At 44.0% G+C, this 72,089-nt stretch overlaps 2 protein-coding genes across 3 annotated transcripts; both read right to left on the bottom strand.

Moving 5' to 3' along the window:
- Positions 1-14,028: 14,028 nt before the first annotated feature.
- Positions 14,029-17,141, bottom strand: LOC123059351 (protein LIFEGUARD 4). Of its 2 annotated transcripts, XM_044481930.1 has the most exons (5): positions 16,812-17,141; positions 16,081-16,194; positions 14,718-14,875; positions 14,495-14,613; positions 14,029-14,406 (listed from the first exon to the last, which is right to left on the bottom strand). In XM_044481930.1, exons 1-5 carry the CDS (start codon positions 17,041-17,043, stop codon positions 14,334-14,336), a joined length of 696 nt encoding a protein of 231 aa, XP_044337865.1. In that variant the 5' UTR covers positions 17,044-17,141; the 3' UTR covers positions 14,029-14,333. The 2 variants fall into 2 exon arrangements, with proteins under 2 accessions (XP_044337865.1, XP_044337864.1); XM_044481929.1 differs by having other exon boundaries at positions 14,029-14,613.
- A 12,471-nt stretch (positions 17,142-29,612) lies between these two features.
- Positions 29,613-35,919, bottom strand: LOC123057227 (protein LIFEGUARD 2). The gene is made up of 6 exons (XM_044480313.1): positions 35,857-35,919; positions 35,613-35,621; positions 32,904-33,120; positions 31,724-31,918; positions 30,517-30,674; positions 29,613-30,437 (listed from the first exon to the last, which is right to left on the bottom strand). The coding sequence occupies exons 1-6, from the start codon at positions 35,917-35,919 to the stop codon at positions 30,231-30,233; spliced, it is 849 nt and encodes a 282-aa protein (XP_044336248.1). The 3' UTR covers positions 29,613-30,230.
- Between the last annotated feature and the right edge of the window lie 36,170 nt (positions 35,920-72,089).

The following is a 72,089-nucleotide window of genomic DNA, read 5'->3' as shown; positions in this document are numbered from 1 at the left end:
TCTATGACTGGTTTTATCTGGCTTTAAACTGGTGTTGGCCAGCAAGGAGTCGGGGGGTTCAGCATGACATCCTTGCAGGAGCAGTCGAGTAGAGCCTGCTATCGGCCATTATGAGCATCGTTGCAGCAGGATGTGTTCATGCAGTTGAGTTACGTCCATAGAGGTGCTACTGCATCGCTGGATTCGATTAGAGAATACTACACTTGGAGCAGCGTTTGACCACAACTATTGTGCACATAGAATGCAAGCCACATCGCCTTGACATGGGATGCTGTTGTAAGGTCATGGTGTTGCACCTCAGCAAATCCATGAGGAGTAATTCATTCCCTGTCCAAGTATTTATTATTGAACATTGCTACTTCATCTGTTTATATTCTCATTTAACTAATATATTTACTAACCTTTTGAATGTTTTCTACTTTTTTAGTTTTTGGAGCTTTGTGGTGAAGGAAAGATGAATTTAGAAGAGTTCAATTTAGAATTAGTGTATTGTCTTCCCCACAAGAAAAAAAGAGAGAGAATTGATGCAGTGTCTCACACCTATTAGACTTTTGTCTATTACACTCACTAAAGATATACATTGCCGGGACATGGTCGTATGGATGATTCACATCTTTTGGTAAAGGCATGTTAATTCATTGAAAAAATACTACACACCAATGACTATGAGCGTGGATGTCCACTCCTGAATTTTGAGGACCACTTTAGGACATGATCATTATGTTGCTTCACACCTGCTTGACATAGCGTAACCTTGATGGTTACTAATTTGAAAGTCGAGCTTAAGCAATGTTAAGTGGACTTCATGGAATTATTAATAAGAAAACTACATAATCGTTTTTTTGCGGGAAAAAAACTACATAATCTAATGTGTATATGTTGATTGATTATTATCATTTTCCTGTTGCAAGGCACGGACATGTTTCCTAGTATGAACTATATATAAACTGAACTTAGTGAACACACTCAAACGTGTCTATATATTCCTAATTCAGAAAATAAAACATAGATCATCCTATATTTTTTAATTAAGGAAGTATATGTGCAACAAAATTTTTTTTAAAGGAATTAAGGGTTTCTTTTTTGGAAAAGGAGGAAGACCCTCGGCCTCTGCATCATAATGATGCATGCGGCCATTTTATTAACACAAAATAAAGTGTAGCCAAGTCTGCAATCTAGTACAGCTCGCAAAAGAAGCAAACAAACCAAACAAATAACGGAAAAAAAATCATCAAGCCACAATCGGCAGATTCATAGGACCCAGTGACTAAACACCTATCCTGTTAGTGGATCGCCATCCAAACCGGTTGAAGATATCCCGTGCTACCGTCTTCCACCGATTGCACCCAGTAACAAAAAGCTCCGTGCAGTCCGTATGAGTGAGTAACGACCATGTACGGATCCATGCAGTAGCTCTGAAGATGACCTGCAAAAAATTAGTAAAGTTTTTTTTTCCATTAAAGATCATATCATTTCTGCAATTCCATATAACCTAGAGTAAAGCTCATATTCCAATCCGAATGTGTCCCATAGTAATAGGCTCCACACCCGCTAACCAAGTCCCAAACAACGTGGCTATGCTAGTTGGAGGGCTAATGTTAAAGGCTATATGAATCGTGCGCTAGAGTATCTTGGCTAGTGGGTAGCCAATGAAGAGATGTTGTATTGTTTCATCATGGTCACAAAAACAACATCGAGAACTGCCAACCCATTGTGGCCTCAGGAGATTGTCCTTGGTAAGAATCACTTCCTTATGGACAAACCACATGAATATCTTGACTCTGAGCGGCACTTTAATTTTCCAAATGTTAACTGATCTTAGGATTGGGCCAGAATTAATTAAATCCAGGTACATAGACTAACCATAATAAGTAACAAACTAACGCTCGGTCTGCTCATCACCCCTACATGCCTTAGCCTTTTAAATGGCCCTTCCCTCACCGCAACTTCATCGTTATGCCACAACAAGAAAAAAAAAGTCCAGGATTCCTGCTGAGTACTAACAAACCTTCAAACTGGAAGACGCCTCTATTAGACTTAAAAACTTGTGTTTGGACCTAATTTTGAATACTTGAACAAAAAATCCAACAAAACTGCCATGATGTACAAGGGGAGATTTGCCATGTGGTAAGTCATAAAAATGCCAAGGCGCAAATAAAATAACAGGAAATAGATTTTTGGCCACATGACTATATTACACCCATTCACTTTTAAAATGCCATCATTTTTTATAACATGGAATTTAAAAAAATGCTATTCGAGTAGAAAAAATATTTTACAATTTGTCATTATGTTATCTTTTTTACATTGGCAAGTTTCACAACATTTTGATTTCTTTAAAAACATGGGAAATACTCTAACAATCTCTTATAATGCTCATTGCAATATCCCAGTATTGCCATGGCAAAAAATTACGTGTGTGAAATTGCCATGGCAAAATTTTAGGTGTCTGAAATTGCCATGGCAAAAATTGACATGAAAGAATAGAATAACCAGTACAAACACAAAATATGAACAAAAATTGCCATGGCAGATGCATATTAAAATTTTCCGTATTATTTTAATTATAATTTTATGCTTTTGTATAAGAAAATTGAAATGCATGTGAAATAAATTTTTCCACCTCATTCATGTAGTGAAACATAGGCATGATCCATGAACTTAAATTGCCATCGTCCCAAAACAAAGTATTCCCTCCTATCCGAATTAATTGACGCAGCCACTATACAACCTCTATACAATGTTGTATATAGGATGCATCAAATTCGGATCGGATGGAGTTTTTATTTTTTTTACTTGCAAAAATAAATAAAAACCTGCCATGATTCATGGACTTAAATTTCCATGGTCCCATAAAAATTACTCCCTCTATTATATAATGTAGTGCGTATACATTTTTGGAAAAGTCAAAGTTTGTAAACTTTGACCAAGTTTATAGAAAAAATATTTATATCTACAATATAAAATATGAAACTCTATCTTATGATGAATCTGATGAAATATGTTTGGCATTCTAGATGTAAATCTTTTTTCTCGACATACTTGGTCAAAGTTTGTGAGGTTGGACTTTTTTAAAAATATATATGCACTACATTATCGAGCGAAGGTAGTAATTTTTTACATGTTACAAATAAATAAATTTGCCATGATCTATAAAAAAAGACTTTACCATGCCATTTTGAAGAAAAAGATTTTTCCCATGGAATGTTACACAAAATTTTGCCATTATAGTATATATGAATTTTAACATCAGATTTCAGAAAAACTAAAATTGTCATGGCAAAAGAGGGGAGACATGCCATAAAAATCAATTGTCATGTGATCATGGCAAATTAAAAGAATTGCCATGTTTTAAGTAAAGCAAGTGTAGACATGAGAAATGTATGAACAAAAGAGTGGATGAGACATGCCAAAACATATTGACACATGGGCAACTTCGAACTCAAGTTCTGTGATGGTTGGGGAAAAGATAATTTACTAAAAAAATGCTCACGCCCAAGCGTTGGGTGAAGATCGCCACCGATATGTGTGTTGCCGAAGAGCGTCCTTTTAAATTGCGGCGTAGTAGAAGGATGTGCTAGGGAAGGAGGAGGAGGAGGCAAGCATGGATGACATGGAGGAGGTGTTGGACATGGAGGTTGAGGCCGACGGCTTTGGCATGGACGAGGCGGAGTTCCTACACGCCTAAGCCACGGAGGTAGCAACGTAGTTCGTGACGAAGCAAGCCGCCCTCTTGGACTCGATCGAATCCAAGTATCAGGAGGTGGCGAAGAACCTCCATCGTATCCACCTCGCCGACATGAGGTGGGAACAACTCTTTGTGGAACTCAAGAAGTATGACGAGGAAAATAAGACGACGCCACAAATGACCACGAGGCTGGTTCGACCGGCACGGGGGTCATACACATCTTCGACGATGAGTACAAGTAAGGTAGTTTTCATTCGAATGGAGCTTGTTTTATCTATGTATGATGATGAACGTGTGATGAATTTTAGGTTGCATGGATTCGTATGAAAAAAGGGGTTTACATATGAGGGGTGTAGCTGCAGCATGGACAAATGAGGGGTGATGAACTTCGGAGCGCATCCGCGGACATATAGGGTGTCATATTTCAACATTATGCGGTTGTATATGTCTAAAAGTTTGACACTTCCTATGGTTAATTAGTTATTTTTAGGACATTAAGTTTCAAGGTATTTATTGGAGGTACATGGTGTAATGAAGTTTACAAATAGATCATACTTGAAAAAATGTCAAATGTTGACATATCACATGTATAATGGTGTTGGTTGAGAGTGGAATGAGTTTCAAGACAACCGAGTAAGCAGCGATCATTTCACATACAAACCTAGTTCTTTTCTTCTCGAAACCTAGCTCCTTCCTTGCAGCTGGTTTGGTGTGTAAGCAGACTACATAACAACTTCTGCGAAAAAATCTCAATTTTTTACCACATCCTTTAGGGATCATATCAAAGACCATGCCAAGTCTCTGGAAATTTGGGCGTTGTTTGAATTTTTGAGAATTAAAATTGGAATAACCTACATGGCTATGGCGGGGTCTTGGCCAAATGGTGTATGAGACGTCTTTTATTTTGTTGTATATGGGCAACACATATACTAAAAACCACAAATAATATTTTCAACCCACTTTTGTCCATAATTTCGTGTATATGTAGTTAAAAATTGAATTATATCTCATAAATTTCTAGAAATGCACTTAATGGCTTAAATATAGAAAACGACCCTCCGAAATGACACCTTTTGACATGTTACCTGTAATGATGTATGTTCCGTGCAAGAAAAAATTGAAGACCAATGGAGAAACAACCATCGCTCCTAATACAAACCTGATCCATGCCCTCTCGAAACCTAGTTTGTTCTTCGAGGATGGCCTAGCCTGTAAGCAGTCTACATGATAACTTATGTGAAACATTCTTAAATTTTATCACAGCCTCTGGAGGTCATATAATGACACCATGCCAAGTCTCAGAATTTTGATTTTGTTTGAATATGAGAATTCATATCGCAATAACCTACATTTTCGGTGGTCGGATCTTGGCAACTATTGTATGAGACTTCCTTTATTTTGTGCTTTTTGGGCTAAACATATATGAAAGACCATCAATAATATATTTTAATCCAGTTTCGGCCATCATTTCATGCATAGGCAATTCAAAGTTTCATGACATTCATTAAATGCATAAAAATGCACTTAATGTCTTATAAATATAGCAAATGGCCCGAGAAAATTGCCAAATTTTGACATATTCCTTGTAATACTGAGTGCGCCCAAGATTTGATGGCCAACGAAGGAAGTAGTGGCTCGTAGATCTAAAAGGATCCATAAAAAAGACCGGGAAGTATGTTTGTCCACAAAAAAAACTTGTTCATGAGACCTCGAATTCCCACATTCCAACATGCATTATGCCAGCACCTCCCACCCCCAATTTCTTGAGTTACCCTTATCTAAAAAAGGACGGAGTCTATTTGGATCATAGGATCACTGTATTCAGAGGTCAATTCTCTTTCTTTGACCTCCCATCGTTCACGACATCCCTTGCTTCTCGCAAGAACGGCTCCTCGATGAAGGAGTAGAAGCGCTGGTCCCCTTCGGTCAAGTGCTTATGCGTTCTCTTACCTACCGTAGGACCTCCGTCCCCAAAGAGAAGAAGGAGGAGCAGGAACAACAGGTTGTCCTCTCTTGGCCCAGTAGTTCTGCAACTACTACCGTGGGTGTTGCCAATGGGGATCCCCCATTCCAAAAGGTAACGATACCAACCCTTAGGTCCAAAGTTGTATGCCACTGTTGTGGTCCTGATAGATTCACTACTGAAGCCCTGTTATCGTACATTGCAGGCTTAGCATCTATTTTTCGTATATCGCTCCACCACACCGTGAAGAGGTATGTGTACCTCCAGCAATAACAAGAATGGAACCATAGGCTCCTATGCTAGGAGAATTTCAGGGTATAGGTCTAACCACCTCAACTCCACGTTTCTGGCATGCTATAGTTCTTCTAGTCTCTTGGCGACGGGAATAGGAGATGACCGGTAAGCCAGATGCTTCGCAAACCACCGGTACATTTTGTTGCACTTAAATGACCCTCGCTAAGAGGCGCACTTCGGTACAATTGATGTCCAATAGCTTTGATAGTAATGGCTGGATCTACTAATACCACAGTCCATTGAGTATAATCGAGCAAATGATGGTATATCAATGAACAAAAGAATGACACTTGAAAATATGTTCCGAATAATTTCGATAGTAGTTCCATGAACAATCCTTTGTGGGATTGCATTAGTTTGGTCGTTGAAATGCCATAAAGCGTGAGCCAACATCCGCGATACGAAAACCAAAATAAGAATGAGGAAGAAAAAGATATTATGATGTAAGCCAATGATTCCTTGCATCATAGGTGTTGCCGCGTCTTGAGATCCTAATTGCCATGCTTTCGTAGCATCACAAAGATTGGTTGTGAGGAATCAACATCTAATGAATGAAGATTCATTGGAATTTCCTATCCTTTTCAGCTCTGCTCCCGAAAAGAGAAAGGAGACTGATCTTGACGCCATCTTTGGTTTTTCCTATAAAAATAAGAACATTTTTTCACGAACTTCCATGGCAAAATGTTAGTTTTTTTTACAAAAAGACTGTAAGGAAACCCCCTACAGTATAATTGGTGCAATAAACCCAAATTGCAAGTACCATGCCTTGAACCTAGATGGGTGGGAAGGCATCAGCCCCTTCCCACCACTAGGATATGCCTTAGTCTGCGACAAAATGTTAGTTGCCTTGTAACTGATACACTGGAGCTTTTGTCACATCGACGAAGGCCGCTATACACATTTTCTAAAGAGCAACATTCTCTTATAACCAAGCATTACAAAGACAGAAAGGAGTGTCCTGAACATAAGGCCAATGGCTAGCATACTTCGCTGAACACTCACTATATTCATCTAAAGCTAGATGCATATTATATTATATCTTGCCTTGGCAGAGCGAAACTTTGAACCCAACACAAGTAACTCTCCCGGTTTAGCGATATTGATGGGTTCGAGCCTCATTCCACTAGCCATAAAAGCATCCGAAATATATAAAAGAGGGGGAATGGATTCTACAAGAAAAGGCAGACAAAGGTAGTTCAGGGGTCAAATTCTTGGAGCATGGCTCATTTCTAAGTCCCCAACCCATCTCGTGCTCATGTTGTACGCGGTCGAATCTTGCGGCCGGATAGAGAAATGGAATCACCGAGTCATATGAAAAGAGGACTCTTCTTTTTAATCTTAACACAAAGGCTAGCTCCCCTGAGGGTTGTCATATTACAGTCATTTGTATTACTTTCCTACCAATCCTGAACTAGTATGACCCTTATAGCGAGCCTCACTTTACCGTTTCAGATAGAAACATATATATGGCACTACTAGGAAAAGGCCTACTAATGGCGCACCTGTTTTGGCTACTAATGGCGCACTATAGGTGCGCCATTAGTACCACGCCACTAGTATATTTTAGTAATGGCGCACCACAGGTGCGCCATGGAAGTGCGTCATTAGTAACAATTTTTTTAAAAAAATCGTTTTTTCTTAATCTCAGGTCACTATTTCACGTATGAGATATTCAACACATATATATACAACAAGCATTCATATAACAATCATATCCAACACACAAGTTTCATCATATATACATACATAGCCAACACATAGTTCCATCGTTATATATTACAAAAGTTTCACATTGTTCATCCAACACCGTTATCCATCAATTCACAAAAGTTTCACATTCATACAAAACAAAAACACAAATGGAAAAGAAGCACTCCATCCATGCAAGATTCTGTGAATTAAATCAAATCTGCAAAATGATAAACAAGAAGTTAGAAGAAGAAGAAGAAGAAGAAGAAGAAGAAGAAGAAGAAGAAGAAGAAGAAGAAGAACACTAGAAGAAGAATAAGAAGAAGACTATAAGCTTATTATGTAAACTTGATCATTTTGTGCTAACATAAGTTATTTTGGAGCTAACCTATAGGAAACTAAGCATATAAGCTCTAAGTTAGCATATTAGAGCCAACTTAGGTAAAATGAAGCTAACATATGTCATTTTGGAAAAGAAAAAGAATAAGAAGAAGACTATAAGCTTATTATGTAAACTTGATCATTTTGTGCTAACATAAGTAATTTTGGAGCTAACCTATAGGAAACTAAGCATAGTTCAGTTCTGACATACCTGACATAGTTCAGTTCTCATTGTTCTTCTCCTTCTCCTTCCTCAGCCTGATGCGCCAAGAGCGGCGAGGCGGTGGAGGCAGCTGTGGGATGTAGACTTCTACCACAATTGGTGTGGTCATGTCGCCCAGCTGTGGGATTGCTGGCGCCACCACCGGTGCGTGGTCATTGTTAGGCACCACCACCATCGCGAGGCCACCTTCAGGCAGGATGGGCACGACCATCGCTAGGTCATCCTCAGCCACCACCATCTCTTGCCCATGGTCAGCCACCACCATCTCTTGCCCATGGTCGGCCACCACCATCTCTTGCCCTTGGTCAACCACCACCAGCGCTAGGTCATCCTCAGCCTGATGCCCATCGTCATCCTGCAGCTCCTCATCCCCACTCTGCTCCTCTTCTCCCCCACTCCAGTCCGGATCATCCTTCTTGTTGTCTTTGCTGCTGCCAGAATCGCTGCTGCTTTCGCTAAAGCTAGAACCGCTGTTGCTTTTGCTACATCCATAATCGCTACTGCTTTGGCTGTAGCTGGTGTCGCTACTGCTGCTCCCATTGCCTGTCCAAATGCAACAATGACCGTTAACAATCGATGTGAGACAAAGCCAGATGTAGAGGAATAAGAAGAGGCAGAACGCACAGGCATCTTCATCATCAGCGTAGCGCATGTGACACATAGTCGCGTTGAAAACCTTCACGATGAGCATTATGGCGTCATCGTCATACCCGAAGAGAAGAAAGTACCCGGTCCGCAGGTCGTAGGCACTGTAGAACTTCTCCCAGCCACGGCACAGGTACATGTGGCCCTCCTCGATCACCAACTCCACGTCCCACATCCTGCGAACCCCGCTGCCGGCCTGTCGGAGCTTCACATTATCTGGCGGATCTTCACCCAGCATGTTCATAAAAGTGTCAGGCAGCCTCTGCAATTTGGGACAAGGAGTGATGTAGCAAACAATAGAGTTATCATAATGAGATGGGTGAAGAGGAGATCTCTCGTTTTATATACCTACCTCGTGGCTGATACTGAAGTCCCAAGTATGATACTGAAGAACTCGAAAGTATCCAACTCGTACCCCGGTGAGGCAGAGCGGCGGTGGCTGCTTCCCCCCATCTCTGATAAGCAGCAGAAGAGACCAATTAGTACCCTTACAACGTTATCATACAACATTATAGCAGCATAAATTTTGAGCAGAAGATAATCAACTACACCGATGCACTTCCGAAGTTCCCGCTTCCCACCCATGATGTTGTTAAGCGAGGACTAGTGCCAAATGCATTTTCGGTACGAAAATACATCACAGGCTACTATGTTATTTAATATCATTCTTCTCGGACTAATGATTGTTACATCCTACTAAAATGATGTTCTGTCCTCAGAGATGTCTCGTTGCTTATGAGGAAGCAGCAAATAAACACTTGAAAAAAGCTCTCGTCCTCGAAGATGCATTCTTGGTTATATTACCCTTCTGAGTTATGTTGTTCTGTTATTTTATTTGAAGACATGAAGGGTTACTTATTTGAAGATGCTACTCCTAAGAAAGGTCAACTTTTCGATCATCAACCTCTACAATTAAACAATGATGCATTCTTCCTTTTCCTTTCCATCTTCTTCTTCTCCACCTCTCTTCTTTTCTTGTTCTCCTTTTTCTTTCTTCTCCTTCCTCCTCCTCCTCTTCTCCTTCTTCCTTTCTTGTTCTGTTTTTCAACTTTCTTCTTATTCTTCTTCCCTTTTTTCCTTTTTCCTCTTCTTCTAGTTCTTCTTCTTTTTTTCAACTTTCTTCTTCTTCTAATTATCTAAACCTAAATCTAGCACTAACCTAAACCTATCAATAACCTAATTAAACCTAAACAGCAAAGAAAAACAGTAGAAAAAAACAAAAATATGCTCACCTTGGCTCCGGGTGCAGGGGGTGGTGGTGGACGGCCGCGGTTAGGGCAGCGGCGGCGGGCCTGGCTCCGGGGGGCGCGAGGCGGACGCAGGGGGCCCGCGGCGAGCCTGGCTCTGGGGGCGGCGCGGGCGCAGGGGCCGACGGACAGGTGGTGGGGGCGGCGGGGCACCAGGGGGGCGCCGTTCGGGCGACGGGGCGCCGGGGCGGTGGCGGGTGGTGGGGGCGACGGGGCGGTGGGGCCAGGGGGCGGTGGCAGGTGGCGGCGGCGGCGGGTGGTTGGGACGGTGGGGCGACGGGGCGAGGGGAGGTGGGGCAAGGGGGTGGCGAGGGGAGGTGGGGCTCGGCACTACTAACAATTTTTTTTTCAAAACTACTAATGGCGCACGGTGGGTGTGGTGCGCCATTACTATGTCAACTAATAATGGCGCACTATACCACAGTGCGCCATTAGTAATAATTTTTTTTTTCAAAACTACTAATGGCGCACCACACACCAGGTGCGCCATTAGCCATTAGTAATATATTACTAATGGAGCCCAACACATGGTGCGCCATTAGTATATAGTAATGACGCACCACATGTCTGGTGTGCCATTAGTGACCATATCATCTATAGCCATTTTCCTAGTAGTGTGGCGCTCCTAAAGTCGATTGGATACTTTCTTTTCTATTGAATTAAGCTAAGTTGTGGACTTTTTCACGTGAAGAACTCCTTCTGATCTCATGGACTTGATCAATGCTAGTTCAGTTCACTTCATATTAGGAAATTAATTCATTAATTCGTTTATTTGCCAATGAAGAAGCCTTGCTCTACTCAGAAAGTACTGACTAGAGGGGCATGTGGATCCATAGTCCTAGCCATTCTCACAACGAGATAATAAAGCACACACAAAGACCATTAGAAGAGGTTACAACATCCAGAACAAAGCCTGTCAAGCCAACCTTCCCTCAACACGAAAATGCAACATCCGGCATACTCATTGGCTTTGACCTCAGATTCATTACTTGCTAGAGAATTGTCACAACTCGAATGCGATAATCTTGTTAATCCGCAAAGTAGCTAGCCTAAATAAGGAGTTTGCAATCGCTTGACTATAAAGTAAAGAGCGGCTAATGGGAGATTGCTTGAGTATGCTCGGTAAGGGATTAGCGTTCCAAAATATGTTCCTAGTGTGATATTTACATTGCTGAGCACTTTCCTCTAAAAATACCAATGCGCATTTGTGCGGCAAAATTCATCCTTTAAGTCAACATTAAGATTTCCTTTCAGAGATCATGCACCATGGATGTTACAACATAAGCAGTGCACGTTTAAATAAATGTGTTATGGTAGAATTACATAGTAGAGATGCATTTGCAATCAACAAGCAAAGTTGTATCGTGTAGATAGTTGGGTTTACTGTACTTCTTTGTTGAATCAATGAGGAAGGCACATCAGCTTTGGTACGCTTCTTGTGTCATGCCATTGTAGAACCATCCACTACTTGGTGGAATGCACTTGATGAGATAAAGTTCCAAACAATGATTTAGCAAGGCTGGTAATATAATACACAATAAATCTGGATCTGACGAGAAGAGTTTCCAAGAGACCTATTTGGCTATTTTAATCTCATAGACATCAAATGCCTCCTTTGAATATTTATCTATCTCAACTTCCTATTGTGCACCACCATACACAAAAGAATGTGCTACAGAGGCAAAATCTAGTAGACCAACATTACCAACACAATGTTTCTTCATACATTCGGATATTCGAGCAGTCTTCTCTTTCATGGTCTCTAACATTACCCTCTCATATACATGTGCTGATTTGGTGGCAGCAGCTGAATATCAATGACGACTTGCTAATATGCACATTCATCATTGACGTGAATATATATGTATAACTTATCAAAGAATCCATAAATACAAAGTGTCAATAAATAATCTTGTATTGTCTTAGGTAGAACGAGACATACTTCTAGATTGGATAAACTATAACATGCTACGTAAATAAGAAATAATCATACATTCCTCAAAACATAATAAATCATTAGTACAGTAATTTTAATAAGAACATGGGAACATAACTATAAACCTAGATAGAATGACTTGCAGTTCATATCATAATACAAATCCAGAATTGGAATTCTTGCAGAAGTAACCATAGGTGTAATTACATCAAGAGGACAAATGAACAACATGTATAAATTTATACGCACATCCAAATATTAGAGGGCGTTGGGTGGGGCAGGAGGGGGAGAACACCTGGTCGTTATGGTTAGGTTTTACGGTAGGCGGAGAAGGTTTGCGGATGTTCCCGCTTCAGAGTTTGTCGGAGATGGAACCATACGCCTTCGGGATGGTGCCGGATCTAGGGGAGAAGAGAGGGAGGCAGAAAATTATAATGGGACAAATTTTTTGGAGTGGTTGGAAGTATTGAGGGAGCGATAATGATGAACTTTTAGAAATTGGTGGGATTTCATAACATATGCAAGAACTTCCGTAACTCTTCATCTATACTTTCAGAAACATTATTGAAATGCATTTTTTACGTTGTTATACAAATTTTATATGTGTATATGACGTACAAACCAACTTGTTGTATTGTGCCAAAAAGAAGGGACATCCACCCCAGCATATGCAGTCTGCACAAGAAGCAACCCCAAATGGATATTGAAATATTCCTAAAAAAACTTGTTGTATTTAGGCACCATTTGCATTTTTTTTCATAATATAAATTAAAAAAACCAACATATGGTCCAAAAAAGTGAAATTTCGCATGAGGTCTTATTATGGATAAATTAGGAATGTGAAAAAGTCTCTCAAGAAGTGGCAACCGTGTTGTTGTGCTTTGCTTTGAAAATGGTAGATCTACCATGATGTGTGTGTTATGCACAATTCGTTGTAAGATGGCTGTAATGAGCAATCATTCTACGTACATGTCACATGAGCGATGCTTTAGATCCTATATTTTATCCGTGATGGTGACAATTATAATCTTACATTGGCAGTTCTCATGTCTTGATTTCTCTTCGTGCACTCTTCAAACAGTTCATAACTAGTAGTACCTTTTGAAGCAGCTTGTAAGAATAGCAATCCAATATAGTCTACATTTGTTGTCATGATTTAATCAAACTACTAGAGAAAGTTTGGGAAACTTAATCAATACATATATATTTAATTTTCCTGTCTTTAGGCACCATTTGCATTTTTCATTAGAAAAATGAATCCAACCTAACTATGATCCAAAAGAGTGAAAGTTTGCATGGGGTCTTATTATGATGTACTGGGAGGTGAAAAAGTCTCACCAGAAATGTCAACTGTTTTGTTGTGGTTTGCTTTGTAAATGGTGGATCTACCACAATGTATTTTTTATGCACAATTTGATGTAAGAGGTCTACAATGAACAATGCTTCTCTTTTGTTCGAACTGAAGTCTGAATCAAATATGTTTTGATTTTGACTTTTTGAAAAGAACCATTACAGTCAATTACAGGTAGGACACACGTGTGTGAAAAATATGAAGATTGTCTTCTTAGCTAATTTGAGTCTGCGTTTCACCCTCACAATCTCTATATGTCATATGACGGCGACCACACGTTTCGCCTTATGATGGCTACCACACATTTTGCCTTTGCAATCTCTCTGGCATATCACAGCGACCACACATGACGGCTCTGCTAGAGTTGCTCTAAGTGGTATACATGAAAACGTGCGTCTAATTGAAAAGAAAAGCTGCTTCACCAGCGTTTCATCAAAAAAACATGCGTCCCTTTAGTTTTAATCCCTCCTTTCCTAAATATAAGTCTTTTTGGAGATTCCAATACGGACTACATACAGAGCAAAATGAGTGAATCTACATTCTAAAATATGTCTATATACATCCCTATATAATCCGTATTTAAATCTCCAAAAAGACTAAAAGGACATATATGGAGGGAATAGCTTAGAATCTGGGCTATTTACTTCATAGTACAGGACAAACGCCACCCACTAGACAGACCAGAAAGCCCTCGTCCAGAAGCCACACGGCTACACAAATGATATCAGAAACGCAGCACCACCAATCCAGCATGTCAAAGACCCCCTAAATACAACATCACATCTACCATCCATAGAATAGAACCGACGCACGGTTTTCTTATGTTTCCTCTATACTAGGGATCAATCAACTGAACTAAAGTAAGCAACATTTTCACCGTGCCAGCAAGACAGACCAGACTATACAATTCTTCATGTCAAGGACTCATCAGGATACCAAATTCGTCGACGGGATTTGAAGCACGAGAGAGCAGGGGCAGGAAGACGTGCCTAGTTGTCACACGCCCTAAACAGAGTCAGCAGGCCCAGGAACAGATTGATGATGTCAAGGTAGAGCGTGACGGCAGCCCAGACATACTTGTCATACTTGTAACGCTTGATGATGCTGCCCGTGTCATAGACAATGTAGCCACTGAAGATGAGTGCCGCCAGCGCGCCATAGATCATATGAGAGAGCTTGCCCAGCGGGAAGAAGATCTGCAAACAGAAGTCATGATCAGTATGTGCATTGTAGAATAGAGAATGCTGATAGATAAATAGGCGACACACCTAACTAGAGAAGGGAACAGACGGCATCTGACCTGAATGAACCCAAAGACGAGCAAAATCATCAGAGAAGCAAATAGGAAAGGACCAAGGAAGCTAAAGTCCTTGCCCCTCCTTGCAGCCCAGAAGGTGTAAGCAGTGAGGCTCAAGACAACTACGATTGTAAGAATCCCAGCCTCCAAAATGACCTTGCCTGCGCACAGTGGACTATTTTAGCGGTGGTTCTTTATCGAAGAAAACCCATCATACCGACAAAGTAGAAAACACACACACATCATACTAACAGTAAACAAATATGTATATATATATATATATATATATATATATATATATATATATATATATATATAGAAGAGCAGGACTACTAAATGAACTAATTGCTTTCTTATCATCGCATACATCTCTTTACCAAAGAAACTATCATGTAAATTTGACTAGACAATAAAGCACGTGCATGCTAAAATCTGAAGTAAATGGCAGTGATGCATTGAAGAAGCAAACTATCAGCAACCTCCTGTGATGTAGTACAAGATAGAAAGAACCTTGGAATTGGTACAACCCCAAAATGCAGTGGTGAATGCTGACGCAAACACAAATGGAGGACAGATTACAGAGTGCGTGTCAATATAACTTTGTCTAAATCGAAAGATTATGTATTAACCAGCACATGCATGAAGCATCTATTGTCTTGTCACAACACTAGTAATGATATATCAACTGAAAATCCTTTCTATTTTGATACGGGTTTAAGCTAGTCCTGCAACCTAAACCACATCCTTGCCAAAACCATGTCAACTTGGGCAGGTCAGCTCGCATATTATTGGACAAATCGGCCCTTTATATCAAATTGATACTATCACAACACTGTGTATCTTACAACAAATAGTGGCCGGAAGAAACAGTAAATAAATATACAAGATCCAACTAATGTTCTATGAAAAGCAAAGGTTACTGTTTGCCAATTCCTGAATTCAAAAAGTAACAGCTGAAATTTGCAAAACAAGGTAAAAAGGTAATTCCTGCTAGCTGGCAGTACTACAAATGCTTCTAACTCAGACAAGCATATCAATCATAAATGGTGTCCAACAGCTACAATTTGTCCTCAACACAGACTAGGAAAATGCATCAACTACAGTCACATGTATTTCTGAACCCAGTCCACACGTAAACAAAATGCTTCACAATATCAGCAGGGAACTACCAATTGCCGCACATGGTGACTAACAAGCTAGCTAATAGTACAAAAATATCTACTAGCCATGTATATGTAATGAATTAACACAATGAGAGGGGCATTAAAGGATGCTGATTTACATCAGCAGCAGAGCAGAGTGAGTCAAGAACAAGCTAGGAGCTGGCAGCAGGAGCAGAAAGAATACGTGGTGGGAAGACAATTACCGCTAGTGAAGGCACATGTCAAGCCGACAGAGAAGCTGATGGCCACTGTGAAGACGCCAAGCAGAAGCAGGTTGACTGGGTGCTTCTGGCGGTAGAAGTGCAACGGGAACGTCACTGCATACAAAAGATTGACAAGCGTTTCATGAGTAACAGATTATACTCCCAGCTGCAATTCACACAGCAACCACATCCCATTCTACAGTAGTAAAGCAAAATTAAGAGTGCATGGGACGTTCCTGAAAAAATCAGGAGTTGTAATCCATAGCTCTGCACAAAGAATGCAAAGCAAAAGCCATAATGAAATCGCACGCATACAACTAGCAGTATCGTGTATAAATTCGTCCGAATTTCGCACTGCTTGCCTCTTGGGTCAGTTGGAATACACAGAACGACCTTCTATTTTCAGGGGAATCACTCCAAGTCTTTATGCTTGCAGGCGTAAATTCAAGAAAGATAGCTCAGTGGCTAGCAGTTGACAGAGCAAAACAAGAATATTATTCAGATCTCGCAAATCGGGTGCGGGGCTTGCGATAATTGTGCATCATAGTAGTTGTTTTGTGGCACTTAAAATGCACTTGTTGTATGTCGCAATTTAATTTTGTACAGGCTGTACATACATGCTCTGTTTCTTTTTCCCAAAAAAGAAAAATGAAAACCCTCCCTGCAAACTGCAATTGGATCACAAATTCGTAACAAAGACGATGGAGGAGAGAAATGGTTTGAGGCCTCACCGATGAAGGGGAAGATGAGGATGAAGATGTAGAGCCCGAGGCCGGCGTAGGAGGAGACGAAGAAGTGGGGTATGGCGCGGACCCTGACGAAGACGACCGCGACGGCGGCGGTGAGGAGAAGCTGCAGGCAGAGGACGACGTAGATCTTCCGGATGAGCGCCCAGCGCAGCTCGGGGCTCTCCGTCGTCCCCTTCGGTTCCGCGGTGCCCGCCTCGACGTCGCCGCCCTTCATCACGCCCGGCGACGGCGATGCCTCCGGAGGTAGGGTTTTCGCGGGTGTGGAGTGGGGACTGGTGGCTGGTGACTGGGGAGGAGCAATGTGAACGGGCGGATCAGCTGACACCTAGTACCAGCTAGGCCCACTAGTCAGGCAGATGCAAGGCGTGGGAATGTTTCGCGGTTCCTTGTTGGAAAATTGGGGTCTACGCGGCTCCATACGTTTGTTGGTTCAAGGAAGGACACAGGCAATTCAAAGAGATAAAAGCACGGCAGGCCCAGGAACTTGTCACGCCCGTGATTTTTTGACCCATAAACACTCCGGCACCCAAAAACTTGCAGCCGATGTGCAAAAAAGCCCATAGCCAATCCCGCTGCGACATCTGGCGCCACGCTGGCAGAGGCAGTCGTTGCGTGACTTTGCAGAAACCCCCCTGGCCTTTACTAGTAATGAACCCGCACTCCACATCTCTCCCTCTCGTTCCCCGTTGCAGCCCCAGCCAAATCCCTAGTTTCTCTCCCTCTCGTTTCCCACTGTATCGCCCGACGCAAGAAGCATGAGAGCTAGGTCAACAACGGCGGTGAGCCTGGGCTGCGGAGCTAGCGGTAGCAGGACAAGCATCGCTCGTCTTCAAGGACATGCAGCTCCTCGTCGGCCACGCGAAGCTACTCGAGCCGCTCCACCGCGAACTCTGATATCGAGCCAACTACTGCGGAGCTCGCTGCTGTCCGTCGGGAGCACGAGCTGGAAGATGCATGGGAGGAGGCGGGGTTCAAGGAGGTGTAGGAGAGACGGTGCGCCCAACGGAGGGAGGCTGGAGGCGATGAATACCTACCGCCTGACGAAGTCGTCTGCGAGCTACCAGCTCCGCTGTATGAGGCATCATTGCTCACCACGCATGCCGATGAGGCTCTGCGCGCAGCCAAGCAGCAGCTCGATGACGCCATCATAGTTGCGTCCTGGTCCACAGCGCAGGCAGACGTCGTCCTCCGTCAGGCTGCCGAAGCAGAGCGCGCAGCCAGAGAGCGAGCAAGGGCAGCGACTGCCGCTGCGTCTTCCTCGACGTCAACTCAACAAGGCAACAACAAGAACCCAATTGTACTCTCATCTGACAACGACGAGTATAAGAAGCACCCGCATTTCGCTCTTATCACCCCATGCGTTCTATTTTCAGTTTAGCCTGTTCACAACTCCCTTCGTCTCAAAATTCATGTCTTAAATTTATCTAGATACGGATGTATCTAACATTAAAATGTAAAATAGATACATCCATTTGTAAACAAATTTAAGACAAGAATTTTGGGACGGAGGGAGTACTATTCTGTCAGGTTCCAGTACGTGTACTCCGTCAGTGCAAACACAAAGAACAGGGGCAATCAAGCATGGCTCCACTGATTTCAATGGCGCAGCCCTTCCTTGCCGCTCGCTCCACAGCCCAGACTCGCCGCCGCCGTCGACCTAGCTCTCATGCTTCTTGCATCGGGCGATACAGTGGGGAACAAGAGGGAGAGAAACTAGGGATTTGGCTGGAGCTGCAATGGGGAACGAGAGGGAGAGATGTGGAGTGCGGGTTCATTACTGGTAAAGGCCAGGGGGTTTCTGCAAAGTCATGCGACGACCGCCTCTGCCAGCGTGGCGCCAGATGTCGCAGCGGGATTGGCTGTGGGCTTTTTTGCACATCGGCTGCAAGTTTTTGGGTGGCGGAGTAAGGATTTGCAAGTTTGTGGGCCAAAACATCACGGACGCGACAAGTTCCTGGGCCTGCCGTGCTTTTACCTCCAATTCAAACTAATCCAAAAGGAAGGACACAGGCTATCTTTTTTTATGATTTTTTTTAATGATTCGATGATGAAGGGAAAGAGATTGGACAGAGGCTCTGTCCGTCTCCACAGCCACACAATGTTTTCTTTTGTTTTTCTCTCAAAAAAATGTTTTCTTTTGTTTTTAACAAGAAAACGTTTAATCTATTCATTTTAAATCATGGCGGTAAAATGAACATAAAAATAATAAAAAATGCATTTAGATTCATAGTCCAGGTAGCGATGACTACAAGCACCGACGAGAGCCGAAGGCGCGTCGCCGTCATCGCTCCTTCCTCGCCGGAGCCAGGCATAACTTGTTGTCATAGACAATCAGAAAGTTGGCGTACTAAGGCCTCATAGAACCGGCGGACGTTGAAGAGTAGCGTTGATCGAAAGCATACAGCCTGGGGACACATGAATGTAGACGAACTACAACCAAATCCAAGCAAATTCACCAAGGACAAATCCGCCGGAGACGCACCTTCACACACTCACCGACGATGCTAGACGCACCACCTAGATGGGCTAGGCAGGGATAACCTTATTTCTTTTTCAGGGAGGCGCCGTCAACTCGTCTTCCTGAGCAAAACAAAAACCCTAACAAAACACGAAGAAACATCCAAAAACAAAGCCCTTCCACCGGCAAGGGTCGGGATCCACCGTGCCCCTATGGCATTAAGGCCATCGAAGACGAGATGGACCAACGATGGCGCCGGTGGATGCTCAGAGAGTTAATTGCAAGCACCACATTGAAGACTAGAGGTTTCTTTTTTATTTGGGAAGTGAAAAGTTTTTTCTCATAAGAAAAAACTCTACTGGGCTTTATTCATTAACTGGGATGTTCAAAGGGCAACTTACAATATCACAAGGACTATCCGGTGATGGGTGTAGTGCGTAGGCGGTTTATCGGCCACCAGCCATAGGGTCACCCTGTTTCCATCACGTTCGCATGTAGTAGGTTCATGCCACCGAGTTGGATCGCATACAAACTGGATCAGTTCCCTCTTAAAACCTAGTTTCTTACTCGAAAATGGTCTGGCTTGTAGTAAGTACTCCCTCCATTTCAAAATAGAGTACATCATCGGTTCTCGCGTTTCAACTTTGACCATAAATGTACCAACAAGATCAACTACGCCGGGAGCAAAATTATACCAGTAAATTTATATTCAAAAGAAGTTTTCAAATATATATTTTTTGCTCCCCCGTAGTCGGTCTTGTTGGTTAAAGCTTTTTTTGTGAACACAGTACAGACGCAGGCGCTCATATACACACGCATACACTCATCCCTATGAACGCACACACGCACACCCTATCCCTATGAGCACCTCCGAAAGACCGAGCCGACATATCATTTTAAAATTTACGAAGTCATCGTAGGCACCTTGTCGTCGACGGGAACGTCTCCTCCCACTGAATGCGCATCGCCGGAAATCCTAAAATAAATCCAGAAATAAATGTGAGCATCAGGATTTGAACCCTGGACGCGCTATATTTTGAAACGGAGGAAGTAGTCTACATGATAACTTTTATGAAACATTCTTAAATTTGTAACACGACTTCTGGAGACCATATCATGACACCATATGAATGTCTCATGATTTTTTGGCTTCTTTTGCATTTCTAACAATTAAAATGATAATGACCTACATTGCGAGGCTGGATCTTGGCCTCCTGGTATATGAGACTCTTTTTTTTTTGAAAAATCACCGAGGGGGCGCGCGGGGGGGGGGGGGGGGGGGGAGCTCCCCGCCTGAATATATTTCTCAAGTTTGTAACCCATCGTCAGACTGATTACAAAGGGGAATTACGTAAGCACGTGAAGTCGTGATAAGAGGTAGGAACGCCAGGAGGAGGCGGCTTGCTTGTGCACCGGTTTCTTCATCCGGTGCATCCAGAGCATGAGATCATCCACGATGCGCCTGAGGGTGAGAATATTGTGGTGATTTTGTTGCTTGAAGGTCATAGCGTTTCTGGAATCCCAAGTCTTCCATAGGATGATGAGGAGGACGGAGTGCCAGATTACTGCATCCACCTGTGTAGGTAGGCGGCGGTCCCAGAGTCCATCAATGGTACTTGAAGGAGAGAGGTCGATCCGTTGCCAAATATGTTGTGAAAGAGGACAGTCTAGGAATATGTGTGAGCTGGTTTCACCATCATGTCTGCAGCGCGGGCATAGTGAGTCAGTGACGATATGCTTGCGCTGAAGGTTGCTTTTTGAGTTGAGTCGATCCCGAAACAGGAGCCATGCAAAGATCTTCACGCGATTTGGAACGCGTGAAGACCAGATGGCAATGGCATGCACGTCGTCGTCGTCATCGTGGGAGCCCATGGTTAGCGCGTATGCTGCCCTCGTGGAGAAGCACATGCCACCATTGAGGTAGTGCTCATCCGGTCCTGTCGACAACCGAAAATCCTGCAAGAGAGACAACAAAGCGCACAACTCGGTAGCAGCATCAGATGTTAGGCGGTTCCATAGGATTGTTTCCAAACCGTGATTCAGGACAGCAGCCACACAAGCTAGTGGTATAATGGTGTGTGAATATAGGCAGGGGAATAAAGTAGCAAGGGGTTGGTTGTGTATCCAAGTATCAAGCCAGAAGTACGTATTAGTGTCAGAGTTTGTGAGTACAAAAGAGATGGCATGGAGTGCTGGCAGCCGTTGATTTATTGTTCGGCAAATAAAGGAGTGGCTATTTTGTGGAGCAATGAGGGCATTTGGGTGTTGTAAGGCGATCCAGTCTAACCAAGGTGTTGTGTCTGGTAACAGAGCTTTCAGCAAATTTCATAAGTAGGCATTTTGTTTTGCTGATGAAGATTTTTTAGGCCTAGACCACCACAGTTCTTTGGTTTACACACATTTTTCCAGGCAACTAAGCATTAAGCACCAGTGCAAGTTTCCTCCGCAACCCAAAAGAAGGCCCGTCGAATAGAGTCTAGGGTTTTTAGAACACTCTTGGGAATGGGGAAGACTGACATGAAGTAGACTAGAAGGGAGTCGAGGACAGCCGATAATAGGATGAGCCTATCCCCTTTGAAGAGGATTTTTGCGCGCCAACCCGTCAAGAATTTACGGCAATGTTCGATGATCGATAGGAAGGCATTTGTAGGTAGTCGTGTGGGTGTTAGGGGAAGGCCTAGGTAGATCCGCGGAAAGGTTGAGGTTGGGCATTGCAAGGTGGAGGCAATGGAGTCTCTCATGGCAGTGCTGACGTGCATGGGTACGGATGTTGTTTTTGTGAAGTTGATAGTGAGGCCAGTGGCCATGGAGAAATCGTGAAGGATGTTTTTTAACTGCTGAGCAGCGGCATTGGATGCCTTGGCGATGATGAGGGTGTCGTCAGCATATTGTAAGACGGTTGGCGGGAGATGTGAGAACAGGGGGTGACTGAGGTGAGCTAGGTCGCAGTCTTGCTGGATCATTTGTTGTAGGAGATCAACAACGATGATGAAGAGGTAGGGCGAGATAGGGTCACCCTGTCTGAGCCCATTTTTGCAATTTATCCAATTTCCGGGGATCCCATTCAACATGACAGCAGTTTTCCCGGTTGCTAGGAGGTCATGAACCCATGATGAGAATTTTGGCGGGAAGCCGCGGCAGCGTAAGATGGAGGCAAGAGAGTCCCAAGAGAGGGAGTCGAAGGCTTTGCTAAAGTCCAATTTAATGACCATGGTTGGGGCTTTTCTGGTATGGCATGCGCCTATGAGGTCTGCAGCGAAGATAAAGTTTTCAGCTATGCTATGCCCTGGGATGAAACCAGTTTGGTTGCCATGGACAAGCAGTGGTATTATTGGTTTTAGTCTATTGGTAAGCACTTTTGCAACGGCTTTGATGGGACGATTTTGAAGGGAGATCGGGCGGTATGCGTCGGGAGTGTTGGCATGATCTTTTTTGGATAGTAGAATGAGGTGAGCTCTGTTAAGGCTTTTAGTTTGAGCGTTGAGGTTTTGGAAGTCCGTCATGAAGGAGTGGATGTGAGCCTTAACCAAGTTCCAGTATTTTCTGTAGAACAGCGGGCCGAAGCCATCCGGTCCTGGGCTAGCTAGGGGGTTCATTTGGAGGAACGCATTTTTAATTTCATCTAGTGCGAAGGGGGAGTCCAGCGAGTTAAGTTGTGGTAACGTTTGGGGGTAGTAATTTTTAGGATCGAAGGGCCAAGAGGTGTGTGGTGCTGAACCTATAATTATTGTGAAATGGTCTTTAAGAATGGTCGCTTTTTGAGCATGAGAGTGGAATCCAGTTCCATCAACTAGTAGGGAAGTTACAGTATTCTTGCGGAGACGCTGTGACGCGGCAGCGTGAAAATATTGTGTGTTTTCCTCTCCATCAATTGCAGCATGTACTTTACCTCTTTGTTTCTAGAAGGCTATTTTTTCAGCAATAGCTGAGTGCAGGGTATCGGAGACAACAAAACGTAGCCTTTTTTCGGTGTTGGGAAGAGTTCGAGCCTCCTCCTTTAGATCGATGAGATTAATGATTTGTTTTGCAGCCGCCTCGTGAAGGTGTGCTGGCGATCGCTTGGAGGCCCAATTTTTTAGGTCATATCTCTTTCTTTTTAGAGCTTTTGCAAGGGCAGCGGCGGATGTTAGTCGTTGGGTCGAGCGGTGGTTTGGGGCCCAACATTTTTGTATTATTTGCTGGCAAGCAGTGGATAGAGTCCAAGCTAATTCGAATCTAAAGTGGCGTGGCTTTGGGACCGCTGTTTGGATATTTAGAATTAGGGGAACGTGATCAGATGTAATTCGTGGCAAAGATGACAGAGTTGTATTGGGGAAGACATTGTTTCAAGCCAGATTGAAAAAAGCTCGGTCTAGTCGTTCGAGGGTTGGTGAAGCTCGTTTGTTGGACCAGGTAAAGCGTCTGTCTAGTAGGGGTAGTTCGATTAGTGCTAGTGTGTTGATCGTGGAGTTGAAGGCGTCAGCTTCCTGTTGGTGGAAGCTGCGTTTATTTTTTTCGTGGGAGAAGCGGACGAGGTTGAAATCTCCTACAATTAGCCAAGGAGTTTGGTCATCCTCCTTAATTAGATTGAGCTCATCTAGGAATGCATGTTTGAGGTTGCGATTGGAGGGGGCATAAATGTTTGTGATGACAAAGGGGAGGGGGTGAGCGAGCAACGTGAGTTTGATGGATGTGGCGTACATATGATAGGAGTAAGAGATTAGGGAGAGAAAGTTTTTATTAAAGGCGGAAATCATTCCGCCGGCCGAACCGTTCGCAGGTAAGAAATTTCTTTGGTCAAGAGATCATGGCAGGAAGGAGTTGAATTTTCGGTCGTTAATGTCATTTAACTTAGACTCTTGTAAGAGTGCACAGTGAAGGTTGATACTGATTAGTTCGAAAAGGATATTAGCGCACTTAGATTCATCGCCTAGGCCTCTTACATTCCACGAGCAGATAGATAGAGTTGTACTACTCATGAAGAAACAGACGGACATCTAGACTTAACAAGATACAAGTAGCTAGGGGATACATTTGAGATACTAGCAGATAATTGAAGCAAAACAGGCGATTGCTCCGGGCACACGGGTGGTGGAATAAATAGGCCCTTGATGTAGGGTCGCGATATGGACGGCCGGTCGCCGTCGGGACGCCGCATGGGCAGGCATGGTTTCTTGAGCACATCATGGCAGAACGTCAGCAGCACCGTTGTCCGTGGTATCGGCACATGCAATGGAGTCTGCGGCCGCGTCATCAGCACCGCAAAGCCTGGCGATGTCCGCCAGGGCTGCAGCAGGGGCTGGCGGAGCATCGGGGATGTCGAGCTGAGCATCGCGAATGTATATGGGCTAAACATATTCAAAAGATTATGAATAATACTCCCTCTGTTTCTAAATAATTGTTTTTCTAGACATTTCAAATGGCTATCACATACGGATGTATGTAGACATATTTTAGAGTGTAGATTCACTCATTTTGCTCCGTATGTAGTTACTTGTTGAAATATTTAGAAAGACAAATATTTAGAAACGGAGGGAGTACTTTTCAACTTACTTTTTCCATAATTTGTACCCGTGAGGTTTGTCTCACAGTAAGCATGTCATTTTCCCTCTCAAAATCTGTGTAGGACATAATCTTGGCAGTACCCTCATGGTCGGGACTACCCTTAGCATGACATGATCCGTGATGGTATCTACGCTATCGTGAAAACGCACGATACGACATGACCATCTACCGCATCACGCAAGATGTTGCTTATCATATCATCGTGTGGCAGTGCCAGAAACCTCCACCGACAATAGACCCTTGTAGGCCCGGGCAATAGTGTAGCTCTGGTTTGGGGAGGCACACTGATCCTTGAAGGGGTGATGCGCATGATGAAACGTTGATTTACGACTCCCAAGAAGTGTGAAGGGGAGGGCAGAGCCTTGGCTAATGGGGTGTCTTCTATTCTTTCTTCTTGCTTCTAGGTTGGACCCGGTCCTCGTGCTACCACTATACGTTTCTTATTGCATAATTACAACTTCATCGAGTGGGTGAGGTTTGTCTTAGTAGAGTCCACCATGAAATTGTTCTTTTTTCTTTGTTTTTTACGAGGGCAATCTTTGTTCTTTTTATTCCCTTTTTTTTACAGAAAGATTGTAACGAAACCCCATACAGTATAATTAATGCAATAAATTCAAATTGCAAGTACCATGCCTTCAATCTGGGTGGGTGAGAAGGCATCAGCCACTTCCCATCACTAGGCTATGCCTTAGTCTCCTCTTATTCCGTTTATTATTTTAAGCATCATGCTAATTCATTTTCCCTATATAATACTCGGAAGATTCTGGCCAACCTTGCCTCATGGCCTGGACTACCCTTAGTGTGACATGATTCATGACGGTAGTTGCGCCTTCGTGAAAACCCAGGATACAACAAGATATCACTTATCATATAATCGTGTGGTAATGATGGAAACCTCCACTAACAATAGACCCTCGTAGGCCCGGGCGATAGTGTAGCATTGGTTTGGGGACACTGATCCTTGAAGTGTTGATGCGCATTCTGAAATGTTGATTTTTGACTCCCAAGAAGTGTGAAGGGGAGAGCGAAGCCCTGGCTAGATGGGTGTCCCCTATTCTTTCTTCTTGCTTCTAGGTTAATTAGACCCAGTCCTGGTGGTGCTACTATACGTGTGTTATTGCATAATTGCAACCTCACCAAGTGAGCGAGGTTTGTGGTAGTAGAGTCCACTGTGAAATTGTTTCTTTTTCCTTATTTTCTTCAAGGGAATTCGTTGTTCTCCTTATTTCCTTCATTCTTCTGTATTAAACATGGCGAGCGCTAGACGCCGGCGTGCCGGCCTAAATTTGGGTCAGTCGGTCGCTAGCCGCACGATCCACGCGTGTGTAACCGCACGATCTCCTATTCCATCTTCATCCTCCTCTCGCACATCTCTCGGGAGAAAAAAAAGGAGTGCTCGTGACAGCACGCCGCAACCCACCCCCCGGTCATAGCTCGCCGGCCTTCCACGTCGGCACCAGCCACCGCCCTCGTCATCCGTGGTCATCCCTCGTCATCGCCGGCCACCGCCCTCGCACAACCTCCTCCCACCATTCGGAAGAATCCCTCCATGGAGCTTCTAGCACGGATCCTCGCCAGTTCCAGCATGAAAAACCTCATTTGCAACCTCATAGTTACCGTGGCGTCGCCGTCCTCATCCCCGGGTAGCCGCTCATCATTGCAACACCGAAACGTAGCTCCATCGTCGCCGCTCGCCATGGTTAGCTAGTCATTCTCTGTTTGAATCTTTTTTAGAAGCGGGTTGTAGCTTTTCTCGACGCCGGTTGCAGCTTTTTGTGGCTGCACGGTGGTCGACATCCATCTACCCCGTATCCAGTTGAAGCTTTTTTCAAAGCTGGTTGTAGCTTTCTTAGTTGCCAGTCGTAGCATTTTTCAGTAGGGGTTGTGGCTCTGACGCATGTCGATTGAAGCCCCTGTTCTATCCTAAATCCTACTTTTTCAGGTGCCGGATGTAGCATTTTCATCTGTCGGTTGCAGCTTTTTGCGGTTGTGCCATGGCCGTCCCCAGCTTCCCTGTCTGGTGTTGAAGCTTTTTAAGATACTGGATTTAGCCTTTCAGGACGCCGGTTGTAGCATTTGAAACTGCCATTTGTAGCTCCTCCGCACGTCGGTCATAGCCAATCCGCTCTCTGGTTGCAGCAACAAAATAGCCTGATGTAGCATTTTGTGATGGTTGCACCTCCACTGAATGCCGGTCAGAACACTCACTTTTCTGGATCCAGAAAAAAAATGTGCCGGTCGTAGCAAAAGGAGTTGCTAGTTGCGGCTCTACCTCGAGCTGGTCGCGGCTTTATGATAGCCGGTTGCAGCAAAAAACAGTGTTGCGTGTCGCCGGCCATGCCCGTTGTAGCTCCGGTCATCATGGAAATGCAGCTTAGAGAGTGAACCAAGGGGGGAGGGGGCGCTAGCTCGAGGGTTGGCTTCGTGGTGCTCGGGTCACCATGGACGCAACTCGCCGGTCATGCTCGTTGTTGTGGTGGACGCACGGCAAGAGATGAAGCAGCCGCTCACGGCCATGGTCGTGGCCTTTGAGAACCTGGCGCGTGGGATGGAGGCCGACGGCGGCAAGTTCCGCGGTCTGCCTCGCGGCCTTCGGCGGCACTTGTGCAAGATGGGGGGAAGAGATAATGTATGTGGGTCCCACACCGCCACACGTGTCGCGACTTGAGTAGCTGTAGCGTGCGTGCGAGGACGCGTCCAGCGCAAAGTTCGGTCGGCACGCCGCACGCAAACGTTTCCTATTAAGCATCGTGAAAATTTCTTTTTCTATATAATAGTTTTACACATAGTGCCTAAAACATTTTTTTATAAAGAAACACATGATTCATGTACTCGGAGCCTATTAGCTGACAAAGAAACACATAATCCATATACTTGAAGCCTATTTATTGACAAAGAAACACATAATCCATGTACTTAAAGCCTATTGGTTGAGACATCCATCTACGGATTGGAAATAAATCACGTAATCACGTCCACCGTCCACACCAAACCAGGTTAAGAATTACGGATTGCGTTGGCCGCACGCTGCCGCTGCAAGTTCCTCTTTTCCTCCCAGCAAAAAAAAAAGTTCCTCTTTTCCTTGGCTCTCCGCGCGTCGCTACTGGTCGGCCGTCTACACTGCTCTTTTTTTCTCCGTCTGAATTTCCGGTAACATAAAGCTGCGACCAGGATCAATATTAGGATGCCTCCTATATGGTCTGGTTGTTACACAAGTCTGAATTCCTAAAGGTCCGGGAGGATTTCAATGTTGCTAAAGAAAGAGACAAGGATCAGTCATCTGAAACTTCTATTCCTACCTTCTATCATTACCACTTCATTTTTTTTATGAAATAGCATAAAAGAGGATGAGATTTTCCGCCGTTATCATTACACTGGGGGCATATGAACTTCATAGCAAGATATTTATTGCAAGAACCTCTTTCTACTGGTACATAATCTCTACAACATTTCATACAAGTCAGTCAATGAAGATTCCCACATCCTCCATGCGATTAAAAAAAAGTGAACAAGCAAAAACTGAGTAGTTATTTAGATAATTATGAGATAAAGTTTAATATCACCGTATATTGAATTTCTCACACAACGTATCAACAGGCGCGGCGTGCCGCCGCGCGGGCATGGCTAGTATTTCCTTATGTTGGAATCCTGAATTGGCAGCAGAATAATCCTTTTCATGTCCTCTCTAATTATTATCTTCAACTTTGTTATGGTGCATCTCTTAATTCTATGTAGCCAATACTCAGGCATATTAATTTTGTACTGTATCATTACCCTTTGGTCATAAACGAAACGAAGCATTTCCCACTGACATACTACCTCCGTTTCAGTTTACAAGTCCTACGCATATACCTAGGTTGTCAATTTTATCACCTTAATATAAACTATATAACACAAAAATTATACAGTTTGAAAATAGAACATCTGAAGTTTATATTGATATATTTTTTGTAATATGTAACGTGTATTAGGTTGGTCAAATTGACAACCTAGGGGCACGCGCACGCCCTGTAAACTAAGAGAGAGGCAGTATTGTACATTGAAATACATTTGTTTCTCGGCACTTTCTAGGCAATTTAAGAAATGAGAGAATTCAGAAGAGCTATGAGAAAGACTAGTCCAATCCATAATGATGTACTGGAAAGAACAACATTTGTATTATTTGACCAACCATAGAAGCAAACACAAGGGGTACACTAATTACTAAGACTGAGGAAGCCGCAATTAATGCAAAAACAGCTATTTGGAAAGCAATAGTCATATTTCTAATCCTAAACTACCATCAAATAAAGTTAACTACATTTTTTATCCCTCACTTAACCAAAATTATAAAAAAAAACTAAAATACATCATATACGAATAGATCCATGCCCCTCTTAGTTGAACATTCAAACCACCTATACCTTGGCAGTTCGGTTTTTTTTTCTTGATCACGACACACTTAAAATCTATATAACTAGAATGCACAATAGATCTGCACCTCTGGGTATACCTTTGCTGCATTTGAAAATATTCTAGAAAAATGCCATATGCATAGATTGTATATTGCAAGAAGATGAAGTACATACTTTAAAGCCTCTCACACTAACTTTTACCCCTGTCTACTACAGTGTTTTCACGTGATTTTGCAAAACAAGAGAACAAAATAAGTCACGACCAGACCAATAACAGGCGCAAGCACGGCGTGATCTTATTTATCCCTCCTATCCATGTAACCTTATGTGATCAATGATCGTATCAGTTCAGTCAAAACAAGAAAACAAACTAATCAACTAGCCATACAAAAAACCTAGACAAAAGAAGCAACAAGGACCCCCGCACGCATGCACAAAACAAAAAACATACAATGGCTTTGCATGAATCCACCAGATAAACAAAAATTCCCACAGCGGCAACCCTCTTTCAAATCCTTTTTTCTCATAAGAAAAAAGAAATAAGCACATGTATGGGCTTACCGACGGGCACGACGCACGCCTTCGCCCGATAGTCCCTCAGTTATCAGTGCTAACATCAAGCTTAACTGGATGAAATCTACAAGAACATCCTCTTTGAAGGTACGTACACCACCAAATCATTACCTATTGACTTGTCCTGATTCAAACCTGTTACCCACATGTACGGCGGCATGAGACCAATTCCTAGGTGCTGGGAAGCAATATTGTCCTCGTCCAGAAGTCGCGTGGCCATACAAATGATATCAGAAACGCAGCAGCACACCACTAATCCAGCATATCAAAGACCCCCTAAACCCAACATCACATCTACAGTACCATCCATAGAACCGACGCACGTCAGTTTTCTTATATGTTTCCTCTCTAGGGATCAACTCAACTAAACTAATAAGCGCCTATACAGTTCTTCAAGTCAAGGACTCGTGAGCAGGTGAAAAGGCGATGCACTTAGCTGTCACCCGCACTAAACAGGGTGAGCAAGGCCATGAACAGATTGATGATGTCAAGGTAGAGCGAGACGGCGGCCCAGACATACTCGTCATAGGTGTAACGCTTGATGATGTTGTCCGTGTCATAGACAATGTAGCCACTGAAGATGAGTGCCGCCAGCGCGCCATAGATCATGTGAGTAAGCTTGCCCAGCGGGAAGAGGATCTGCATATTTAGACAAGCCATGATCAGTATTGATTGTAATAAGAATAGAGAAGACTGATACAAATGGACCGCATCTGACCTGAATGAACCCAAAGACGAGCAACATGATGAGAGAAGCAAATAAGAAAGGACCAAGGAAGCTGAAGTCCTTGCCCCTCTTTACAGCCCAGAAAGTGTAAGCAGTCAGGCTGAAGACAACCACCGTTGTAAGAATTGCTGCCTCCAAAATGACCTTGCCTGTGCACATGCCGGGACTATTTTAGCGGTTTCTTTATATCATATAAGAACAGGGCAAATTAGCTACTAATTAAATTAACTAATTGCTTTCTTATCAAATCATACATCTCTTTACCAAAGAAACTTTCATGTAAATCTGACCAAACAATAATGCACTTTCATGTAAATGACAGTGACACATTGAAAAAGAAGCAAACTATCAGCAGCCTCCTGCGATGTGGCACAAGCTAGAACGAACCTCAGAATTATTATTGGTACAACCCCAAAATGCCGTGGTAGGAACGCTGATGCAAACACAAATGGATGACAGATCACAGAGTGCCTGACAACATATAACTTGTCTAAATTGAAAGATTTATGTATCTTCAATCACTTTAATCCAATGCGATTTATCCAGCACATGCACGAAGTAACTTTATAAAATAACCTATGAAGCATCTATTTTCTTGTCACCACAGTAGTTTGATATATCATGTGAGAATTTTTTTTTTTTGATAAAACTTTAAGCTAGTCGTGCAACCTAAGCCACGTCCTTGCCAAAACCATGCCAGCTTGAGCAGGTTGGCTGGCATATTATTGGACCAAACGGCCTATCACATCACTATGTATCATACAACAAATAGTGGCAGGAAGAAACAGCAAATAAATATGTAAGATCCAACCAATGTTCTATGAACAGCAAAGGTCACTGCTATTTTCTAATTTCTGATTTCAAAAAGTAATAGCTGAGAATAGCAAAGCAAGGTCTGCTCAAAGATCAATCCTACTAGCTGGCAATATTGCAAATGCTAACTCAGACAAGCATATCATAAAAGGCAATTTGGCGGTATCTCTGAACCCAGTCCACACGCAAACAAAATGCTTTGCAATAATAGCTAGTAGGAAACTATCCAATTGCCATACATAAAGCTAATAGTAGGAAAATATGTAATGAATTAACACAATTAATGAGAGGGGCATTAGAGGATGCTGATTTACATAAACAGCAGAGCAGAGTGACTCAAGAAGAAGCTAGGAGCAGAAAGAATACATGGTGGGAAGGCAATTACCGCTAGTGAAGGCACATGTCATGCCCACAGCGGAGCTGATGGCCACGGTGAAGACGCCGAGCAGCAGCAGGTTGACTGGGTGCTTCTGGCGGTAGATGTACAACGGGCACAGCACTGCATACAACAGTTTCGCAGTATTGAACAGGGGAACTGGGACAGGCGACGACGATGGGCCGAAAAGGCTCGGGTGCTCAACTTATATGGGCAGATCGGATGGGAGACCTGCTGGGCCCATTAGGAAGGCAGATACTACAGTTTCGCAGTTCCTTCCTCCTTACGCGGCTCCGTACGTTGGCTCAAGCAAGGACAGAGGCTATCTCGATCTTGCATGGTGCTTTCTTTCTCGAGCGGTTTCGAATATTGGATTGGTGGAGAGAGGGACGTTCGTTGGGGCAAACCGGTACGCGGCGAGACGATGATAAACGAGACGAGATGGCGTACGTGGAGCCAGTCCAGCGGGAGACGCGTTTCGAGTCGTTGCGCCGTTGACGCGCACGAGCACGGTCGACTGTGGGCCAGGGCGCGTGGCTGATTAATGTTTTCTCCTTCCGATTTTTTTCGAGTTTCTTTTCACATGGGAACTGGAAAAGAAATTAAGGGAAAGCTCTACCTGTTTGAAAATTTATTTGTTTGAGTAGGCTCTACCAGTTTTTTTTTCGGGTGAGGCTCTACCAGTTTTAACTGGGGTGTTTAAAGGACATCTTACAATATCACTAGGACAACCCAGCCAAAACACGGCAACAACATGAAGGGCATGTTTTTGGATGCTCGCATGGATTTTGGCCCCTTGCACGAGTGGCCTAGTGTAGCCCGGTTGAGGCCAGGCTCTCAGTCATACTAGTGGTTGGGGCGCCACCTCATGATGCATTATTGTGCGCTACTAATTAGGCCATCGTACCTGTTAACGCATTTGCATGACAGTAATAACTGGCTTCATGCAGGCATCAGGAACAAATTGTAATGTATCGGCAGCAATGCACATGAGTATAAGAGAAGTGACAGTGGAAGAAAGGAAATTAATCCCGGTGATAAACACATACAACACATAGGTAGCATGTTGATATCTAGATAATTAAGGTGGTTCAAAAGTAAGGCAAGGAACAGAGGTAGAAGGTTCAATAAACATGAGCACGATACATGAATTATATTTATAGGAGATAATCGCGATCATTGGCGGTACACCTTGCCTTGCGTCTGAAGTAGAAGGCGCAGATGTCACCCTCATGCATGTTTGTACGACAGTGGAACTCTGTCCAGTTGGTTGTGATGGTGGTCATCCTGTCATTCCCTGTGATGAGGCGAGAGACGACGTTGACCTCGCCATCTGCAAGCTTGATTGGCAATGCATCATGATCTTGGTTAATGCACTTCTGAAGGTAGTCTTCTGTGTAGTGAACCTTAAAGTAGTGGGAACATAAAGAGAACCAATGAGAGGAATCTAAAAGAAGTGATACATCATACTGTAGTATTTAGGAATGTTGTAGTTTGAACAACCTAGTGCTGGATTTATTGAAGACAGAATAATTATGAGGGATATTATAAAGGTGATTCCTATGTAATTCAGGTTGCATCCAATTTGTATTAACACAGTCAAGTTAATGTGTTAATTAAAGATATTATAAAGGTGCTAGGCATGTTTCGAACCTCTGTGCGCACTTGTATTGCTGGAGCGCCTAGATACTTCTCTAAGCATTTTCAGACGGGTTCACACACATTCTTCTTCCACAGATAGCAAACTAATTCATGTTAGCATCAAGTTATTTGTTTTCTTATGTAAAGGGGATGAAAGCTTTGGCCTAATTAACAAAAGTCAAGCTTTACTTAGCAAGATATACAGAAAAAAAAAGATGACATTATAAAGTGAATCATCATTTTCCATGCCAGTCGGATCAAAAGAAAAAGAAAAAGGAAATTAAACAATGATGACATGTTCACAGCAGTGTGGGAGTATTCTTCTGTTTTGTATCTAGAGATGTTATTTAGATGTGGGAAATCAAGCCTAAAGTAATTTCTCATATGGTAGGTTAATGCATGTAGTCGTTGCCCTACCTTTTCTATGAAGTCCTCCCCTTCACCATCCGGCTTAAGCATTTGAAGAGTACATCTTAATTTCATTTACAATAGAGCTTGGATCTCAATAGGATAACCGTATATACCCTGAAAAATATAGATTACATTTGTAGCATTACAATCATGTAACAACAAGGATATTCACCTCCAATTGAAATTGTAGCTCGAGAGTCGAACAAGAAACCAGGAAATTTTAGGATTATAGTTCAAAGTACAGATTGCCTTTTTTCAAGTAGTACTGTAACTCAAAGGTCGAACAAGCAACATGAAAAAATTTAGGATTATTTTTTCAGAATACAGATCAATTTTTTCAACTATGTAAATGCAGAGGCAATCAGTCTAAAACATAAACACGAGACTCTTTTAAGTATGTCCAACAGAAGATAAGTCCGAACCTGTCTTTTATTTATAGACACACCACAACACAAGCTTACTGGAAATTGTTGTCTCTTCAGTATGCAAATCCTAACAGTTTATGCAATAGTAAGGATGATAAAGCATGCAGAAGTTGATCAGGAGTGATCAACTTGACAAAATGAACCCAAAAGCGGCCAAGTAGACTGAACTGAAATTACTATTGCATGTTACGGGTAAATCACAAATCTTCCTCGTCAGAATCCTTTGAAACCATATGCAATTTCACCAGAACTAACTGTTGCAGATTTAACTCCCACTAAATCCTGCGTCAAAGAAGGTGAACTGAGTTTCCAAAAACAAATACATATAGAGCACACAGAATGGATAGTAACAGAAAGAGCTAACACAGATGTACCGAAGAGGTAACACCGCAATGCAATAAATCAATAGTTCTAAGCAGAAGCAGTGCGTATTTATCGACGATCGTCTGGTCCTTCACATTGTTGGCTGGCCGGCGTGACGGTGGAGGCTTCTTGCAGGATGACGACCAGGAGAATCAGCACGAGGCATATGGCTATGCGGCTGCTTCAACAAGAAGCCATTGTTTCGTGAGTGTCAAGTGTCAACGAGGAGAGTGACTGTAATTAGAATCTGAATTTTATGATGCATGATTACCCAAATTGGCATGAACAAAATACAATAAGAAATATAAAGTTACCGAAAGCAATAGTTTATTAAAAATCATGTATTATCTAGCAGCATGATTTCCCCACAGAAGTTCTGCAACTATTTAGTTTCTGTAGCACCATTTTTATTAAGTGATTATAATATAGCAACTATTATCTAGCAGCAAGAAACGTATTTTTTGCTTAATAAACTAATTAAAGTGCACAAAAGGTAATCGTGGTTGCGGTTATCAGAGTTCAATTTATAGTGTTTCACTCTTGTGAGTAAGAACTACGTTCCTCCGGCTACCATTGCTCGATGTGCAAACCTCTACACATGAGAAAATCCAGCATCAAGCCGCTTGTTCTCTTTTACCAATTCCTCTGCATATGAACAATCATATTCCCATATGCGTAAACAGCAGCCCTGCCAGACTCCTGATATGTACAATGGAGCCACAGTCAACGCCTCAGCAACAAATTACTATCAGCTTCAAGACTACTGCAGCAAACTAACCAAATTAATCCTTTTGATGGAGGTAATGGGTTCACATACCATCATCGTGTCAAACAGGCGAGTCTTCATCCAACTGTAACAGCCCAGAATCAGATGAGCATCGTCTCTCGAGCAGAATATAACAGGGAATTTTAGAAACGATCGAGCATTACCGCTATCTGTCTATGTTGGTAGCTTTCCATGTTATAAAATATAAAGCACAAATAGGATTATCATCAAGCACGGAACCAGCAGCCGCAGCCGCAATCTCATCTTAGAGCAGTGATAGCTGATAGCTCACGTGACCATTCTGCAGAAGCAAGCAAATAATGTCATCAGCTTACAGATATAGAGCTGAGCAGCCATAGATTTGACAACAAATGAAGCATTAATCAAAGGAGCATAGGGGAACCCACCTTATCCCACTGGCACTACTTCTTGCTCTTCATGAAACCCTGCATTCACGAGATAAAAAACTGCAGAAGTTGAGTATGTTTGAAATCTTACCAAAATCAAAAGGCAGGTGTACAGAAAACAAGTACTACAAGAGCAGGAGATCTTCCAGTCTGGGATTGCCGGCGCCACCGCCGCTGGGTCACCATCTCCATTCCCATTCCCCAAGGCCTCCTCCAACCTCCATGGGCCAAGTAGGCCTGCTCCACCACCTGCAGGTGCAGGATCCGCCGCGGCGACTATGCAAAATCTCGACGCGAGTGCCGATTAGGGGGGAGACCACATCGAGGGCAGGGAAGATGGGTGAGGTTGCTTTGGTAGGGAGGAAAAGGTGTGGTTGCTGCTGCAGGCTGCCGTCTGTGAGCTCGAGGAGGGCTCGGGCATCTGTGTCCCCGGAGGTGCTCTGGATCACGAACCGGTGCAACCCGCTCACCGTCTCCGTCACTGACCACGAGCTCGATGGCGGGACGAGAGGAGAGGGGCCCATCATCGGGGGCATCGAGGCCGGCACGGCTGCAGGCGTCCTCGGCCGCCTTGAGGGTGCGGGCCTGTACCTCCCCGACGGCGACGGCGCCATGCCTCCCGATGCCCCCCCCCCCCCCCCCGAGCTCTTCGGTGGTGGGGAGATTGTGAGGGAAGGAAAGAAGGGGTGGGGGCGCCAGCTGCGGGGAAGGACGCGGGTGATGGCGGCGGCTGCAGACGAGGGAGCGGGAGAGGAATCGGGGGATGAGGGACGGGTGCTGGGGCTGAGCGAACCATTTCGCTCTTTTTGTCGCTAGCTAGTCCGACGTGGATGCAGCGAGGGAGCGCCCATACCGCGACTGTTAATGGGTTTTATTCTACAACCAGTTTGGATGCCCTCAAACGGAGCACCACCCCCTTCGACTCACCTCTATCAAGCCAGCTTTCTCTTTGAAATTTGATCGAGACAAGCATACATGAAGCTGAGCGTAACAATAAATATACCCCTTCATCTTCAACATGCCTAGAAGTCAAGAATCCTTCTCGAGCATACTGGCTTCCAAAGGATTAATAAATCTGCATCGTTGTGAAGGAGTGTACTGCTACTTTCCTACTTGGAAGTTGTTGGGCCCTAGGAGAAGGGTGATATATATCTAGCAAAAGGTTTTCCCTCAGATGGTAACCAAGTTTTATCGAACCAGTAGAAATTCTTGGATTACAACCTATGATCAATACATGCACACAATTAGAGGACTTCTTCCTGGTCCTCCACAAAACAAGTGAGGTTGTCAGCCTAACTAGCCTAGTTACGTATAGTCTTGTTGGAATCAATGATTGCGAGCAAAATAAACAAACAGATCATATTGTAACAATAAATAAAGAGTTTGATCGGGGTTGAAAACAATAAGGAGCGACCCAACACTAACACAAAAGGCCTAATAGGGGCGTTCAAAAATTAACATTAGTGATGCACATGCCAGACGCCACTGGTAACAGGTTTTTAGTGGCATGGTGGCCAAACGCCACTAATATTTCAGTTTCTAATGGCCGGGATGTCAGACACCAATAAATTGTAAAATGCTAGTGGTCTAATGGCCGGGATGTCAGACGCCAATAAATTGTAAAATGCTAATGGCGCCTATGTTTTTGGTACATCACTAGTTGAGAATATATGAATGGTCTGGTTCTTAACATCGATGCCACTGCTAACAATTTCTTTTTTTAAGTCAATTACATTTCCAAATTACATCCATTTAATTTGTAAATTCAGGCATTTAGCCAAATACATATATACATTTGATCTACTAGTACTACAATACATGAAACTTTAAAAACATGTACGTAGTTGGTGCCTCTAGTTGCTGCCGCCATTCCACTTGGCTCATAGTGGAGACCCTTGATGTCCTCTTGTGAAATTTCACTCCAACCACTTGAATATTTATTCTTTCTAGTACAATTTATATATTTAGTCAAATACATATGTGCAGCTCATCCACTAGTACTACAAAAATAGATCGCACTGTCAAAATACAGACATAGTCAGGAGTGCGGCGTTTCTGCTCCCGAGCTCAGTTGCACCCGCGCTGACGAAAAAAAATCAAAACAAATACTAGAAAAAGTCAAAAAAAATCCAATTTTTGGGGGTGATAGATAATTTGATGCGTGAGGTTCGCTGCAAATTTCAACTCATTTGGACATTTGAGCAGCTCTCTGCAAAAAAGACAAAATCGGGGTCTGTAAAAAAGTTTATTGTTCACACACTGTTTTGACCCAATTTGTCTTTTTTGCCGAGATCTGCTCAGATATCCAAATGAGTTGAAATTTAGAACGGACCTCACGCATCAAATTATCTACCATACAAAAAAATTGGATTTTTTTTAAATTTTCTAGTTTTTTTTTTGAATTTTTTTTTGACCGAAAGCAGATGAGCCTGGGCACCGATTTGGATTTTCGCATAGTTGATGCCTATACTTGGCGCCACTGCTCCACTTATTGGAGCATAGGGGGGTCCTTGTTGTCCTCTTGTGGCATTTCACTGCAAGCACTAGAATTTTTGTTCTCTTGGCCGCAAGAATTTGTGATTCTTTAGATTGAAATTATGTCGCCAGAAGTTAGGCCAAACTCTTAAATTTAACTGCCTTAAACTTTTTTGCACACAATTTCATTTCAAACAAAAATTAAAACAGAAGATAACATCATGCATTGCATAACATAAATTTAAACTATTTGACTCAAACAACATATAACTACTTCTGGCATACTAGAAATTAAATATTCTCCTTCGGTCGCGAGTTGCACCCAATACAAGATGCCATCGTCGAAGCTAGAGTCGTTGGACAGGCCCGACGGCACGGTTCTTGTAGAGCTCGTAGACCCGAAGCTCGTCAACGATGAGCTCCGGTGATTCGCTCCGAGCTCGGCCATGTAGGACTCGTCAGCGCGAGTGGTTTCCATCTACTCGATGGCCTCCCCATTCTCCCTTACCTCGCGGCGGGAGACACTAGGTGATTGATGAATCCAAAATTTAAGTTATTTTTACCTCGTATTTTGTGTTGTTACTAGTTGGCTTTGCCACATTTTATCGCATTCGCGCACCTCTTTTTGCGTGTTTAGACCAGGATGCCATTTACGGAAGTGTTTGGAAGTTTGAGGAAAGATTGCCAAGGTATGGTGATAAAATAACGTCAATTAAGCTCATATATTATTGCCATAAACATGAAGCAAATGGGAGAAGGAAGAAGCCTCGCGGAGGGATCCATAGCGCTCGGTAGTGCACGGTATGAGTGCACGCATTTGTACCCCCGATTTGAGTGGTTGCCTGGTTGATGCATGTGAGCATGGTCGACGTCTATGACCATGGGGCCAAGGGGTGTAGGGGACATAATATTTTTTATTTTATTTTTAGGGGTTTCCTTTTCATATGGGAACCAGAAAGTTTTTTTTTGGAAAAACTCTACTGGGCTTATTAATTAACTAGGATGTTCAAAAGACAGCTTATGAGGACTAACCAGCCAAACATGGCGACCAACAACACGGAATTTTCTCATACTCTGAGTGACTGGCTCTTCATTGAGAACAAAACCACGGGCACTCGGCAAAGCGAAGTAAGACGACAGGAATACTCGGCAAGCTCTCTTTTTGCCGAGGACCAAACAGGGAACCCACAACAAGCAGAGTTGTGCCACGTGGCACATCCGACAGTGGATAACAGCTCGGTGACAGAGGCACTGCATTGCCGAGAGCCCGTGACTTGGCTCTCGGCAAAGCGTTGTTTCCCTTGCATTATTAAATTGGAATTTTCCGTCTATGTCTATGTTAGAGCTGAGTTTAGTCCCACCTCGCCTAGGACAAGCAACAGAACCGGTTTAAATAGTCGGATAGTCCAGAAGTAGTAAGCTTCGGTATTCATTACACTCTTGTTAAGGATATGGACTATTACTAATTCTTTGCCTGTTCCGAGCGGAGAAGGTCCATAGTAACAGTCCATATTCCTAATGATGAATGCCGACGCTTTTTACTAATTCAATTATTATTTTTGAGTTTTTCGTCTGTGTGAGAGCAATGATCCAACCGTTTAAATCCACAAAACATGATACAATATCGGAAATCGGGTTCTGCAGGGTGTGGTAAATGTTTGGGCGCTTCACCTCACTTGAGGACGCTTGTAAACTGCACCATGACCTGGGTAATCTCTGGGTATCAAGAGGGAAAATGTCGGGTTTGTGAAAGAAGTGCGAGTCATGTTGCTCTGTTCGACTAGAAACATGTCGTGTTCTCACAGGAGGCCATCAAATGACACGTGTCAGGACCCGTATTTTATGGACCCGCCTGCAATATTTCAGACATTTATTGCATTGCTAGGGTTTTAGCGTCAAAAATTGCATATCTGCAAGGCGGACACATGAAATCATGCCCAGAAATGGCATGGAAAATCCTATGTGATGTCTTTGCAACATGCTTAGTCCTTGTGCAAACAAGGGAGGGGCATGCCCAGCCACCGGGGCGGGGGGGGGGGGTGAAATTATCTCGGTGGCATGCCTGATCCAATAGTTTAAATCCTCGGAAAATCCTACGATACCGAAAATCCTCGGGAGCTGGCACGGTGTATCCGATGCGTTATGCGCTAAATAGTATTGGCCCTATTTGACGTAGGGAATCCTAGTTGACGTGCAAGTTCATGGTTAGACAACAAATCCTTACCCCTTGTAGTCACTATGGACAGATAATGGGCTGACCCAAATAGATTGCCAGACACTCCCTCTTCCGGTTTGTTGGGAACTTTCTTCGACCTTTTCAGAACTTTCCTAGACCACATTCTTTTTCTGTTCTTTGTTTCTTGGTTTGTTCTGGTTTTTTATTTCCTTTTTTCTTATTCTTTTCATCCCACGTTTTCCATCTTTCGAATATTGTAAAAAAAGCGGAGAAAAATTCAAAGAAAAATAAATGAAATGCACCTGCCACTTTTCAAATACGTGAATATTTTTGGAATTGATGAATATCTTTAGTGAGAAACCAATTTTCAAATTCTCCAACATTTTTGTATTTATGACTTTTTAATTTGGTAAGTTTTTTAAATTCAAGAACATTTCTTGAAATCATGAATGTTTCCCAACTTCGCAAACACTTTACAATCTCACAATCATTTTTTCATCATCATTGCATTTATTGAATTTGTGAACATATTTTGAAATCAAGGAGCTTTTTCAAAATCATGAACATTATTCAAATTCATGATCATTTTTTTAAAATTGGCCAACATTTATGTAATCAGGGACCAATTTTAAAACAAATATTTTCAAATTCACAATCATTTTTTTTCATTTATGGACATTTTTTATATTCACAGACAATTTTCGAATTTGCAACATGTTTTCGTAATATAAACATCTTTCTAACTCGATTGATTATTGAAATTGTAGACATATGTTTGAATTACGAGCATTTATATATTTTTTATACATGAATAATTTTTAAACTGCGATGATTTTTCAGATTATACTTTTTTTAATTCATGAATAATTTTTAAGTACCAAACATTTTTGGAATTCGGGAATCATTTTTCGGCTGTGCGATCATTTCTGGCATTCATGAGCATTTTTCGAGATCATCCACCGCAGGGGTATCCCTTAGTTACTTGCTCCCAATGGCCCGCCATCCACCTAGGCGGTCGCTAGTTTTTTTTTTCAGAATCAGCCGGTCGCGTTTCTGATGCAGGAGCTCCTAGTCAGCGCCTTCGGCGCCAATCAGGGATCCCGGCGCTCACGCTTGCACACTAATGGGCCTGGCTCAATAACACGTGTTTGCTGGCTGGGGCGTCGCTTCATTGTTGATGGTCCTCCTGGGCTAGCTGCTGATTCGTCGTGCTTGACCGGTCAAACCGTTAACTTTTAAAAAAACAAAAAGGAATAAAAATATAAAAATACCTGAATTAAAAAACATACATGAGAATTCCATAAAAGTAAGAAATTTTGGGAAAAAAACTCATTGGATTTTAAAAAATATTTCATCAGATTTAAAAAATGTTTATTGAATTTCCAAAATTTCATCAAATTTGAAAAAAGTACACCGAATTTAAAAATAAGTTCATCTCTTTTTAAAAAGTTCACCGAATTCTAAAAAAAGTTATTCGATTCAGAAAAAAATCACAAACATAAAAAACAAGATCATTGATTTGAATATTTTTATCAAATTAAAAAATCATCGATTTAAAAGAAAAGTTCACATATTTGCAAAAAATTCATAGAACCAGGGTGAAAAAAAACGAAAAGGGGGAAATGTAACTGAGAAAAGTAAAAAAGGAAAAAAAAAGAATAAAAGAGGGAGAAAATTGTGTTTAAACAGATCCCATTGGGATAGGAGGGTTGTTCCACCAGCGTAACTTCGTCAAGGGGGGTCATGGGTTTACTTTATTTTTGCGGTTTTAAACAGAGAAAAGAAACCCTAGATGGAACAGCCCATCACGGGAGCGTTGCAAGCGCCCGTTTGCAAAACCAGTACTAACGGCGCCTGTAGCGCGAGAGCTATTTCTCGCTTAAAGACACGACAGGTTCCTCTCGCTAAAGCGTGAACAGTAATCGGGCCGGCCAACTATACAGCATATAAATAAAAGAAGCATAAAGGGCGTCAAACAGCCACGCGACGCACGCACGGAACCCTCAACTGGGCCAGCCCAATAGTAAAAAAGCAAGCACCAACTGGGCCGGCCAATAGTTAAAAAAAACAAGCCTGCTATTCTGCCAGGTTGCGAGCTCTGGACCTTCGTGTTAAGTAGGAGAGGAGCTAACCAGTAGACCTAACAAGCTTTGCTGGTAAATGTGAAGCGTGCTAGTATAAGATCTAATACCAAAGAAGAATCCAGACAGTTTTTTGAATTTTTTTTCAAACTTTCCTTCGAAATTCTGATTTTTTTAACAAATGAGAAATGTTTCAAAATACAATATTTTTTTTAGCAACTCGGACATATTTTGAAATTTGAAAAATAAAGCAAAAGGCGTGAACATTTTTCGACAGATTTGTTTTTGAAATTCCTGAACATTTATAGAATCTTGAGAACAAAAATTAGATAATGGAACAATTTGTCAAAAGCACAAGCAGTTTTTGGCAATAAAAAAGGAACAAAATTGAAAGCAAGAATATTATTTGAAATTGCGAGCAATATTTGGGAAAAAGGTAAGAACTTTCAAATTTATGAACAAAAATTTTAAAAATAGACTTTTTATAATTTTGTGAACAATTTTTTGAATATGCGATCATTTTGGACAACATAAACATAATTTAAAACCAAACATTTTTCAGAAAATACGTAAGTTTTCAAAGTGCAAAATTTTTAGGAAATTTGAAATATAATTTTAAAATTACTGAATTAATATGGAAAAAGGAATATTTTTTGAATTTGTGAATAAAATTTGAAAACAGGAACATTTTCTGAAAACATGAACAGTTTTTGGGAACATCAAACATTTTTTTTAAAAGGACATAAATGATCATGAGAACATTTTTCGAAATTCTAAAAAAATGTGATTTTTAAAAAAAACCAGGAACACAATTTAATCCACGAATATTTCTTGAATTTATGAACAAATTATAAAATAAGAACATTTCTTGAATGTGCAAACAAATTGGAAAAAGGAACATTTTTAAAAATTCCCGGTAAAATTTCATATTTCTGGACAAAAATTAAGCATATGTACATTAAAAAACCAAATTCTAAACTTTTTGGCAATTGCTGAACAAAATTTGGAAACAGGAACATTTTTTAATATGTGAACAAAAATTAAGAAATTCGAACATTTATCTAATGTGTGAACATTTTTGCAAAAAGAAAAATAAACTTGAAAAAGAAAAAGAACTGAAAATAGTAAAAGAAGATAAAAGAAAAACAAATAAGAGATAAAAGAAGAAAACAACAAAGAAAAAGGAAAAAAATAAACAGAAAAAGAAAAAAAACTTGACAGGAACCAGCTGGAAGGTTCCGAAAATCGTAAAGAATTGGCTAGAATATCCTAGAAGTTTCCGAAAACCGGGAATCCTGAAAACACTTAACGGGCCGGCTCACTTGGAACGATCGCTTGATCGCCTGTGCGATCCCCCAACATTTTGCCGCAACGAGCCGCCTGACGCACCCAGAGGCAGCGAACTGGGCCGGCCCAGCAGCGGCAGTGCACGTGAAAAATCCAGAAAATAATGCACTCGGTCTGGTTTGAACACACGACCACACAATACAACTCGCAGGCGGGGTAGTCTTTTTCCCTCTAGTTGGGGTTTCATCCTCTCGAGGCGATTGCGATCGCCATCGTTGAGATCGTAATCTTCCCTACCTCCGGCGTGTCTTCGTGCCTCCTCTCGTCGAGCGGGGGTGAGGGGACGCCCCTGGCCCAGGCGGGGCTGGGGAGGAGGGCTCTAGGGCTATCAATAAGGGCTCGGTGGTTTTCTCATCGGGCTAGGGTTATCAAGTTTTTTGCCATGGCGTCTGACGGAGCTTTGGGGTCGCGGTCTGTGGCGCCGCCCGAGACGGATGACGTGACAGCACTGATGAGGGAATTAGGTCTTCGAGAGGAGGACCTTGACGATGTGGTGTACGATGAGAAGGAGGCGCCGCCGAAGGCATCGCGATGGATGGCGCTGGTCAGGGTGCACTCGCCCAAATCATACAGCCAATATTGGTTTTTTAGGAACATGAGATCGGCATGGGATCTCGCACAGGAGGTGCAGTTCAAACCGCTCGAGGATAATCTATATACAGCCCAATTTTCATGTCTGGGAGATTGGGAGAGAGTAACACGTGATGGTCCATGGCACTTCCTGGGAGATGCCGTTATTCTGAAACCATATGATGGATTGGCCAAACCGTCGACAGTTCAACTTGACACGATTGAGATATGGGTGCAGATTCATGATGTGCCGCCACTCTATGCTCATTTGGTTCCATCTTTAGCTCAAAAGGTGGGAGAAGTTCTATATGCAGAACCCCAATCGCTTGACTTTGTGGGGAATTTCCATCGGGTTTGGGTTCGGATCGATGTCAACAAACCCTTGAAGAATGTTGTCTCTATGATAAGGGACGGAAAGCGCCAGATATATCGTGTGAGATACGAGAAGCTTCCCAATTGGTGTGCGATCTGTGGAAAGATGGGTCACCTCTTCAAAGAACATGGCAGTGGGATTCATCCTCCAAAAGCCTTAGTTTTCAAAGATCTTAAAGCTTCCTGGGCCATGCGTACAAGACAGGGTCCGGGAGGGGGCCGTGGTCGGAGAGGAGGCCGAAGAGGAGGCCGGGGAGCTAAGGGAAGCGGTCCTTTCTCTGACCAAGGTGGGGGTAGCAAGGAGCAGGCAGATTATACATCCAAAGCTGATGTGGACATGACAGAGGCTGATTATGCAAGGAAGAGGGTACAAGTGCAATAAGGGACACAACCGAGCCTGAGTGCAGGAGGCCAGGGGGTGACCCTAGCGCTGCCACCTCCCACTGATCCCATTAGTCCTAGCAGCAAGCAGGTCTTGAAGAGGGCCAAAACACATGAAGCAGCAGAAGAGCAAAAGGAGGGCGATCTTGGTAAGGTTGTCTCAGCGTTAGCGGGCTCCTTCGAGGAGCCCTGCCGGGCCCAATGAACATTTTCTGCTGGAACTGTCGTGGTGCGGGTAAAGCTGCGACAGTCCGTGAACTTCGCGCTTTCGCGAGGCAATTTACCCCTACCCTATTGTGCATTGTTGAAACTCAAATTGAAAGTGCTACGGTAGAAGCGTTAGCTGGAACTTTGGGCTTTGACAACTCTTATGTTGTTAGTAGTCAAGGTAGGAGTGGTGGAATAGGTTTGTTTTCGAATAACTCAATAAAGTTGGAAGTTCTTGGTTACTCTGTATATCATTTAGATGTGTCGGTTGAGGAACAGGACGCTGAAAAGTGGAGAATGACATGCGTTTATGGAGAAGCACAAACACATATGAGGCATCACACATGGACAACTTTGAAAAACATCAGTAGTTTGAGCGATCTTCCCTGGCTCTGTTTGGGGGATTTCAATGAAGTTTTACGCCCTGATGAACATCAAGGAGTTGTCCAGCATAGCAATGCCCAGATCCAAGCCTTCAGAGAAGTCCTTGATGTTTGCATGTTGCTTGACCTTGGCTATAAAGGCAATTTTTGGACCTTCAAGAAGAAAGTAACAGGAGGGATCTATACAAGATGCAGACTTGACAGAGCTCTTGTAAACGCGTCATGGCTGGCCAGGTTTCCGCTGGCTGCGGTCACGCACTTGACCGGGGGTACATCCGATCATGCACCTCTACTCTTAGAGCCGGAAGTACAAAACAACGAGCGGATTCAGAAACCGTTCAGGTATGACCTCATGTGGGAGGCGCACGAGACTTTCCTTGACACAGTAGCGTCGGGATGGGGGGCTAGCCCTCCGTGCATGTCTGTGGCAGCGCTACGCCACAAATTGCGGGACCTGGCGACTAACTTGCAGCGGTGGAGCCGGGATACGTTCGGGAGTGTCAGGAAAGAAATTAAAAAACTCAAACAGATGTTAGAGGAGCTAAAAAATGACCCAGCAAGAACGAGTCCTTCCCATGTCGAGCTAAAAATCAATGAGAAGCTGATTGAGATGTTTCATAGGGAGGAGATTATGTGGCATCAGAGAGCCAGGGTAGAGTGGCTTTCGGCAGGAGACAAAAACACAAAATTCTTTCATCTCCGAGCCAGTCTTCGGCGCAAGAAAAATATGATAAAGGCTCTACAGAATTCCCTGGGAGTGGAGATATCTGATCCAGCAGAGCTAAAGGTATTAGCTAATGATTTTTACCAGTCTTTATATCTCTCCGAAGGTGTCCAAAACATGGATGCGGTGCTAGACCATGTGCCCAGGAAGGTGACAGCTGAGATGAACTCAAATTTGTGTGCCCCGTATACCAAGGAAGAGATCAAGACTGCTTTATTTCAGATGTTTCCGACAAAGGCTCCAGGCCCAGATGGTTTTCCTGCTCACTTTTACCAAAGGCATTGGGAGGTTTTGTGGTGATGAAGTAACAGATATAGTGCTCAGAATAGTAAGGAGCGAGGAGAGCCCAGAATCTGTTAATGATACAGTATTGGTATTGATTCCTAAGGTAACAACCCCTACGGTACTTGCTCAATTCCGACTTATAAGTCTATGCAATGTTCTGTATAAGATAGCCTCGAATGTGATAGCCAACAGGTTGAAGAGGATTTTGCCTGACATAATCTCTGAGGAACAGTCTGCCTTTGTCCCTGGAAGGCTTATTACTGATAACATCATATCTGCTTATGAGTGCTTACATTTTATGAAAAGGTCAAGAGCAAAGTCAAACAGTTATTTTGCTCTGAAGCTGGACATGATGAAGGCATATGACAGACTGGAGTGGGCATATCTCAGAGGTATCATGACTAAACTGGGTTTTGATCTACATTGGATAGATGTGGTCATGGGCATGGTCTCTTCAGTCTCTTTTTCGGTTTGTTTTAATGGCGAGAAGCTTGACTCTTTTATACCCACTCGTGGTATCCGGCAGGGAGATCCAATCTCCCCCTACTTGTTCTTGATTGCAGCAGAGGGCCTTTCGTGCCTCCTTAAATCAAGTTCTCAGTCGTCTCTTACAGGTATCCAGGTGGCTCCCTCGGCTCCCACCGTCAACCACCTCTTGTTTGCAGATGATAGCCTATTGTTATTTAAGGCAAGTGGGGAGAGCTCAACTATGGTATCAAACCTGCTTGATACTTATTGTTCTGCTTCTGGACAACGGATCAACAATGAAAAATCCTCTATTTTCTTCAGCAAGGGTTGCCCAGTACAGACAAGAGAAGTTGTCAAGAACAATTTGCAAGTACAGAATGAGTCCTTGAGTGAACGTTACCTAGGAATGCCTATAGATGTTGGCCACTCTAAAAACGGTACATTCAAATATCTTCGGGATCGAGTGTGGGAGAAGATTAAGGGGTGGATGGAGAAGTTACTTTCTGCTGCTGGTAAGGAAGTTTTGGTCAAATCTGTTGCACAAGCTATACTTGTTTACTCCATGGCGTGCTTCAGATTACCACGAGGCCTTTGTGACAGCATCATGTCTATTATTCGACAATTCTGGTGGGGTTCCAAGCATGGAAAGAGAAAGCCCAGGTGGGTGGCGTGGGACATAATGACTATGCCGAAGCACTTGGGGGCCTAGGTTTCCGTGACATGGAGATTTTCAACCTCGCCTTACTGGCAAGGAAGGCATGGCGTACCCTAACAGACAGCAACTCACTAAGCGCCAGAATCCTCAAGGCAGTTTACTTCCCACACTGCTCTCTCCTTCAAGCAGAACTAGGATCGCACCCATACCAGATATGGCGGGCGATTTTGGATGGTCGGGATATCCTGGCGCAAGGGGTCATCAGGAGAATTGGTGATGGGGAAATGACTGATATTTGGCGGCACAACTGGATCCCATGTGATGGGCTTAAGCGTCCCATATGTTCTCTAGTTCAGAACCCTCCGGCGAGAGTGGCGCAGCTTATAGATCCAACATCGACAACGTGGAATGAAAACCTGGTACGCTCGGTGTTCACCCACTTTGATGCGGAAGAGATTCTACGGATCCCACTTTGCACTCGCCGGGTGGGCAATTTCTGGGCCTGGCATGAAGAGCCTCGAGGTAATTTCAGCGTTCGTTCTGCTTACCGAATGATTCTAAAAACGAAACACAGCAGGGAAGCTTGGTTAGCTGAGGAGGACGGTACATCTTATGAGCATCAAGACACCAAGAAGTGGTCTATGATCTGGCACATGCAAGTCCCCTCCAAACTGAAGGTGTTCGTGTGGCGGCTAGCCCGTCATTCCATGCCCACGGGATCGGTCCTCAAACGTCGACATATGGCAACAGAGGACACTTGTTCGCTATGTGGGGCGACTGATACATGGAAACATGCCCTCATTGCATGTCCGATGGCAGCAAGCGTTTGGGCTTTGGCACCGGATGAGTTGGTCCAGCATATGATTGAGCGCGAGGAGGATGGTCCGAAGGAGTGGCTGTTTGCACTACATGAAATATTGACGAATGACCTCTTCGATCGCCTGGTGGTGACGCTCTGGGCACTTTGGTATGCGAGGCGTAAAGCAATTCACGAGAATATATTTCAGGCACCATACTCTGTCAACAGCTTCATATCAAAATATTTGGATGAACTACGAGTGACCCAGCAAAGGCATCCTTCCTCGACCCCTTCTAAAAGCGCCCGACCAGCGCGGTGGCTTGCACCACCATCAGGTTACGCGAAGTTTAACGCCGATGCAGCGGTAACCAGAAACGGTGGGACAGTGGGGGTGATCTGTAGAGACGACAGGAGTATGTTTATGGGAGCCTCGACTCTCTCTTTCAGATACGTTATGGATCCCCCGACTTTGGAAGCACTTGCTATTAGAGAGGCACTAGCACTGGCAGATGATCTATATCTGAGGCGCATCCAAGTGGCGTCGGACTGCAAAACAGTGATGCAGGACATACACAAGGAGAATTTGGCAAGCTACGGAGCAGTCATTCATGAGATAGTTGAACATTCTTTAGCTTTTGATTTCTGTAATTTCAGTCATGAGTTTAGGAGCTTGAATTTTGAATCTCACAACTTAGCGAAGCATGCTTTATCTCTCGGTGGTGGCCGCCATGTTTGGTTAGGTCATCCCGGGAATTTACCATCCGTCCCTGTAAACATTGTGACAACTTAATAAAAGCTTCGTGATGTTACCTAAAAAAAACAATACAACTCGCAGGCTATTAACCAGTGCGGCTGAAGAGAATTGTTGTTCAGTATCTAGCTCGGGGTTTTAATAACGCAGTTATGTTAGATCAAATGTCTTCGGCAAATTCAAACAGGACTATTTTCGAGGAAGTACATACTTTTTGAAACATGAAATATTCAAAAAATTCCAACAAAAACTACGAAATTTGAACATTTTTGATTTTGTGATTTTTTAAAATTAGAAACAATATTGGAAATGCGAACATTTTTTCAAATACAGAATAAAAAAATGAAAACTGAACATTTGTTGAGTACATGAACAAAATTTGAAAATTCGAACATTTTCTGAACCTATGGACAATTTGTGAAAACGCGAACAATTTTGTGAAAAAGCAAAATAATTATGGAAAAGGAGTAAATATTATGAAAATGTGAGTTATTTAAGAAAAATGCAAACAGAAATTGAAAGCGGGAACATTTTAAAATTCTTCAACACCTTTTGAAAAGCGTGAACATTTTTTTAATCTGTGAACAGTTTTTGAATGGGAACAGTTTTTTGAAACTCCGAACAATTTTTAAAAAAACATTTTTCGAATTTGGAACAGATATTTGAAAGTCTTGGGCTTATTTTGAGAGAAAAGGGAAAAATAATAAATAAATAAAACAAAAATGAAATAGATAAAACAGAAAAAAAAACAGAAACAGAAAAATGGAAAATAAAAAACACGCTTAAGGAACATTCTGCATGGTTTCAAATCCGATAAAAACCGGCTGGGCAACTTCTAGAAATTTTCCAAAACCGAAACTGCCTACAGCAGGAGATAGGCTGGCCCACTTGATCGCTCCCCTGTGCGACTGGTAGACTGTTTGACGCAGAGAATGTCAAATAGGGCTTTCCAGGGATCAATGTCAGGACCAACTGCTACGCAAGTGACAGACTAGCCACTACGCCACATATCAGGTTCGTGTTTCAATACTAGGCCGTATTCTACTTAAAGTAAATAAGTTGGACGCATGCTACAGGTTCCCATGTATATAATGTCAGTTTTTTCCTTTTCTTTTGTATTGTTTCTTCTCCGGGGTTTTCCTTAGTTTCTTCAGTTTTTTTCATTTACCTTTTCCTTTGGTTTATTTTGTTTCCTTTTCGGTTTTCTCTTATTTCTTTTAATTATTTTATTTTCTTTTTTCATTCTACATTTGTATATAAAATTTCAACATTTTATCAAATACTTGTTCAACATTTTTCAAATAATTGTTTGTTATTTTTCAAATACTTGTTCAAGGTTTTCATATACATGATCAACATTTTTTCAAGTACGTGTTTAGCATTTTTCAAATCCTTGATCAAAAAAATTTAAATACTTATTCAACATTTTTGAAATATTTGTTCAACAATTTTCAAATACTTGTTCAACATTTATAGATATATTTGTTTAAAAAATTTCAAATAGTTATTCAACATTTTAAAAATACTTGTTCAGATTTTTTATATATTTGTTCAATACTTTGAAAGTACTTGTTCAACATTTTTAAATTCTTGTTAAACATTTTTATTTACATGATCAACATTTTGCAGATATTTGTCCAACATTTTTCAAATACTGGTTCAACATTTTTAAAATATTTGCTCAACATTTTTAAAATTTTTTCAAAAGTCTTTTGAGTACTATACATATTTAGAATATTTCATATCATAAACAAATGCACAAAAGTAAATCAAAAACAAAAAACAAAACACGTATAAGAAAAACAGGAAAGAAGACTGTACTCTTCTGCACTCATGGGCCGGCCTAGCTCGCTCTCGCTGAAGGCGAGACATAGCGCAAACCGGCGGCTGCAGCCGGGTTAACTGGGCTCAGACCATTATTGAATTTTTTTTATTTCTATGTCTTAGTTCCCAAGAAGGGCGCCAATTGTAGATCAAACCAGCGACCTCCCGCATACACGTAACCAGGAAAACCACCACCCCAACGACTGGGATGTGGTAACCTTTATCCTTTCTCCTCTTTTATTCGATCCTTTTCCTGCTTTTTTTTGTTTTTTCCTTCTTACAGGTTTGGTGAGTTGAAAAACTTTTTTGAAAATTGATCAGCTTTTTTAAATTTGATAGACTTTTTTTTCAAAATTAATGAACTTTTCTAAAATTCGGTGAACTTTTTTCCTAATTCAATGAAGTTTTTTCAAAACAGATAAACAGTTTTTTGAAAACCTTTATTTTAAGAAAAAATTAGTTATCTTTTTTTCAAAAAAAAATTGAACTTTTTACAAATCGGATGAACTTTTTTCAAAATGGATGAACATTTTTTCGAAACTGATGAATCTTTTCCATTTTTCACAATTTTTTTCTAATGTTCGAACCTTTTTTCATAATTCCCTTTTTGTGAATTTCTTTTTAAAATAATTAATTCTAGATATATAATATATCTCTACAGAAATGAAACGGTCAAATAGATCTCATTATTTTGTAGTTGATAAGCATGGCATCATGGTCTGGTGGTTCTAGCGTTAGGTTGTTATACCTTCAGTGAAGGTTTCGAATCCAAGTTCTTGTCTGTATACCAATTTTTCTAAAAGCATCTCTAGCAGAACCCTTAAACCGTGGAACTGAAAATGCGCTTTTCAGTTCGCGGAAACGTGTTTTAAGGCAGAGGCGAGGACGAAAAAAATTTAAGGTGTGGCGAAGTCTTAAGGAAATAATTCTTTTGATGCAAATCGAAAGAGTTAAGACAAATTACAAACGAAAAGCCAAATACAATGAATATGTAGTCATATTTCAATAGGGAAACAACCTAAAATATATCGATAATGAAGCTTTCAATGGCATGTGCCAAAATATTGACACTTTCACAGATGCTTGGATTTGTCACTACCAAATACTTCAAAATACTTCTTCAAATCTGCAATCACAACATTAATATATCACTACAATCTACTTGAATTTAAGGCTTGGAGTTGCTGTTCAAAATTGCTATAAAATTTCAGGACAAAGAGAAATTACCTCTTCCCCTTTTCTTTGGATTTACTAGTCCATTCCACTTTCTATCCATCTTCTAGTAATCTGGACAGAACGGCACCGGCTGGGCATCTTATTAGCTTGTACGTATAATGATCTAAATACAAAAACTTGTTCGTACAATACACAGTTATATTCAGAATTACTGCAGTTAGTTCAGAATTTCAGATCCTCGAAAATTGAGAGAAGAAAAATCGGCAATTCCTGACAAAGTGGCTGCAACTAGTCTCTGGTTCGGACCCTGAGGAATTACCAAGGAATTGCTAGGAAAATTCCAATGGAGCTTGCTACCGCCACTGGAGCCATCGGTTGCTGCCGCCGCTGAAGACGTCGCTTGCTGCCTTTGCTGGAGCGCCGCTGGAGCCACCGCTGAAGCTTGCTGCCGCAGCCTTCTAAGCCCCCAGCCTGCCGCCGTCGTCGGTCGCCCGCCTGGTCCTCGCGACCTGGCCAGCCGCCGCCGCCGCGCTAGCTTTGGGTTGCGTCGCGTCTGGAGAGGTGCGTGTGTGCTGTTTTTTTTTGCCTCATGTTCGTGGGCGCTCGATCGAATCGATCCTGCCCGTGGTCGATCTCCACGGGGCACCGCTACTGGCCCAACAGCCTGGATGCGTCGGCCCATCAGCTCTGTACCGGCACTGCAGTCGAACAAGTCCAGAGTTTGTCGATCGATAGATCCGTAGATTAGATGCATACATATTAAATTTTTTTGCCCAAAATCTAGGTATGGCGGCTGCCATATCCTGCCCACCGGAGCCCTCCGCCAGTATTTTAAGGGTCAATTTAAGCTGCGGCGGAGCACACCCCTCAAACTTAAATAGTAAAACCGAACATTTGCATATTTTTTCCCACATCTTCTTCCTCTCGCCCGTGTCCACGGCCTCCTACAAAGTTGGCGGACAGCGCACAAAAGCGGCCAACTACGGAGCCGACGACGGCCAAATACGGAGCGTACCCAAATCGAGGAGCTAGCTACTCCCACCTTCCATATATATATATATATATATATATAGGGCCTAGTTTATTTTTCAAGGTTACCTTTGACTATTTCATAAAATTAATAATATATGAGATGCGTAATGTGAAAATTATATCATTACAGGCTCATTCCACTTATGAATTTGATGGTGTGTTTTGTGTAACTTACATGTCATATATTATTGTTCTAACATATGGTTAAACTTAGTCTCAAAAAACGTATTAGGCTCTATTTAAATAAAAGAAGGGAGTAGCTAGCTAGCTCCTCCATCGAGTTAGCCAACTCTAGGAGCTAGCTAGCTCCTCCGTCGGTGGCTCTGACGACGGACGCGAATGGCAGACACGGATGTTTTCCTGGCAGTTGAGCTCCCGCCAACTACTTTATCCCGATACAACATACAAGGCACTGTAGAAGCGGACGCAAAAACACAGATTGAGAGGAGTTTTTTACCGCGCCCCTTAAAAAATTTCATAGGTCAGAGTCGTTTACGGGTTCTATTCGGATCACTTTTTCCTCCTAAAACTATAAACCAACAATTATTTTACAGTTTCGTGTGTTTTAAGGAGTCTGCTTGAGATACTCTTAGCGCCAACCGACGCTTACAGCGCCGACTAGGAGCTCCCCTTTTGACGCTTCTTGTGTCACGGACAGGGCACCCTCCCAATGGGCCGGCCCACTAAGAACCTGTAGCAAGCTACTGTGCCGCCAATTTTTTTCTAGTTTGTGTTTCGTTCAGCTTTCAGAAAAATATAGAAAAAATACTTGCAAAAGTGGAAAAATTTATTGAAAATCTTAGAACCTTTTTTAAAAATGGAAAGTTTTTTTGGAACGTGAACATTGTATTGGAATGAAAACTTTTTAAAATATTTGAACTTTTTTGGAAAGCCGCATATTTTCTAAAATTTTAATAATTTTTTGATTTTTTAAACATATTTGAGAAAATTGAATGTTTTATGAAAATTCAAATGAAATTCTACATTCACAAAAAATAGATTTTTTTTCGAAAAAACCTATAAACGATTAACAAGAAAGCAAAACCAAAACTATGGAGAAGGTTCCCAAAATCTGTTTTTCCAGCAGCTCAAATCACTCGCTACATGCTGCTGCCTTGTGCGTTTGCCTGCCTAGACGCAACGAGCGTCAAATAGAAAACACAGTCATATTCATTGCCTTAAGCACCGAATCGTACAGCGGCCGTGATCCATCAGTCTCCTGCTAGCTAGACCTCATTGTGTTACGCAAAAAAAAAGCTAGACCTCATTGTGAGCTCACATGCTGTTCCCTGGTCGATTCGGGTGTTTTTTTTCTCTCGTTCCACTGTTGTTGGATGGAGAAAGCATGTATCGGGTTTTACCTTCTTTTGTTTGGAAACGTTGGTGAAATCGAAAAATACTCTGGGTGTTTTAAAAATTCTTGTGAATTTGAAATTTCATAAGTGTCCATGAATTTTGAAAAAATAATTAATCTTAAAAATATATTTATGGATTTTAAAAAGTGCATGAACTTGAAATCATATTCTAGGGGGGCATCTAGTTTTGCTTCGACAGGGAGCAAGGGTAGTTTTTAGTTTTTTTTGTAGTATTTTTGTATGTTTAGTATGTAGTATATGCAATGTCACATTTGGTTGTGCTATGTTTATATCTATCATATCTACGAAACTATTATGACCTAGGTGTAAATGTTTGTAAGTAGGCTCGTCGATGGCGGGTCCGAGTTGGGTGACCGCACAAGGCCCCAAAATTTCGGCCTCTATTGACTGCTTTAAGTCAACCGATCAATTTTTTCTGCCTTGCTCGGCTTCTCTATTCCATTGATCGTTAACAAGACCCTAACATCAATTCCCCATCCGTCAATTGCCCAATCGCACGTGAAACTACGACATCTGATCGTCTTCATGGTTGACCACTTCTGCCGATCACCCACCACGAGCCGACCACGTGTGCCCTCACCCCGATTGCTCCACTGCTAGCTAATGGATTCATATGTTCTCATTTGATTTGATGGGAATGGCCGAACGGGGCTAGGTTTAGGGCAAAGTCATTAGTATTACTTGATTTCTCTTTGGGGAGCATTATAAAATCACCATGTAAGTGCTGTGCTACGCGGCGCTCATTGATTTTGTTTTTGTGTAGATTTTCCAATTTCCTATTTGAATAATAAAGCATTAAATTTCTTTTGTTTATGAAAACGGGAAAGTTTATTTCTTGATCTTCATCATATCTTCCGGAATCAGAATAGATGGACTTAAAGTTACATGATGAAGTCAGACTGTGCATTAGTTATGTTATTAGTTCTTCTGCTATATGAAGTTTTCGCGTCCTATTTTGATTGTCGCCTCGGGGCAACAAATTTCAGGAAACGTCCCTGCTTTGTATGGATTTGAACAAACATATTAGACATCAAAATAATCCAGTCCAACTGGAGATGCTGTTTATCACCACATATTCCATAACATGCTGAAGCTTCTACTGAGCACTGAGTACTGACATACTGCTGTGCAGCAGTCGTTAACTGCAAAATCGACTGCTGCTGCTGCTGCTGCACTGGGCTGCCCGGAAGTGGACCGACAGAGCAGCCTTGCTGTCCTGGGCCTGAAGCGCGAACGGACGCCGCGACCACTTGAGCAGCAAGCAGGAGGATATATCTACAGCCAGATTGGGTCCAGCGCTCCGCACTTTGGACCGAACTAGCCCGAACTTGGTCCTCTCGTGCAGTGGACCGGCCGGGGACATGCCTGGCCGCCGGGCAGTAGGAGAGAGAAGGTAGCAACTAGAGGCCGAGAGTGACATTGGGGGATTTTATTTCAAATGATTAAAAAATGATACTATTTTCAAGTTTAGAAAATCAAATAACTTCTGTGAAAACTTCTACATAATAAATGACGGGTCTGTAAAATTTCGTTCAAAAATATTATGATTTGCAAGCTGCATAAAGAAAACAAATTCTGGACCAGCAACCAAAAAAAAGCCCATTTACATGTACGCATTTCTTTTTTTGTGTACGCCACATATGAAAGTATATTGTCATATTCCGCAAAGAAAATATATTGTCATGAAATTTTCCCTGAACGTGTTATATATGTATTTGTGTGTGTACAGAAAGTTTTTTCTATGTAGAAATATGTTTTTGTTAAAGTCCTCCTCTGTGCAAATCCAATGATTTGAATAGTACCCCTGTGCAAATCCAAAACATAACCTAATTTAACCATAACAATCCAAAAGACCTCAAACGTACGCGTGGTAGGGCTCCCAGCCCGACTCAATCACGTTCTAGCTCTCGCTAACTAACCACCCCACATCATACCCAGCTGACCCATCGACACGTTGCAAATTGAGCATGAACCATGCGAGGTTGCACTACCACAGGAAGACCCAGTAGTAACGGGCACAAAAAGTCCACCATTGACGGGCGAGGCTATCAGGAGCGCCCGCCGCTGCTAACATGTCAACAGTGGCGACCGGGTCGCCCACCACTAGTAGAACATTTTCAGTGGCGGGTTGTGCTTAGTGCCAGCCTTGCTTCTACTAAGAAGGGATGTATAACTTCGATTCAAGCAGTTTATGTACCCGCAGACGATTTGATCGACCCTACCCCTGCCACAACATTTGCACATTTGGATGCTACTATCATACTTTCCAGAGGATTAGCTTTCAAGGGTATTTATCCAGCAGTAGATCCTTTAGATTCAATCGACGGGAATAGCAATGTCGGGCCTCCGTCTACACCCACCACAGTCGTGTGGGGTAGCACTGGCTAGCCCTTTTTGACACCTGCCGTTGGTAGCAATCCAACCCTATAGGAGAAACGCTGTTAGCGTTTTAATCACGTGATTGCAACATTTTGCACATGATTAACACGTGCATTACATATATAAAATATTGTCTCAACATTCAAACATTCATCCACACGCATACAACACATTACAATGTGGTCACAATAATTAAGAGCATTAGTGCAGCAAACAGAGTAAGAAATGCAGGGCAACAAACATGTCTTATCACACAATTAATATTTTGACAAGTTTTTTAAAGGAGTCTATATAACAACTTGGTACGTTGGTAATCGGCGAGAACAAGTCATCCACGTCCTTCGATTGTTCGGCTTTGTAGTTGGGGTTGTCGTCCGTCGTGTAGCTCTGGCTTGAAGTGGAACTTCCCGTCCTGACAACCTCCCCATTGATGATCCTTGCCGACACCTTCCGGAGGCGCTCATGCTCTCTTGAGAAATCCCCTATCTACATGCCACTCTCTTTCTCCTCAAACCACTGGGTGATTTGGTGATGATTCTGCACAAATTAGGTTGAGCGTAAAAAGCCGTCCATGAGGGTCATGACATAGTAGACAAACCTTTGGGAGGTTTGGACATTTGGTTCTTGGCAGCAATAATAGCTGCTGATGAACTTGAATTCCGAATGTTGTGTCATTTTTTTCTGCTATTCTTATACATGAGTAGAGCAACATTTAGAACTTCCTTTAGTTTGGTACAAGTCTTTTGAGGGCCTCTATTTGAACCAAAGAAATAAGCCCAGCCCTGTAACGACAATAGTGTGATTATGATCCAGTGTTGATTGTTGTGCAGAGAATTGAAGAAATTAACGTGTTGTTGGGAAACGTAGCATGCAATTTCAAAAAAAATTCCTACGCTCACGCAAGATCTATCTAGGAGACTGTAACCCCCCCAGTGTCATGCTACAGTAATCCCCTATTGATGGTGCCATGTCATCACACTACTTTTGCTAATCTTCACTTGATCCAAATCACAATTCAAATTCAAATCCAATCTGAAATAAAAAATTCATATTTGTCAGACATAAGAACTAAAATGTTCATCACGTGGCAAATAATCATTTGTTAATATAGGTCGTGAACCAACATTTTGCAAGGTGTTTAAATGGCCTAAATCAATTAAAGCAGTGGCTAAAACAGTAGATTAAATGGCTTTTTAATTTATACAAATTGCAAACTATTTCAAAAGCTTCACAATCTTTTTGTGGCAATGCCAACCATTGCATTGTATTTATGTGGACAATTCCCATATCTTACAAAAATCGTTTTGGCACCCCAAATATTACAAAACCCTTTCTAAAAAAACAGAAATAAAAGAAAGAAAGGGAAAACCCCCTGGGCTTACACCTGGTTCGGCCCAGATCCCCAGCTGGACAGCCCACTTCCCCCTCCCCTGGGTCGTCTCCCTCCATCCCGTTCCTCCGACCGGGCTCCCGCCCGAGCCGTCCCCGCCACACCAGCTCGCCGGCGCCGTCTCGAGGATAAGGACGACACCTCGGGCTCCCTCCCCACTCGCCCACTTGCCCCTTCTCTCCCTCGTCGCCCTCTCTCTCGCCCAGATCTGCCACAACCATCACCGCAGTCGCCATGGACGGCCTCGTCTGCGTGGCCACAGTGCACCTCGCCAGCTGAGATCGCGACATGAGCCTCGCCTGCTTCCTCTCCGTCGGCTCCGACTACTAGCGCAAGCCGGGCGATGTTGTATCGCCGGATCTCCGTCATCCTCTTCCTCGGACCCGCCGGATGCTGCCGTTGATGCCGTCGTCTCCATTGCATCACCATCTTCCCCAGGCCTTCCCTGCAATGGTAGTGAGCCACTGCCCTCCTCCTCCTCCCCTTAGCTTGTCGCAGTCGCCGTCTCCCTCCGCTGCCTGGCGTCGTCGTTAGGTCCCGCACGCTACTAGCGCGAGTACCCTTCCCCCTCTGCTACTGCTTTGCTGCTGCCGTCATTAGGTCCCGCACGCCGCGCGCGCTCGCCTAGCCCCGCGCCAGCCACCCAGGCCGCGCTCTGCGCGCCCGCCGCTCCACTGCCCCGCGCCCCGAACAGTCGCGCGTAGCGCCGTCTCAGCGAGCTCCGATCGCCACCGTACGCCATGCCTGCGGCGCTCCCGTCGCTCGAGCTCGCCCGTGCCCGCCTGCCCTACTCGCGCGCGTCCACGCCCTCCAGCGCGCGTGCTCGACCGCTCGCTGCCGCTCATGCCCTTCCAGCGTTGCTCGCGCTCGTTCCGCCACCTCACCCGCTTCGGTTGCCGTCTTCCCGCTCGACATCGCCGCCGCTCCGGCCGCCCACCGCCCCAGCCGAGGCCGCAGATGGATGCGCGGCACTGTTCCCGTCCCGTAGCACCCGCCCACGCGCGAAATGATCGCCGGAATGGTGATTCCGGCGAAGTCCGGCGCCTCTCCGCCACGGGAACGCTAGCCGGGGATCCCCAGCCGCCGGTGCCGACGTGGCCGACCGGGCCACCCCCTTAGGTCACTGCCCAGTGGCCCCAGGGCATCGCCTAGTCACTGCCTGTGGGCCCCATGTGGGTTCGTTGACTGGTCAACTGGACTGTTGACCACTGATGCAGCAATGATGCGATGATGACGTCGTATTTCCTTTTCTGTCAATTTAGTTAATTAATAATTCCAAAATATTGTTTAAACTTTGAAAATTCATAGAAAATAAACCGTAACTCCGATGAAATTTTTTTTATATGAAAGTTGCTCAGAAAAATCCAACAAATCCAATTACGCGGTCCGTTCATCTGTCACATGCCCCTAGCATGCTGAACATGGAGCATTCCCCCTCCGGTCATCTGTCTGACACAGGTCCGGAACTGGGAAAACATTCCCGGTTGAATTCCCCCTTCACCATATCGTGTAGCCATACGTTAGGTCACACCCGGCACAACATATTGCCACGTTATGCTTTGTGATGCTATGTTTGCTTTATATTTACTATTTCTTCCCCATCTTCTCTCTGGTAGACCCCGAGACCGATGCTGCCCCTGTGATCGACTACGTCGACCACGACCCCTCCTTGCCAGAGCAACCAGGTAAGCAAACCCCCCTTGAGCATCTATAGTGTAGCTATCCGGTCGTGGTCATCGAGGGTGATTTCCTCCTTAACTCCTTCCGATACGGCTCTGTCGTGCAACCCCTCAAGTGTGAACCTTGAGGGTGGATCCTCTTATGTTCACCTTGATGATTACATCGAGTGGAATTCATCGGGGGTGATTCCTCGGGTTTTCCCCTTGGTGTTAGACACACAGTTACTATGGTTACTATGACTTTGCACTGAGCCATGTTACTAAAGACGGGTCGGCCCTGAGGGGTACCCGCGCGAGCTTAATAGCGAGTGATGTGGAGTCGGGTTGACCTGGAAGGTGCCTGCGAGATACTTACGAGGCGTGGCCGGGCATTCTTAGCCCTTGCCGCAAGTACTCGAGACGGGGCGAAGGGGTCACATCGATCGTGAGTCTCTGCTTGTTACCACGTGCTCCTAATCCACTACGGTTTGGATATTTGATCCGAGGGGCCTCTGGCCTGATAGCACTAACCATCATGTGGGCATAGTATGGGCGTTCTGCGTCGTATGCATCTGTCGAAGCTTAATAGACGTTAGCGACTGAGCGGCGCGCGCCGGGTTGGACTGCGTAAGCTCCTGCCTTGTTGAAGGAGGTAGCGAGGTCTGCTCACCGGCCGCGTACGCAATGTGCAGGAGTTCCCGGGGAGATGGCCCATGACCCCTGGGGCATAGGTTTAGTCCGGTGTGCTGACCTCTCTATTAAGCTTAGGTTGGGTTGCGGCGTATTGTTTGGCCGAGGCCGGGCATGACCCAGGAAAGTGTGTCCGGCCAGAGTTAATCGAGCGTGGTGGGTAAGTTGGTGCACCCCTGCAGGGAAGAAAACATCTATCGATAGCCTGTCCTATGGTAACGGACACTTGGAGTTGTATCCCGATCGATACAACTAGAACTGGATACTTGAGATGAGTCATGGATTGCGATGATAACTGGATAGTATGACTCTGGGATTGCTTTCTCGTAGGGAGTCGAGAAAGGATCTCTGGCCGAGATTGATAAGACTACTACTACTTTACTTTATGCTACCCTACTCCCTCCTGTTGCTGCAAGATGGTGGTTTCCAGAAGATGCTAGTCTTCGATAGGACTAGGCCTTCTCTCTATTTTGGCATTTTTGCAGCCCAGTCCACATATACAACCTTCCTTTGATAATGTTGCATATGTAGTATAGATCCTTGCTTGCTGAGTACTTCGGATGAGTACTCACGGTTGCTTTGCTCCCTCTTTTTCCCCTTTTCCTTCATTTCCGGATGTTGCAACCAGATGCTAGAGCCCAGGATCCAGACGACACCACTGATGATTACTACTACACCGAGGGTGCCTACTACTACGTGGAGGCCGCCGACGACCAGGAATAGTTAGGAGGCTCCCAGGCAGGAGGCCTTGCCTTTTCGATCGTTTTTGCTTTGTGCTAGCCTTCTTAAGGTAAACTTGTTTAACTCATGTTTGTACTGAGATAATGTTGCTTCCGCTGACTCTTGTGTATTCGAGCCCTCGAGGCCCCTGGCTTGTATTATAAAGCTTGTATTATTTTATTTGTGTCTAGAGTTGTGTTGTGATATCTTCCCGTGAGTCCTTGATCTTGATCGTACACATTTGCGTGTATGATTAGTGTACGATTGAATCGAGGGTGTCACAAGTTGGTATCAGAGCCGACTGCCTATAGGTAGCCCCCCTTCCAACTCCTTGGCCGAAGTTGAGTCTAGTCAATGAATTTTTTTACTAACTTGTTTGTGTGGCTTACGGGCCCACGTCGCCATTGGGTGGTATTAGGATCTTTTATTCCTCGTCTATACTCTGGGACTCTGATCTCTCTTCTATTCAGGATAAAAGGTTTTACTAACTCGAACATTAGGATCTCGTGATCACATCCGCCCAGAGAGCCCCCTTATTTCAGATGACCGCCTACTGCATCAGAAGATTTCGAAGATACTCTACAATATTCTCTCGAGACTTTGTGCCTGTTGCCTTTGCAATTCCCTACCAGCGAAATATCCTTATGGATAACTACACACACTTGCCAATCTTACAATCATTCCCCGTTGATATTGTATTACAAGATACCCCAAAATTCTCTCTTTTGTTCTGAGAATCCTTTGTGTCTACTGCCTTGCAGTTCTTTGACACCTGAATACCACTACGGATAATTTCTCGCATTTATCGAGTATCCGCTCATCCTCAGTTGATTTATGTACTTCACAAAAGTCTTCGTAATACCATTCGTTCTTGTGAAAAATCCTCAACAGCCTATTGTTCTTGAATTTCTTGCTTACTTGCATTATGGTTAATACCATAAGTCTAGTAATCTTATTGTCATCCTTTGTCATTACCATTTTGAGTTCGTTGATACAATATGTTGCGAATGCTCGCAGTCCTCAATCAGATCCTAGAATTCATCCTTCCAGCTGAGACGTCATTCTAACATGTGCTGGATCTCGATCAATCTAATTGCCATCGATTGTACCCGTAAGGCTATTCTACCTATCCATCCCTAATCAGAGCATTGCTTCTGATCCCTTGTCTTAGAATTCATAATTCCTTTGCAATTGAGCTTTGAGTTAGTCATTTGTTTCTATAATTTGATCTCCTTGCATTCTTTCTTCCTCTGGTTGAATACTGATGCTCACATCAGATCCCTTCAGGACCACTAGACCCCCTTTTTCGGATTTTACCCGACAACATCCTTCATATTCAATAAGCTTGTGATCCTTTCCTCGGATACATAATGCTTTTGGTAAATTGTATCCTCTGCTTTCTCAAGCATGCTCTACTACCGATCTTGTGTTATTTATTATTGAAATTTATGATACATGTTCCTAAGATGCCCCGATGGGTTGAACCTATGCCTTCCCTAATCTGTGTGAACTCGAAGGTTATGCGGATTATACTCTATTGGCTTTTCGTCAGATAAAATTTCAATACTACAGCTTCACCAAGAGCAAGAAGTAAAATGAAAGGTTATGCATTGTAGAAGTGGGAGTCGACCCTGAACCTTTGTGTTCATGCCCACGGACACGGTGTGGAACTTATCATGAACGCTTCTTGCAAGGATATTTAATCATTTAAATAATTCTTCCGGTATCGTAAATTGGATCCCTTGCAGTTATGGTCCTGACCATATTTCCTCTTTGATCCCATTTACTGGGTAAGTTAAAATTACTTATCCTCTGCAAATCATTTCCCCAGTCCAACCTCTACTCTGATTTACCTTCTGGCATTACACCTAGTACTTGATACTAGGAAGCTTTATGCCCCTTCACATCATTCCTAGCCTGATTGGCTATATTTTTATCATGTCAACTTTTTAACTGTGCTACCTGGTCCTTATGCCCGGAGCAACTTCCGACGATGAGCTAAGCTTACGTTGACATTCCTCATCTTATCATTTCACCTCGAACAACAAGCTTGACTTTGAGCTTGTGTCAAATCCATGGTTCTCATAGCCTTTCACTTCATCCTTCCTTTTCTGCTCGATGGCATCTTCATAGAGTCTCTCGACAAAATTTGTCTTGACCACCGTCAACACTTTGGCTTCTTCAGAGATGTCAATTGAATTCATGGCTAGAAGTACCAGCCTTGCCTCTCGATGATTTGTGTCAGCATCAAAAACATTCTTGTCTTCCCCCCAACACAAACTTGATCATATTAATTTTGGGAATACGTCCTTTTTGACATGTCGATGGATTGCTACTGAACCCATCCACCTCCTCATCTTTTCCCTTATAAAATAACATGATATGCTCTAGAAATTCCTAATGGATCCATTGTGAATCCAAGGTCTGACCTTTACCTGATGACCATGTCAATGCTATCCCAAAGCATGATTGTGGTACTCAAACGTCAACAAGAACATTGGAAGCATAATGCTAAATGCTTCTTGTTCATTTATCCAAACACCATTGTACGTGTAACATCATGAATTTCCTCACCCCTTTACCTAATTGGTTATCTACTTACTATCCTGTCATGGATATCATCCTCTGCTTGTCCTTGGGAAGGATATACTCCTGTTAATTGTGTTTAAACACATTTTCCTTTCCATTCTTCTGATTAATATACTAACCATATTTTCCTTTCCATTCTTTTGTTTAACCTTTCCGGTAAACTAACTTATCTCAGTAGAGATAATTTCCTGCTTAGATAAACACCTCAATGTACAACTCTGTCAGTAAAGACCTTGTTACTATTTTTGTTGACATTCCGGTAGCCACCGATGGATGAGAACTTTTCCTATTGGTCCGCCTCATTCAATGAGCAGGAAAATGGTTCTCTTCATCCCTCGCCCTTGGTACCAACGTTGTTGCCGACATAACTGACATACTATCCTCTGACATGCCTTGCTATCATAACCGTGCAAGATGCCAGCACCCTTCCTACTTTTAACCCACATGGTGGGCCCATAACCCACGGTTCCACAAGATCGAAACCTGACTCTCCTGTACCCCCTGTTTCTAAGGTTATTCCTCACGGTTGGCTTTGTATCATGTCACGAGCCACCTTCCGAGAGACGATCTATTCCTGATGCTTCGAACCCCTTTCTCACACTCGGTTCAGGTATCAATCATTTGTCCATCCGCTTGAAACTTCCTATTGTACCTTCATACTTTGCTCTCGATGTTTTATTAGGTTTCAACTCGAGAGATACTTCTGCCTCATTCCCTGAATTGTTCTTCAGATAACCAACCCTACAAGGGTCAGTTCTCCCGAAGTTACTCTTTACTTCCCCACTTAAATCTCGGGACGAGATTTCTTGTAGTGGAGGAGATTTGTAACACCCCCAGTGTCATGCTACAGTAATCCCCTGTTGATGGTGCCATGTCATCACACTACTGTTGCTAATCTTCACTTGATCCAAATCACAATTCAAATTCAAATCCAATCTGAAATAAAAAATCCATATTTGTCACACATGAAAACTAAAATGTTCATCATGTGGCAAATAATCATTTGTTAATATTGGTGGTGAACCAACATTTTGCAAGGTGTTTAAATGGCCTAAACCAATTAAAGCAGTGGCTAAAACAGTAGATTAAATGGCTTTTTAATTTATAAAAATTGCAAACTACTTCAAAAGCTTCACAATCTTTTGGTGGCAATGCCAACCATTGCATTGTATTTATGTGGACAATTCCCATATCTTACAAAAATCATTTTGGCACCCCAAATATTACAAAACCCTTTTTGTAAAAAAAGAAATAAAAAAAAGAAAAGGAAAACCCCCTGGGCTTACACCTGGTCCGGCCCAGATCCCCAGCTGGACAACCCACTTCCCCCTCCCCTGGGTCGTCTCCCTCCATCCTGTTCCTCCGACTTGGCTCCCGCCCGAGCCGTCCCCGCCACACCAGCTCGCCGGCGCCGTCTCGAGGATAAGGACGACGCCTCAGGCTCCCCCCACTTGCCCCATCTCTCCCTCGTCACCCTCTCTCTCGCCCAGATCCGCCACAGCCACCACCGCAGTCGCCATGGACGGCCTCGTCCGCGTGGCCACCCTGCACCTCGCCAGCTGAGATCGCGACAGGAGCCTCGCCCGCTTCCTCTCCGCCGGCTCCGATTACCAGTGCAAGCCGTGCGACGCTGTATCGCCGGATCTCCGTCATCCTCTTCCTCGGACCCGCCGGATGCCGCTGTTGATCCCGTCGTCTCCACTGCATCAGCATCTTCCCCGGGCCTTCCATGCAATGGCAGTGAGCCACTGCCCTCCTCCTCCTCCCCTTAGCTTGTCGCAGTCGTTGTCTCCCTCCGCTTCCTGGCGTCGCGCTCCGCCCGCGCCTCACTAGCACGATTGCCCTTTCCCCTCTGATACTATTTTGCTGCTGCCGTCATTAGGTCCCGCATGCCGCGCGCGCTCGCCTAGCCCCGCGCCAACCACCCCGGCCGCGCTCTGTGTGGCCGCCGCTCCACTGCTCCGCGCCCCGAACAGCCGCGCGTAGCGCCGTCCCAGCAAGCTCCGACCACCACCGTACGCCATGGCTACGGCGCTCCCGTCGCCCGAGCTCGCTCGTGCCCACCTGCCCTACTCGCGCGCGTCCACGCCCTCCAGCGCGCGTGCTCGACCGCTCGCTGCCGCTCATGCCCTTCCAGCGTTGCTCGCGCTCGTGCCGCCACCTCGCCCGCTTCGGTTGCCGCCTCCCCGCTCGACATCGCCGCTGCTCCAGCCGCCCACCGCCCCAGCCGAGGCCGCAGATGGATGCGCGGCACTGCGCCCGTCCCGTAGCCATAGTTTAAAAAACCGAACCGGAAAGGTTGTCGGTTCAGGTTTTTATCGGTCGGACTGCCGGTTCACCGGTTCGATTGTTTGTTTTTTAAGAAATAAAATAATATATATTGATTAATATATGTGCTAATATAGAGTGAAACAATTGTCAAATAAAATTATAACCATGTAGTGGACAACAAAGTAGCACAACCAAGTTGGTTATTGGGCCATGGGCAGGCCCCGCCTACTGCTCACATGCCATTGGATCGAATCCCACTTTCCCAATTTCTATTAAAACTTTTTTTTGGTTTTTCCCGGTTCAATTACCCGAGTTTTTCACCGGTTTTCTGGAAAACCGACTGGTTCGATCGGTTTTTTCCAGTTTGATTGCATATCGGTCTTATTAGCTTAAAAACCCGATGAGGCTGCCGGTTCCGTGTTTTTTCGGTCAGACCGCCGGTCCGGTCCGGTTTTTTAAACTATGCCCGTAGCACCCGCCCACGCGTGAAATGATCCATGGAATGGCGATTCCGGCGAAGTCCGGGGCCTCTCCGCCGCGGGAACGCTCGCCGGGGATCCACAACCGCCGGTGCCGACGTGGCCGACCGGGGCCATCCCCTTAGGTCACTGCCCAGTGGCCCCAGGGGCCCGGCTGGCCTTGTTGACCCAGTCAATGGCTGACTGGGCATCGCCCAGTCACTGCCTATGGGCCCCATGTGGGTTCGTTGACTGGTCAACTGGACTGCTGACCACTGATGCAGCAATGACGCCATGATGACGTCGTATTTCCTTTTCTGTCGATTTAGTTAATTAATAATTCCAGAATATTGTTTAAACTTTGCAAATTCATAGAAAATAAACTGTAACTCCGATGAAAATATTTTCTATATGAAAGTTGCTCAGAAAAATCCAACGAATCCGATTACGCGGTCCGTTCATCTGTCACATGCCCCTAGCATGCTGAACGTGGAACATTCCCCCTCCGGTCATCTGTCTGACACAGGTCCGGAACCGGGAAAACATTCCCGGTTGAATTCCCCCTTCACCATATCGTGTAGCCATACGTTAGGTCACACCCGGCACAACATATTGCCACGTTATGCTTTGTGATGCTATGCTTGCTTTATATTTACTATTTCTTCCCCCTCTTCTCTCTTGTAGACCCCGAGACCTATGCTGCCCCTGTGATCGACTACATCGACGACGACCCCTCCTTGCCAGAGCAAACAGGCAAGCAAACCCCCTTGAGCATTCCGATATCGCCTATTTCTTTCCCTCTCATGCTTGCATTAGAACTGCTACTACTTTCTGTATGATCCTACTCTAATGCATAGCCTGCTGTTGTTACCTGCTTTCATACCTTACCTGCTTATCCTAAACTGCTTAGTATAGGTTGGTTAGAGATCCATCAGTGACCCCACCTTGTCCCAGTTGCCTCGCTTTATGTTCGATGACTCGATCAACGTGATCGACGTCCAGGCCCCGGCACCGCACATCACCCCTGAGGGAGTCCTGGATTAGGGGGTCTCCGGACAGCCGGACTATCTCCTTTGGCCGGACTGTTGGACTATGAAGATACGAGATTGAAGACTTCGTCCCGTGTCCGGATGGGACTCTCCTTGGCGTGGAAGGCAAGCTAGGCAATACGGATATGCATATCTCCTCCTTTGTAACCGACCTTGTGTAACCCTAGCCCCCTCCGGTGTCTATATAAACCGGAAGGTTTTAGTCCGTAGGATAACATACAATCATACCATAGGCTAGCTTCTAGGGTTTAGCCTCTCTGATCTCGTGGTAGATCAACTCTTGTACTACTCATATCATCAAGAATAATCAAGCAGGACATAGGGTTTTACCTCCATCAAGAGGGCCCGAACCTGGGTAAAACATCGTGTCCCCTGCCTCCGGTTACCATCCGCCTTAGATGCATAGTTCGGGACCCCCTACCCGAGATCCACTGGTTTTGACACCGACATTGGTGCTTTCATTGAGAGTTCCTCTGTGTCGTCACCATTAGGCTTGATGGCTCCTTCGATCATCGATAGCGATGCAGTCCAGGGTGAGACTTTTCTCCCCAGACAGATCTTTGTATTCGGTGGCTTCACACTGCGGGCCAACTCGCTTGGCCATCTGGAGTAGATCGAGAGTTATGCCCCTGGCCACCAGGTCAGGTTTGGAAGCTTAAACTACACGACCGACATCCGCAGAGACTTGATCTTCGACGGATTCGAGCCCCGGCCGAGTGCGCCGCACGGTCACGATGAGCATGATTTAGCTCTACCATCGGACAGTGTTCAGGAGACCGCACCGGCAACCACTCCGACCCTCAAATCGGAGCCAATTGCGCCATCCATGGACGGGTGGATAGACCCCGCCACGGAGGCTGTATTCTCAGCGGCGATTGAGCCGAATATCGACCTTACCCTTCACGGGAGCCGTGACGCCGAACTACCGGATTCTTCCCCGGCCACGGACTCCGAACCGCCTGCGCCCGTGCCTATCGAATCCGACTGGGCACCGATCATGGAGTTCACCTCCGCGGATATCTTTCAGCACTCGCCCTTCAACGACATACTGAACTCATTAAGGTCTCTCTCCCTGTCATGAGAGCCCGGGCCGAACTATATTCGGCAGGATTGGGATGCTGATGACGAAGAAATTCGCTGCCCACTCGCCACCCACTTAGTAGCCAATGTCGACGATTTGGCTGACATGCTCCACTTCGACTTAGAAGACATCGACGGTATGGACGACGATGCAGGAGACGAACAGGAACCACTGCCCACAGGGCACTGGATGCCCACTTCATCATATGATGTATACATGGTGGACACACCCAAAGAAAACGACGACGAGGAACGGAAGGACGCAGCGAAGGGTCGTTCCCTCGAGAAGCAGTCAAAGTGGCGGCGTAAGCGCCGCTCAAAATCCTGCCTCGGCAGAAACAACGATCATATAGACCTAGCGATAGAGCAGGGTGAACCATCGCCCGACCAGGGCAACACGGAGAATCAAACCGAACAACCCGACCCCGTCGAAGATAACAGTACGGACGACATCACACCGGATAGGCACCCGGAGCAATAGAATGCCCATCAAAGGCTTGTTTCCACTGCGAGGAGTCTAAAAAAGCAGAAGCAAAGGCTCAGGGCTGCACAAGACACACTCAGAATCAGATGGAGTGAAGTACTCAACACTGCAGCGAAGTACGGCAGTAATCGCCACACCAAGAGCTACCCGAAGCGAAAGTTGCTACCTGAATTCGATGAGGAGGCCTTAGATCCCCCGCAATTGAAAAACAAAACGGCCATCCGGTCGGATAGACGACCTCATGGCCAACATAGAGCTGCAAACGACGCCGCACATAAGCCAGTACGCGATCCACGCGAGGGCTCGCATCAAAAGGACGACGCAACCAGATCCGTATACGGGCCACGCAAGCGCGCTCCAGCATGCAATGCAACACAACAAACATCCGAACACCGCGGTACACCCAAATACAGGGGTGCCGCACACCCCCTATGTTTCATCGATGAGGTGCTTGACCATGAATTTCCATAGGGATTCAAACCCGTAAACATAGAGGCGTACGACGGAACAACAGACCCTGGGGTCTGGATTGAGCACTACATCCTCCATATCCACATGGCTCGAGGAGACGATCTCCATGCCATCAAGTACTTACTCCTCAAGCTCAAAGGTCCAGCTCGGCACTGGCTTAAAAGCCTCCCCGAAAACTCCATTGGAAGCTGGGAAGAGCTCGAAGACGCTTTTCGGGCAAATTTTCAAGGGACTTATTTCCGCCCACCAGATGCAGACGATTTGAGTCATATAACTCAACAGCCCGTAGAGTCAGCCCGAAAGCTTTGGAACAGGTTCCTCACTAAAAAGAACCAAATAGTCGACTGTCCGGACGCAGAAGCCTTAGCAGCTTTCAAGCACAGGTTCGAGACGAATGGCTTGCCAGACACCTCGGCCAAGAAAAGCCGAGAACGATGGCAGCATTAACAAGCCTCATGACCCGCTTTTGCGTGGGTGAGGACAGTTGGTTAGCCCGATGCAGCACCAGCGACCCAAGTGCATCCGAAGTCAGGGACGGAAACAGGAAATCACGACGCAGCAAAAACAAGCGCCGGAATAAAGAAGACAACCCAAAGAGCACGACGGTAAACGCTGGATTCAAAAGCTCTTGGCCAGGTCAGCAAAAGCCGCCCCCAAAGGCAACAGAGATGAACTGTCCAACCTAAACAAGATTCTAGACCAAATATGTCAGATCCATAGCACCCCCAATAAACCTGCAAACCATACCCATAGAGAATGTTGGGTCTTCAAGCAGTCCGGCAAGCTCAACGCCGAACATGAGGGGCAGGATACACCAAGCGAAGACGAGGATGAGCCTAGCAAGCAAATCACTGGGGAACAGAAGAAATTCCCACCAGAAGTCAAAACAGTAAACGTGTTACACATGACAAAGGGGAGAAACAAAGCGGCACTCCTAGAGACACATGCCCCAGGGCCTATCACCGCGAAGTTCTGCCACTGGTCGTTCCAACCGATCACCTTTGACCATCGGGATTACTCGGCAAGTATCCGGCATGCAGGATGGGCTGCCTTGGTATTAGACCCAATAATTGACGGATACCACTTCACACGAGTCCTGATGGACGGTGGCAGCAGTTTAAACCTGATATATCAGGACACAGTCCGCAACATGAGGATAGACCCAGCAAAAATTATCCATAGCAATACTACCTTTAAAGGAGTATCGCCAGGCCCAGAAGCCCATTGCATGGGATCCCTGCTACTAGAGGTTATATTCGGCTTTCCCGATAACATCCGCAGCGAAAAGTTAACCTTCCACATCGCTCTGTTCCAAAGTGGCCATCAAGCACTACTCGGATGTGAAGCTTTCGCTCGCTTTAACACAATACCGCATTACGCTTCTCTCATGCTTAAGATGCCCGGTCCATGTGGCATCATTATAGTAAATGGAAATATTGAGCGCTCCTTGCACGCGGAAGACCGTGCGGCTGCCTTGGCAGCCGCACACTAAACGGCCTCACCAACTAATGCATCTCCCAGGTCGTTAAGACCACAGACGCGATTAGACGAGTCTGGCGCAGCTATATGTACTTGATACAGGTTTGATGGCTATACCCCTATTACAACACAAGGGGCTCAACGCGCGCAAACAAGTGGCAATTAGGCTCAACTTTACTCATCTTGAACTGTACATGGTTTCTTTAGTATAACTTACCTTTTTGCACGACAACTTTTCAACTAAGTTCCTCTCTTTTACAGATGACCATCATGTTACACCCATCCAGGATACGACACAACAGATACACAGGCGCAGACGTGCAGCAGGGACCCGTTCCAAGGATTCTTTTTAGATTAAGACCCTGCGTAAACCTTTTTTACTGTCTCTTGTTGATACACATCCCTCGGATTCTCAATATAATTGAGAAGGATGCTGACGTATTGGCATGTGGCCACGTCAGAATATTGCAGGTACCTAGACACCAGGGGCTTATTACAAAGGGCACTGCTTAAGCCCGGTTTCCACCATAAAGACCGAATACCTTAAGGAGTGTTCGGCGTC

The sequence above is a fragment of the Triticum aestivum genome, chromosome 3A, assembly GCF_018294505.1.
Source record: "Triticum aestivum cultivar Chinese Spring chromosome 3A, IWGSC CS RefSeq v2.1, whole genome shotgun sequence".
Taxonomy (NCBI): domain Eukaryota; kingdom Viridiplantae; phylum Streptophyta; class Magnoliopsida; order Poales; family Poaceae; genus Triticum; species Triticum aestivum.
Note: the sequence above shows the minus strand (reverse complement) of the source record. Positions and strands in the feature narration are given on the sequence as shown.

Excerpts from the sequence above, each read along its gene's own strand:
- LOC123057227 (XM_044480313.1), bottom strand. The coding sequence starts at position 35,919 with ATGGAGATGGTGACCCAGCGGCGGTGGCGCCGGCAATCCCAGACTGGA. Across the intron at positions 31,919-32,903 it reads CTTCAGACGCAAGGCAAGGT|TTGAGCACCCGAGCCTTTTC; the intron begins GTACCGCCAATG and ends TGCCCATATAAG. Across the intron at positions 30,438-30,516 it reads TCGTCTTTGGGTTCATTCAG|ATCCTCTTCCCGCTGGGCAA; the intron begins GTCAGATGCGGT and ends CTAAATATGCAG.
- LOC123059351 (XM_044481929.1), bottom strand. The coding sequence starts at position 17,043 with ATGAAGGGCGGCGACGTCGAGGCGGGCACCGCGGAACCGAAGGGGACG. Across the intron at positions 16,195-16,811 it reads CCTCATCTTCCCCTTCATCG|TGACGTTCCCGTTGCACTTC; the intron begins GTGAGGCCTCAA and ends TTTTGTATGCAG. Across the intron at positions 14,614-14,717 it reads TCGTCTTTGGGTTCATTCAG|ATCTTCTTCCCGCTGGGCAA; the intron begins GTCAGATGCCGT and ends TTCTGTTTGCAG.